This window comes from Benincasa hispida, chromosome 10 (assembly GCF_027475165.1).
Source record: "Benincasa hispida cultivar pf3 chromosome 10, pf3_genome.v1.1, whole genome shotgun sequence".
Taxonomy (NCBI): Eukaryota; Viridiplantae; Streptophyta; class Magnoliopsida; order Cucurbitales; family Cucurbitaceae; genus Benincasa; species Benincasa hispida.
Genome location: NC_143487.1, coordinates 2,464,477 through 2,536,565, shown reverse-complemented (window position 1 = coordinate 2,536,565; position 72,089 = coordinate 2,464,477). Strand labels below are relative to the sequence as shown.

Here is a 72,089-nt window from a genome sequence, read left to right as displayed (position 1 = left end):
CTTGTCCTAATCTGCTTCTTCTCTACGGTGGGCTCATTAGGGCGGGACTCTGGCACCGAAAGCGAGGAGTTACACTTATGCGAAATAGTTAAAGGTTAACGATTCTGGACGATGGTGGCTGTTAGGTTCAATTCAAAGAGTCGGTTCTGCTTAATGGTTGAGAATGTCTCATCCCAGCGAAAGGGCAACTGATCACCCCACCGGTGACGTTTTTCCTGACTCACTAGGGCATCATTGCAAAATAGAAGTCTATATCTTAGGCTACTTGAAACTGTTTTGCAAAACTGATTGGTTTAAAAGTGGTTTAGCAAATCTAATAAAGTTTTGTTCGTATTTTCAGCAACATTTTCAAAATGGCAACAGCCACATTAGCATTGTTAAGCGCTGAAAAACTTACTAGCGATAATTTCGCAACATGAAATCACATGATCATGACGATTCTGATCATCGAGGATCTCATGTTCGCTCTCATGGAGGCTTTTCTTCCTATTCCAAAGCAGTAGGAGATATAAAGTTATTTATAGGAGATAAGTACATTTATTTGAAAAATGTATATTATATTCCTTCTATGAAAAGGAATCTAATACCTGTCTCTTGTTTGCTAGAATAAAATTATAAAGTTTATTTCGAAAATGATGAATTGTTATAGGAAGTAAACAGATTTGTGTGCAAAATTAGAAAATAACTTGTATATGTTAAAACCAACTGAGGTCAAAGTCGTTATGAACATAGAGATGTTTAAAACTATTGGGACTCATAAGAAAATGAAGATTTCTCCAAATGCCTATCTTTGACACTTAAGATTGGGTCACATAAATCTCAACAGGATTGAGAGATTGGTTAAGAATGGTCATCTAAATAAGTTAGAAGACAGTTCATTACCACCATGTGAGTCTTGTCTCAAGGGTAAAATGACAAAAAGATATTTTTTTAGAAAAGGTCTTAGAGCCAAAGAACCCCTAGAGCTGATTCACTCAGACCTTTGTGGGCCTCTAAATGCTAGAGCGAGAGGAGGGTATGAATATTTCATCAGTTTTATAGATGATTATTCCAGGTATGACCATATTTACCTATGCACCAAAAGTCTGAAACTTTTGAAAAGTTCAAAGAGTATAAGGCTGAGGTTGAAAACCAATTAGGTAAAAAGATTAAAATACTTCGATCGGATCGATGTGGTGAGTATATGGACTTAGAATTCCAGAACTATTTGATAGAACATGGAATTCAATCTCAACTCACAGCCCCTAGCACACCTCATCAAAACGGTGTGGAAGAAAGGAGAAACAGAACCTTGTTGGATATGGTTCGTTCCATGATGAGTTACGCTTAGTTATCAAATTCTTTTTGGGGACACGCAGTTGAGACTGCGGTGTATATTTTGAACATATTTCCCTCGAAAGTGTTTCTGAAACACCTTACGAGCTATGGATAGGATGTAAAGGAAATTTACGTCATTTCAGGATTTGGGGTTGTTCAGCATATGTGTTGGTGTAAAATCCAAAAGTTAGAATACTGTTCAAAAGTATGTCTATTTGTGGGCTACTCAAAAGAAACAAAAGGTGGTTTCTTTTATGATCCTCAGGAAGATAAGGTATTTGTATCAACAAATGCAACCTTCCTAGAGGAAGACTATATAAAGGATCATCAACCTCACAGTAAGCTAGTAATAGAAGAAATGTCTAGAGAAACGAAAAATGTATCAATAAGAGTTGTTGATAGAGCAGGTCCTTCAACAAGAGTTATTGATAGAACAAGTCCATCAATAAGAGTTGTTGATGAAACTGAGATTTCACATCATTCTCAAGAGTTGAGAATGTCTCGTCGTAGTGGAAGGGTCACCTAAAGGGGTAAAACCCATCAGTTGCAAATGGATCTATAAGAGAAAACGAGACCAAACTGGTAAGATACATACCTCCAAAGCTAAACTTGTGGCAAAAGGGTTTACCCAAAGAGAGGGGGTAGATTATGAAGAAACCTTCCCTCTAGTTGCCATGATAAAGTCTATTAGAAAACTTTTGTCCATAGCCACTTTTTATGATTATGAAATATGGCAAATGGATGTCAAGACAGCTTTTCTTAATGGCTATATTGAAGAGAGTATCTATATGTCTCAACTAGAAAGGTTTATACAACAGGGTCAAGAGTAAAAGGTTTGCAAACTTAATCGATCCATTTATGGATTGAAACAAGCTTCTAGATCCTGGAATATGAGATTTGACATTGCGATCAAATCTTATGACTTTGAACAAAATGTTGACGAACCCTGTGTATACAAGAAGATCGTTAACAAAACTGTCGCTTTTCTGGTGTTGTATGTTGATGATATTCTACTCATTGGGAATGAGGTAGAATATCTAACTGACGTTAAGAGATGGCTGACTTCGCAATTCCATATTAAATATTTGGGAGAAGCACAATATGTTCTTGGAATCCAAATAGTTTGAAATCGCAAGAACAGAACATTAGCATTATCTCAAGCATCTTATATAAACAAGATGTTGTCTAGGTATAAAATGAAAAATTCCAAGAAAGGATTTTTACCTTTCAAGCATGGAATTCACCTGTCTAAGAAACAGAGTCCTAAGTCACCTCAAGAGTTTGAAGAGATGAATTGAATTCCATATGCATCAGCAGTAGGGAGTTTAATGTATGCAATGTTGTGTACTCATCCCGATATATGCTATGTTATAGAAATTGTCAGCAGATTTCAGTCTAGTCTTGGACATGATCATTGGATTGCTGTTAAAAACATTATCAAGTATCTTCGGAGAACGAGAGATTATATGCTCGTGTATGGTGCTAAGGATTTAATCTTTACTGGATACATTGATTCTGACTTTCATACCGATATTGATTCGAGGAAATCAACTTCGGGGTCAGTATTTACTCTAAACGGAGGAGAAATTGTATGAAGAAGCATTAAGCAGAGTTGTATTGCTGACTCCACGATGGAAGCTGAGTATATAGCTGCAAGTGAAGCAAAAACGAAGCAATATGGCTCAGAAAGTTCCTGACAGATCTGGAAGTAGTTCCTAATATGCCATGCCTGTCACTCTCTATTGTGACAATAGTGGAGCAGTTGCAAATTCAAAAGAACCACGAAGCCATAAAAGAGAAAAGCATATCGAGCGAAAGTACCATCTCATCAGGGAGATTGTACACAGAGGAGACATAATCGTCACCCAGATTGCTTCCTAAGACAACTTAGCTGATCCATTTACAAAGGCCCTCTCGCCTAAAGTGTTCAAGGGTAACCTGGTAGGATTAGGTCTACGAGTTTTGTATCATTAGGGCAAGTGGGAGAATTTATGGGTATTGTAATGCTCTAGTTTATTGTATTTATACATTTTATTCTCTCAATGTAAGCTTAACATTGATCCACTGAAGTTTTAGTCCAAGTGGGAGTATTATTGGGTTTTATGTCCTAAAACTCGTAGTTTGTAAAATGATAAACATTTTCTATAATCAATATACTTATTATTGGTTTCATAAATTGTATGAAAGTCTAAATCCAATAAATTAAGACCCATGACTATTGTATGAGTACTTGAACTTTATGTAGAAATATAAGAGTGGATCAGGTTCCCTTATAGATAGGTTTACAACAAATTTAATCTTTTATTTCACCAATCTAATCCTATTAAACCAAGTTTAAAAGATTAATCTAGGTTACCAAACTCTTTAGAACTACTTGAACTTAGGTCTATTTCAATCCAATTTAAAAACCCTTTCAAAAACTTGAGTTCACTCTAAGTTCGCATGCAACTCTGAATTATTCATTTTAGGTCTAATTTTCTTTATAACACTTATAAACGGAAACAACCACAATGCGAAGCTAACACATGCAAGACATTCATAATAATTATAAATAGCCTAAGTGTCATACTCAGTGCATTGTCCATTCATTGCTACTTCTTTCATATAACACTTATACAAAAAAACAATGAAACAAGCAAAACATGCTTCCATTCACCTTTAGAGTATAACACTCATAATAAAAGGATGATGCATGATAATGCTTAATGCATGCAAAATATAACTCTAATATTTCATGATGCATGCGCATGCTTTCAAGTAATTTCTTCATGCAATATTATAATATTTATAACACATGATGCATGAATAAATGCACAACCTAAGGTGGGTTTTAACTATATGACAAACACTTTGGCATATAAGTACCATACATCACATGTATAAACAACCAATGTTGATGAACCAGATAAATTTTCCTTAAAATCACAAAAATAAAGCCAACTCTTACCAAGACAAGGTGTCTCCGGTTCCAAAAGGCGAACCGGGTCTTGAACTGCTCGGGCAAAGCATCGCTTCTCCAACTATCGTGTACTAAGCACCCTATGATCGTCTACGCGATAAAACAAACACTTTGCTCTATCGTTTACCAATGCTCCCAGAGCTAAATGATCGTTTAGCATTTACTATATGATCATTTAGAAAAATATAAACGATCATTTAGCTATTACTACACGATCGTGTACCGTTACTAAGCGATGAAGCCTGAAGTACACGATCGCTTAGCGCGCTCCGCACAACGCCTGCCTTCCGCGATCGTCTAAACGACTACGATGCCGCGAAGCACCATCACCTAAGCAATCGCTTAGCAAGCGTCTCCGTATCGCATACGCTCGATCGCATAGGTATAAACTAAGGGATGAAGCTTGCTAACTACACGATCGTCTAGCGCGCCCCTTCTACTAAACGACGAGCATCGCATGCTCCCTCTACGATCGTCTACCTTCAGCGCCTACGCTATCGGGCAATCAATGCTACGTGATATGGTAAACGATTTACCTCATCGCTTAGCATTAGCTAAGTGATTGTTTAGAGAATACTATACGATCGTTTAGAAAAATCTAAACGATCGTTTAGTTAAATCCCAACGATCGTTTAGTTAAATCCCAACGATCGTTTATCTGAGGCTACACAATCCGACCAATGCTTGGTCTTCTTCTTCGTTGAGAACCACACCACCATGCTTCTAAGCTTCATCATGGACGACTCAACTAACTTAAACTTTTTGAATTACATACTCGATTGCGATGTTAATTTCGCCCAAAAACATAGAGGCCCTTACAATTAACACTTTGTAATATAGAAAGCTTTAACAAAAGGTAATTTAAACCCGAAACGTTCATCAACTCATCTACAAATGCAGAAAACGGTTAACCACAAATACAGAAACCCACCGCGACTATAAAATGCGTTCAAAAAGAAAATAAGATTACTCCAAATCACAATCATGAGCAGCGGTTAACCACCTGGCTCTGATACCAATTGAAGGAAATCAGACTCCGAGATTTCCATGAGCAGTGGAAATAAGATTATTCCAAATCACAATCATGAATGAACATCACATATTACAGTCGTATACAAAACATGCGGTTATGCAATTAATATAGAAATTACAGCATGAACAACAAATGAACAAAGAGAAAACTCTATAAACATTTGAAGATGCATCTCCACGCTCCTTTGCACACGATCGCTCGAACAACAGCAACCTTGAATGCTCGATCTACACGACTGCAACACAGCACGAACACTTTGCGCTTGTCCTCAACGATCGCCTCGGCCACGAACGCCTCAGCAACAGCACGAATGGCCTCCATAACATCTCGACAGTGTCGAGTTGAGTATGACACCACCAACAAGGCTACCTTAGTATTTTAGTGTGAGAATCCAGAGGGTGGGCTCTGTTCGGACTTGGAATGAGGCAGACGAAGGAGGAAACATCGATCGTGTACACGACTGGGCAAGTGGGAGATGGTGGAGACCTATCGTATAGGTCAATGCCTAATCATTTAGCTCAAGCTAAGCGATCATCTAGCAAAAGCTATGCTTCGTTTAGCTCGGTATGTCGCCTATATATACTACACAATCGTTTATTTTGGGCAAGCAATCATCTAGAAAAAGCTATGCGATCGTTTAGTAAATACTGTATGATGGTTTAGCTCGCCACTGCACGATCGTTTAGCTTGCCCAAGCTGTCATTTAGTAAATTTGTATTTACTTGAAAACTTCGTGAGATTCTTTTTGCTGAGAGAAATCTAAAAAAAAACTTTTATGAAAACTTTTCAACCGTTACTAAAATTGGAAAAACCATTTTCCTTTTATCTCACGGTTACCATAAAAATCCAATAACCACCCACTCAATTGGTTATTAAAGAAAAAGAATTAATTATCCAATAATTAATATTATTATAAATATAAATGAAACCAACTTATCATACTATATTTATAACCTATAGTTTTAATATTTCATCTTATGAAACATATAAACCATAGTTCTTTTTCTATTCTATGGTACTTAATGTAAATGTCATTTACATCAATCCTCCATTAGATGTATCTCATACATTATAACGATTATATCATATATAATCAAAATACCTCTTGTCAATTTGAACATTTCAAATCAATACCAAGAACTAATCCTCAATTAAATCCATTGAGCTACCAAGGGGACCTTATGGACCTGTAACTCAAAGCTCCAACGGTACATGAATAACTGACTAAACTCTTTAGTCATGGGATCCACCATCAGTTAACTGTCAGACACTCCACTAAAGATCAACAGTTGAACTCTCCTTACCACAGATATATTATGTGTTCATCTTAACCAATCAGTAGTGCGACAACCTTTCACATATTGCTCGTAAGTACAGCTGGGCCAATAACCGTTATGCCCATGTAGTTGCATTTGTCTTCTTAAGTACCACTGATCCCTCTAATGAACATAAGTCATAGTTCTACTATGACTGAGCCTTCTCTTCCAAAGAGAAACTGTGGCCACTATGTTCAAGCCCCGGAATCAGTCCTTAAGGGAGCAATCTCTCTACTTATCCCTGCTTCGAAAATGAGTGAATTCCATCTTGTGGATTGAGTTCCCAGCTCCCAGATCAGACAAGTCCCCAAAAAGGTAAGCATGTTAAGTTGGAAATCTGACCACTCTCACCCATACTAATTAAAGAACCGCCCTTGAATGCAGAAGTTCCCAAAACACTCAAGATTTAGATCGTGTCACCTATGGTTGTTTAGGTGAGATGTAAGTCTCTAGTATCAACGGCGTTATATACAAAGTCTAGTCATCTCGTGGTCCAAGTCTTATACAAACTCTGTGTACACCCTGCTCGCACGTCTCCATATGAATGGTCGGGATCAACTATCTGTAGTAGTTTACAACACTTTCAAACCTCTACAAACGGGCTCGTAGTGTCACCAGGATCAAGTATCCCACCTTAATCCTTATACTACAGACCTATTTAGGTTATCATTTAAGGCATGATCCACTTGTATATCACATATATATGCTTAAGTTCACATAAGATAACCAAGGAGCTTTATTTTATTGGATATGAGTAAATGCCAGAATTAAATAACACTTATTTTATTAATCAAACAATGTGTATCTTTACAAAACAACGAGACTCCAGAAGAATTAGGACACTAATCCCAACAGTTATGACATGAGAAGTGGGAACATCCTATACAATGAGTTTGCATAAGATCGGACCAAGAAATAAGTCATTCTTACTTTATAACGCTATTTACTGTATAAGACTGACTATTTCACCTAGATGACCTAGGTAACTCGATCTTAATCCTGAGCTAACTATGAACTTCTGTTTATTCGGGATTACCCTTAGATTTGCATAGGTGAAGGTTGGCTTAACAGCGCTGGCTCAATATGACTCCCATTTTAGGGTAAGACCTAATAGATAGTTGGGGACATAGAGTGCAAGACGGAGTTCACGCCTACCCGATTTAAGGATAGGAGAAAGGTTGTTCTCTCAAGTACTGAATCCAGGTCTTGAACAAGGGGTCCCACCCTCTCACTAGGCTGAAAGAGTTTGGTTTAGTGAATGGACCACAAACCAGTTGTTCATTAGAGGATCGGTAGGAACTTAAGAAATCAGACGTAATCTCGGGGGTAAAACAAATATTTGACCCAACCATTATTACGAATAACTTGTGAAGGGTCGACTTGCTGATTATGGTTAAATCATGTGGACATAATATATTTACAGTGAGAGGAGTGCAACTATGGGCTTTAGTGGAGTGACCCATTAGTTAACGAATGGGGATTAATCTAGTCTAATGAGTTTAGTCAATTAATCTCGAATCGTTGGAGCTCATGATCTGTAGGTCCACGAGGTCCCCCTATTAACTCGTAATGGACTAACTCTAGAATAACGTGATAAGTTAATTTGAGAATTAAATGAAATAGGAGAATTTATATTTAAATATGATTTAAATATATAAAGATGGATGTGTGTAAAAATTAATTTAATATTTGATTTAAATTAATTGAGTTTTATTTAAAAATTAATTCATGAAATTAATTTTATTTTTCAGTTTTTAAAATAAAAATGGATTTTGGAAAAATCAAGCTTTGATTATGTGATAAAATTGAAAATTTGAAAAACTAAACACAAAATGGAAAACCCATGTTTTCCATTATCCATCTTTTACTTGCTCACACAAAAACCATTAACATTGCATTGTGTTACTCCAAGCATGAGTTGCAACTCATGCAACTCTCCCTTGCATGTTGATCTGCAATATATTGAAGAGTTTTGAGTGAATTTCGGGGAGGCAATCAAGAGAGAATTTTAGAGAAAATTCGTGCTGAAGAAAGAGTTCTTCAACAAGATTGGTGTTGTGAGCAATTCTCCTTCATCCCTTGATTCAAGCTTGTTTTAAGTCCCACAACTCAATCTAGAGCACCAAGAAAATAGTAGAGAAGATCTTGAGATAGTCTGCAACAAGATTTGGAGAAGATTGCAGTTGGAGAACAAGCTTTGAAGAAGTTCTATACAAGAGGTATGTCATGAAACTCACTTTTTTTGTGCAAGAGGATGCTTTATATTTTGCCAAAATTAATGAATTAGAATGCTTAAATGATCCTTGTTGCTTCCATTGTTGCTGATACATTCCTACAATAACTTAGATATAGATCAATAAAATGAATAATATGTTGGGTTATATGTCCTAAAACTCGCAGTTTGTAAAGTTAAAAATTTTCTTTTATCAATAAAGATGTTATCTGACATTTATTCAATAAAGTTGTTGTTGAATATGTAAAATGCACTTGTAAAGACTAAATCCAATGAACTAAGATTCATGGCTACTATATGAATACTTGAAATTTTGTGGAGATATAAAGATAGATCAAGTTTGAGTAAATACCCAAAACGGTCTATAGTATACGAATAAGGTTGTGTGCCTTATTCTAGTAACACTATCAGATGCGACCCATTCTGTAGTTATTACAATTTGTTGTAAGGTACTACAAACAAAGTGATCTTAATTCGCTCATATATTGACAGGAGGAGTCGGGACATCCTATGCAATGAGTTTGCATAAGATCGGACCAAGAAATAAGTCACTTTTAATTTATAAAACAATTTACTGTTTAAGACTGATTATTTCACTTAAATGACCTAGGCAACTCAATCTTAATCCTAAGCTAACTATGAATTCATGTTTATTTAGGATTATCCTTATATTTGTATAGGTGATGGTCGGTTCAACAGCGCCGGCTTAATAAGCCTCCCATTTTAGGGGTAAGACCAGGTAAATAGCTGAGGATATAGGGTGAAAGATGGAATTCACGCCTACCCAATTTAGGGATAGGAGAAAAGTTGTTCTCTTTAAGTGTTGAATCTGTCTTGAACAAGGGGCCCTACCCTCTCATTAGTACGAGAGGGATCTGGTTTAGTGATTGGATCACAAACCAATTGTTCATTAGAGGATCAGTGAAACTTAAGGAGTAATATATAATTTTGGGGGTAAAGCAACATTTTTACCCAGTTGTTATTGCGAAGAACCTGTGAAAGGCTGATTTACTGATTATGGTTAAATCTAGTGAACACAAATATATATACAGTGAGGAGAGTGCAACTATCAAGCTATAGTGGTGTGACTCGGTAGTTAACGAATATTGATTAATTCAGTCTAAAGAGTTTTAGCCAATTAATCTCAAATCGTTGGAGCTCATGATCTGTAAGTTCATAAGGTCCCTCTACTAACTCGTAAAACATGAACACCTTGGGTTAGTAAATTGAGTGAATTTGAAATGATCTCAATTTGAAGTGTTCCAATTCAAAATTCGGGTTTGAATAATTATATTCTATATAATTAAACGTTTAAATATCGAAATTAAACGAAATTAGAAAGTTTATAATATTTAAATATCGATTTAAATATTAATAACATGAATAGGGTGTGTAATTAATTTAATATTTGATATTAAATTATTATTTAATTAATTAAAATTAAAATCATTTTTCATTTTTGTTTAAATTTTAGAAATTAAAATATTATTTTTTATTTTAGTTAACTTTGAATAAATTAAAATTAAAGATAAAAAATGGAAATTAGGATGATAGTGGATTTTTCCACATTTTGTGAAGTAGGAGGTGGTTTAACCTCCATAATTCCACCTAGCCCAGTATTTTTATGCAATTGAAGTGTCAATTGGACTCTTGTTTTAGTGCTTGCATGAGAGGATGAAATAAAAACTCTCTATTTTTCTCAAATTTGATCACTTCTTGCTGTTGGAAATTAGTTTCTGCACAAGAATTCTTCTTCACCTGAAACTCACTTTATTCTCTTCACAAAATTCACTTCAATCTTGAGTTCCATCGCTCAAAATCAAGGTTGAGAATAGTATAGAAGATCTCTTGGCGGTTCACTATAGTATTGGAGCTGAAATTTCGTGAAGGGTAGCTTGGATTGGAGGATTTCTTCAAAGGTATGATTTCTAGAAACCCTCTTGTTGAAAAAACCTATTTTACATACTTTTATAACTCAAATTAAGTGTAATTAAAGTGTATCAATGATAGCCATTAGCTTTAAATGTTAATCTTTGAAAGATGATAGTTTCCTTTCAAAAGTTGATAACTACTTATAAAAGTCTATCATTGATATCCATTGATAGCCTTAGGTGTTAATATTTCAAGTTTGATTACAATTGATCAAAGTGTATCAATAATAGCCATTGAAAATTGATAGTAAATTGAAATGTGATATTTCAAGTGTTTCTATTCTAAGGTTGTTTTAATATTTCTCAAATTGAAAACTATCACTAATAGCATCTAGTGATAGTTTTCAATTTGAGAAAATCGGAAGAAGAAACGCGAAATATTTAGGCTGCATGTGGGCTTTTTAGTCATTTACCAATATAGTTATTGTTGATAGCTGTTATCAGTGATGTCTGACGCTAATTTTATGTCATATCCCTAATATGTTTATCCTCGTTCTACATTTTTTAAAAATTATTTTGAGTATGATTGTTATTTGTGTGCAACCAAACCTATTTATTAATTAGCCTCCCTCCCTTTCCATACCACATCTTTAATTTTTCAAATAATCATGTGTACGAGTGTGAGCTAGGAAACACATATATTTCTAATTATACAGAGAATCAGTATCAGATATGGATACGTCCAGATACATGATAGATATGTGTATGATACGCGATTTGAAGTATCTGATTTTTTTATTCTTTTTTTTATTTTCAGATACATGTATCTGCTTCCAGATATGTGAAGGAGATACGTTGGATCATTTTTTTTTTCAAATTTAAGCCCAACCACTTAAAAATACCAATCCACAATCCATTTTATTTTAGTACATGTTTGAGAGTGATTTTAAAATCGTCAAAATCACATTTGTCACTTTTAAAATAACTCGAAAACACACTTTTAATTACTCAAAATTAATTTAGTTTCCAATTTTACTCATTTAAATGCAATTTTCATATCACCAAAATTAGCTTCGAAGGATTAAACATGCTTCATGATGATTTTGAAAATGACAAAAGTAATTTTTAACTATTTTAAAATCACTTCCAAACATCAAAGTCCACTTAAATTGAGCAATCCAAAACAAAATAGATTAAAAATGATAAAAACATAAAAAGTTAACAAGAAAAAACCCGAAATGTAATTAAATTTTCATTCTTCTTTTCTCTCCCACTATCTAAATCAAAATTCACATCTCTCCTCATCCTCAACTTCATTCTTCAATCTCCATCTTCTACTTTTTTCCTATCGACTGCTCTAGTCACTCAACCATCACTCGATGTTATTGGATTTTTTTTTCAAGTTTTCACTCTCTTCTTGAATCTATTTAAAACTAACTTAAAATAAGTATTATAATAATTAATTGAACATTATATATATAATAATGTATCTTCAATATATCTGTATCTTAGTTTTTTAAAAATTGGTGTATCTTCATATCGTATCTTATCAATATCTTACATCCATATCCGCATCTGTATCTGTACTTCTTAGAGTGGGAATGTGGGTGTGAGTGAGAGGCGTCACTTTGGTTTAAAATAATAATAATAATAACTAAAACCTATTGAAAATTAAGAACAATAAGCTCCACTACTATTTAAATCTATTAGTTTCGTTATTAACCTAAACAACATCCTAAATCATCGCGATGGTGACTTTAGTTAGAACTATAGATTCAATTTTTAAACATTCACGAACGTTTCATTTGTCAACTAACTTACATGCATCTAACCAATCTCACAAAACAATCACCTAACTATATATTACATGATTATTAAATAAACAAATAAACGGCATACCACCATCATGAATCTACTACTTCTCCAAAACTCATACAATGTGTATACTTCCGCTTCTTATTCTATTAACTACGAGAAGAGAGTGTTTAGCCCAAAGACCTCTTGTTGGGGAAAGTGAGTTATTAACTTCACCCATTGTTCGGTCCTACAAGAGTCCATAGGCCAACGACTAAAAACATTAATTCCCTACCTTATTAACTTCTTATCCCTTGATTTCCTTGAAAGTAAAAAACACAGTAGAGCAACCAAATTGAATAAAACGTGCAGCAGACACGAGATCTAAAAGTATGTGGTGAGAAAACATATACATATATAAATACATATATGTATCTGTAGGACAATTGGTTGGTGTCCACATCTCTAACGTCCCACCTCATATCAATTCCTATGTCCTCAAAGGCTCCACATCACAACCCTAAAACAACCCACCGCCACCAAAATCAATCGCATCCATCCCATTGGTCCAAATTCCCCAATCAAAATCAAACCTTTTTCCCCCTCTAATTTCATACCTTTTTTTTATATATAAAAACCCATGTCTTTTGTCCGCCTCACAAACTTTTCATCTCCTCTGCCATATAATAACCACACACACAAAAAAGGAAAAAAAATTGTTCTCTAGATTTTTTATTTCAGAATGCTACTTTTTTAATCGTTTAAGTTTTGAGTTTAGCTTCGATTTAGTTTTCATGTTTCAAAAGGTTAGAATCTTAACATTTTTTTTTAACAAGTTAAAATTTTAGCATTGAGATTTGAGTTTTGTTTAAATTTGATCTATTTTAAGATTTTTAACTTTTAACTTCCAATTTTCACTAAATAATTATCTTTCATATTCATTGTTAAAGTATTAATTTAAAATAATCATAATTAATGTGGCTTAACTATGTTCATCACTTTTAAATTAATTTTAAAATTTTAATGCATTATTGTTTTAAGTTAAATAATAGACATTAAAAGCAAAAATTTAGGGTGGGTATTTAGTGAAAAAGTAAGATTGAAAGTGTAAATCTTGAAACATAAGAATCAAATTGAAGCAAACCTCAAATTTCAAGAGTAAAATTGTAAGATTTTGAAACCTATAAATTAAATAAAATTCAAATTCAAAACTCAAAGATTAGAAGTAAAAATTTCGATTTATATTGAAGCTAAACCTAAAATTTAGGAGGGAAAATGTATTTTCCTCTATCAAATAAAATAAAAATCCCTCAATTTTCACCCAAAAACACCCTTTTCCAACGTTGTCAATCCCTTTGCCATTCAAATATCCAAAAAAAATAAAAATTAAACAATTAAATTGAAAAAAAATAATAAAAAAAAACTCTGACGTGTACTCTAAACCCCCACACAACCCTTCTATTTAATTATCATCTCCCACTCCCAAAATTCAATCACCCAATCGCTATGATTCCTCCAAATTGCTCCGATTCCGACGATTGTCTTTCCGTCGGACCAAACGGTACGGTCCCTGCAGCATCCCCTGCCGGTGCGTCGGCCGGAGAATCTAGCGGCGGTGGTGGAGTTGAGAAATTGAAGGGTTATTGTGGGATTCGAGAGCGGCTGAAGAGGCACCGTGAGGAGGTGGCCGGAAAAGTGACTGTGCCGGAGAAATGGGGCAAAGAGGAGCTGCTAAAGGATTGGATCGACTACTCGGCATTCGACAGAATCTTGGCGGCAGGTAGAATTGCATCGGCGAGGGCGTCGCTTGTGGCGGAGGGACAGCGGGCCAGTTGCCGTTCACGGCGGAGGGTAGAAAGTAGGTGTTGAGATGGAGAAAACCCGTTTTAAATTACTTTTTACTTTTTAATTAAGTTTAATTAACAACTTTGAATTGATATTAATGTCATTTATAGAGAGATTAAACATAAACACGCGTCTTAAAAATTCATACTTTGGTCTTCGTTGATTTCATTTGTATGTGTGAAATTAAATTGTGTTGGGTTTATAGTTTTAATTTGCTTTTACTTTTATTTAGTTTAATATTTGTAATAAATCCTTTGAATTATTGGAGCTTCCAGTTAATTTATCTCATTTTGGGGTTGGTTATTTGGCTTGCTATTATATTACACATTTAAAGTTGTTTAAAATACAAATTATTGTCGGAAAGATAGATCTTCTGTCCAATATGATATTTTCGTTGTGCCTCTCTAGATGAGGTATATACCTTTTGAAGTTATCATTCTATTCGGCGAGATTTTCAAAAAAAAATTTAATTCGTTGAGTTGACTTTATATTTTTATTAATTTTTGTATATTGAGTACAATATCTAATATTTGATTATTTGATGTTTTCACTTGAAAAATAAACTTTAATTCCTAAGTTGATTGATTTTCTTGGATGCTCGATCTTGGGTTTAATGATCTTTTTGGATGGTTGACTTTTGGACTTTTTGACTGGGTTGGATTAGCCTGTTTTTTGGGTTTGAAACTTGCCTGATTCTCAAAACTATTCTTTAGAGCTTTCATCTTTCAAATTTCATATTTCCGTGAGAGCTTTGGCCTTTGATCCAATTTATATTTTTCACAATGAACATGGACTTTCGTTATGATGGCATGATAACTTGTGATTAATCGAAATTTATCATTCAACTGATTATTTGTATCTTATAAACATGTGAGATATTCCTCAAAATGTTCTCTCAAGATGGTGTTTCTTTATATTCACGATTGTTGTGATTTTTTTACTTAATACGTACTTGAGCTTTATAAATTTGATAATGATACCATAACATATAAACATGAATTTCCATCTCAAAGTCAATTAGTTAGGAGTAATTCACAAATATTTTTATATTTTCAATGTAGAATATTCAACCGTTTTTTTAATAATTATTGAACTATTTGTTTGTTTGGTTTGATTCGCTATATGTGAACCCCCGCCAAAAAAAAAAAAAATCACATGGCATTGTGTCATTGATTAGTACTTTGAGAAACTTTATGATAACTTTTAATATAACACTCTGCATTTTTTTTAGTAATAATGTAATTTCAGTAATTTTTATTATTTAAGGACATTTTTTCTTTAAATTTTGGACTTCAAGTGTAATTGCGGGAATTTAATTATTAATATTGAAACTATTCAATTTGAAAATTAATGGCAGGAATTAATTTCATTTTTGGGAAAGAAATGAAGTTAATAAAATAAAGTGGAATACGGAAAAAAATAAAATAAAGTTTATTTTATTTACTTTTTACTTTTTATTTGTATTATTATTATTATTATTAAAAAAAAAAAAACAAATTCCCTTCTCTTCTCCCTCATGCGACTGCCCCCCCCTCAATTTTTTCCCTGCTCGTCGCCGAACTCGACCAGCCGCCCGTCCTCCTCAGCCCATCGTCCAGACTGCCGCTGCCCGAGCCCAGCAGCCGATCTCCTTCGCGCGTCTCGCCTAACGGTTCCGTCCACGAGTAACGCGTGCCACCACCGGCCCCAACCACGCGATCTCTCCCTTCTCAGTCGCATGTCCGCACCTCTCCTCGTCGCCGACTCTACGCACCGTAGTTTCGCATGCCTTCGCTCACATCGCGTCGGTCGTCGTCAACTCCCAGCCATCCGCGGGTTCCAGATCTAAAGTCATGTGTGTCTTTCGTCGTTCGTGGGTTCGATGCCGTTGCTAGATCTGTCCAGGCGTCCACCGCCGCTTCTTCGTCTACCGCCGCCCAGCCCATACCGCCGACGCGGTTACCATCAGATCTGTTTTGGGTAAGATTTTAGTTTTAGGTGATTTCCTTGAAGTTTTGGGTGTTATTTTGTTTTGAAATCATTTTATTAAAATCCATTATGTTTGGATTTTCAGAAGCTAGATTCGAAAGATTTTGGGGACGTTGTTCATCGAGAAAGAGACCAATTTTCGACAGAAATTGTTAAGTTTGGGTGAGTAGTTGGGCTGGTTGTCTTTTGGGTTAAGAGTACTTATGAAAAATTGAGTTACTAATTTTGGACTCAAATTATGTTCAGGTTGGCTTTTTGGTTTGAGTTTTAGAATTTATTTTGCGGCAAGCCACAACTTTGGTAAGTTAAATTTGGAGACTTTTGGTTTAATTTGGTTAATTGGATTTAGACCTCAAAGATGAGTTTAAAACTTTGGATTTATTATTTTTGGATCAAGGGTGCTAAATTAATATTTGTTGTTATAGGGTGGATTCAAAGCATTCCAAGAGTTGTAAGAAAGTTAATTACTTGGATTAATTTGTGACCAAATTTGAGGTAAGTAATCTTACTACTGGAACTGTCCACGGGTCAGACACTAGATATATGCTAGCATAATAGACGAATATCAGAACAGAACGATAGCATGATAAACGGATAGTATAGTATGACCGATATATGTTCTTGTATGAGAATTTGAAAGATTTATTTGTGCACGTACATACTTGCATGCTAGTAAGAGATGATACTTTATTCACTGAGGTTGTATTTGATATAAGGATATTGAGGCATATATGCATGTTGTATAGCCATGATGTTGAGGTGTATATGTATGTTATGAAACCATGTTGTGATCATTGTGATATTGAAGTCGTGATAATGTCTTTACTGATTAGTTAGATGCCCACTAGGTATTGTGTTTACTTCAGGATTCACCAAATTTGTGTTTCCTTCAGGATTCACCAAATTGTGTTTCCTTCGGGATTCACCAGAGATTGTGTTTCTTCCGGGATTCACCAGAGATTGTGTTTCCTTCGGGATTCTCCAGATTGTGTTTCCTTCAGGATTCACTAGGGATTGTGTTTCCTTCGAGATTCACCAGGGGTTGTGTTTCCTTCAGGATTCACCAGAGGTAGTGGGCATACTTAACTACAGTAGGATAGAAACCAGATTTGCATGTATGTATGTGTCCCATGAGGACTAGAGCAGTTTTTATGTTCCACCAGAGGTAGGCATCTAGAGGACATAGGTGTCTAGCCTGACCCCAGTAGTGGGGTTACTTACTGAGTATTTTATACTCATTCTTTCTCATGCTGTTGTTTCAGGTAAAAGTAGAGATGCACCGACGATTGACAAGCGAAATTCATGATCGAACCACTGGGACCAGTTTTATGCTTTTGCTCATAAGATTTAGATTTCTTTTCATGTTTTGCTTAACTTTCAGTTCTGATGTTTGAAACTTACTATTAAGAATTGTTTTTTGACTTATTTATTAATATTTATGATTTATGGGTACCATATTGTTGTTTTTAATATTTGAATTTAATGAAGGGCTTTTGAACTTACCTTATTTATTTTGCATTTATTTCACTATAAAAAATGTGTCATTTTAAGTTCTATGCATGAATGTATTTAGTAACGACCTAGCTTGAGTCCTAGGCAGTCGGGTCATTGCATTTAAGATCTCAAATATGGGTTTAGTAGATTTTTTAATGGGTAATTACAACGGATAACATTTTAGAGATAATAACCAAGTATATAACAATATTTAAAAAAAATTGTAAGCGATAGACTTCTATCATTTATAGACTTTTACTAGCGATATAGTCTATTATTGATAGACACATACTAGCAATATGGTCTATCATCGATAGACTATTTAAACTTTATTATTTTTGTATTTTTGTTTTTTACATTATGTTATATCTGTTAATACTTTTAACATGATTGTTATATTTGCAACCATTTTTTTTAATATGCATTCTTTTTATGGGCACGCTAACTACGTATTAGGGTAAGAATCACATGATGAACTAATTTTGAGAGTATTCCGGGCGTAGTTCTATTAATAATATAGTTTGTGTGCAATATAAGACGTACATTGATGGGATTAACAGTAGGAATACATTACGCATTAATATAGTTGATAATTTAATTTAGAGAATAACCCGTATAGTCATATGGTTAAGTACTAATATGGTGATCGTGAAAGTTACCTAAATTTAGGTAAACAAGTATTATGGTTCATCCATAAATTTATTGATTTTTTATTTGTCAAGTATCCAATAACCTTATTTTTATTTGATTCTAATATTAATCTTCTTGATTTATAAACCATGTGTTTGGAATATATTTTGAAGTGTTTAATTTAAAAGAAATATTTAAGAAGAAATTAGAGTGTTCGACAACAACTCAAAATAGTTTTTTAAGTACATTTTAATTATTTTTTTTCAAAAATATTTAAATAAAAATGAATTTTTAAAGTCAATCCAAACAAATCCAAAGACTTTGTAAATTGTTACAACCTTGTTATATTCATCTTATTTTAAAAAAATGTGAGCACTTTTCTCAAAGGCCTTGCTTAAGAACTTTACACATTGGAATCATGCCATATTAATGTAATTGAAGTTGATTTTATTTTCACATTTGATTGTAAATCTCAAGTGACAAAATTTGCTAACCTATTACATAGGCTCAAACACAATTCACCTTTTTATATTTTAAGCTAAGCTTTACGATTATAAATATCATAAATGTCTAAATTTTTATATTTATCTATTTTATGCAAAACTGTATACAAAATTTAGTAACTAATGCATCTTAAAAAAAAAAAAAAAAAAGAGTTTATTTAACAATTAATTTATTTTGTTTCTTTTTTTTTCCTCAAATTTTTTAATTTAAAAAATGTATTTTTTTTACGAACAATTATCCTTATTTTGTAATATACCTTTAGAATAGCTTCCAAACAAGGCATGGTATAAACCATCTCATGAACACTTTTCACTTGGAGTTATCATTTTACCCATTCTTTAATTCTCAGCATTGGTTTTAAATTTAAATATTTAATAAATTGGTAAATTATGAATATTTAGCTAGAGTGAGCTTAGTGGTAATTAGTAATGGTCTTCTTCTATAGAAATTAGAGGTTTGATCCTCGAGAGATTAGATTGAGAGAGACGAGAGTTCGAGACCAAAAACTAAGACCAGAGAGATGTGAGAAAAGGAAAATCTGAAATATACTTTTTGAATAGCTTTCAAACAAAGCATAATGTAAACCAGTTCATGAACAACTTTACTTGAATTCAAAAGTTATCATTTTACCTATCATTAATTGGTTTTAAATTTTAATATTCAATAAACTAGTTCATTATGTTTCTCCACAAAAGGAAAAAATAGCTAATTATGAATATTTAATTAAAAAAAAGTAAATTATGAATACTATTGTAAGATTGAGAGCAAAACGAGGTACTACGAGAACACAAATATCGAAAAAATATAATATTTATAAATAAATAAATAAACAATAATAACAAAGTGAAATTATGGAAAATATGAATTCTTTCTCTAAATAATGTCTCAACAAAATCCAAAAAAAAAAAAAAAAAAAAATATTTTACTGGCAATTTGACAATTAGAATATAACACTATTTGGACACTAAAAGATATGTGGTTATATGACACATGAATAGCTAGCATTAGACATGTAGACAATACGAGATAAGTCACTTGGACTTTTACGACGCTAAGTATGGACATCTATTTTGCTATATTATATTTATAATAAATTCGTTTGTTTTGATATTTTTGTAATTACGAGTCAACATGTCGTTTTTCCTCATCGATTGTCGTTCATCTAACAAGCCTAAGGCCCATTGACAACAATTTGGGCCAACGAACGGGCCCAATCTCAACTCGAAAATAAAGGCCTGAGCCCATGACTGGGGCAAAAACTACATGACCTAGGTTTATCATTAGCCCTTCTTTCTGGATCCGCCTCTCTTCGGCCTTCCATTATATATCTATTCTCAGTTTACCAATCGAGAAACCCTAGCTTCGCGTCTTCTCACCAGGTACACATTCATCCCTGTTCTTTCCAGCCGAAATTTATTTTGTTGAAACTGCTACTCATTTCTCTATCCTTGTGAAATTTTTCCTGTTGTTTCTTCTTCCTTCAATATGATTTTCAGTTCTTGATTCTCTGTATTTTTCTTTCTAGCTTACGCCTTGGATTTGGTTCCATTAGTTAGTTTGTTAAATTTTTGGTTTATTCGTTTTCGTTTTCTCACCAGTCTGTAGCTGCTCATAGGAAAGATAAAGCTCCGAAAATGAGGTATGTAGTTTTATTTACGGTTTAGATTCTACTTTCCAGAACGAACTTGACTATCGCGTCTGTCGTTTTGATTAAATTTGCCGGATTCATGAAGTTGGGTCCTGTTATTAATGCCTGCAAATAATCTAAATATTTGATTGAGGTAGATTTGTAATTATGAAGTTGGTACTGCTAGAATTTATTTAGGGTTATAGTTTTACCGACGGGAGTGACAATACTTGTTTGTGCGTTCATACTAAGATAAAATCTTGCTTTTTTGGAGTCTTTGGTTGCAGATGGGTTCCTTGGTATTTACTGAATGCTGTTTTGTTGGTTTGTATTTGCAGCAAACTTCAGAGCGATGCGTTGAGAGAAGCCATTTCATCTATCTTTGCTGATAGCAGTGAAAAGAAGCGCAACTTTACTGAGACCATTGAACTTCAGATTGGACTGAAGAACTATGATCCACAAAAGGACAAGCGTTTCAGTGGATCAGTGAAGTTGCCCCATATCCCTCGCCCTAAGATGAAGATTTGCATGCTTGGAGATGCTTACCACGTTGCAGAGGTAAACATTATATACTCTTCACATCTTCACTTGTCGTGTCCAGTAATTATTGTCCTCGTTTTCTTTCCCTTAAAAGAGATTCCTAGTTTGTACGTTGCTTTCTTGTTGGAGTTTGGGTTACGGTGCTGTGTTTACTAAATGTACGAAAAATATCAACCGCAGTAACATTTGGATGAAGTTTATAGTTTGCAGCATTTTCTATTTGTGATTTAATGTTTAATAGGTATGGTGCTGAATTCTTCATTCATAACAATAGAGTGTTTGTACTTATCTTGGAAAATAATGTACTTTTCTGGGATTTCTTTCCAGTTAGATTGAAATTAAAGACACTTACACTTCAGCTCTGGTCTTTTGCTGAATGTGTTTATTCTTATTATAGGCAGAGAAGATTGGTCTGGATTATATGGATGTTGAAAGTCTGAAGAAGCTAAACAAGAACAAGAAGTTGGTGAAGAAACTTGCCAAGAAGTATCATGCCTTTTTAGCATCTGAAGCTGTTATCAAGCAAATTCCCCGTCTTCTAGGCCCTGGGCTCAACAAGGCAGGCAAGTATTCTTATGTAGTAGACATCTGGAATTTACCCTTGATCTAGTGACTCGAGTTAGAAATGTTTTCTTAGCTCTATCAATTGTTGTTTACAGTGGTGATGGTAGTAAATGTTATAATTTGGTACTTCATTGTCTACTTTCTGGTTAAGCTCTTCATTGGCTGCACACTTAAATTTTGAATTTCAATTTTTTCTTTTGAAGGAGGAAACTGTTTTTGTAATTTGTACTAAGATTAATATTGTCATTACAGGAAAGTTCCCTACCCTGGTCACTCAGCAAGAATCCCTCGAATCTAAAGTAAATGAGACAAAGGCCATGGTTAAGTTCCAATTGAAGAAGGTTCTTTGTATGGGTGTAGCCGTAGGCAATGTTGCCATGGAAGAGAAACAAGTTTTTCAGAATGTTCAAATGAGTGTCAATTTCCTTGTTTCCTTGTTGAAAAAGAACTGGCAAAACGTAAGTCACGGGCCGTATTTTTCCACTATGTTATTTTAGCTCTGTTTTAAATTTATGCACCAAGCATACTCAAGGCTCGGCTCACTTAGAAATGCTCTTTACACTTAATAATGATTCACTGCCCTTTTTATCTAATAATAAGTAATAATGTGATGTTTCTTGTTCATCAGGTGAGGTGCTTGTACCTGAAGAGTACAATGGGGAAGGCATATCGAGTCTTCTGAGGAATTTTCATAACTTAGATATTACCGTTTGTTCTTAAATTGAAGAAGAACCAGGTTGAGATGAAATTTTATATTTATGATTTATGAAAATTTTCCTGTTTGTTTTTTTTTAGTAAACTATTAGCTCTGCACAATCGTTAATACTTCTGATGGGAGTAATGTGTTTTTTGTTCATCTTCTTGTTTCACTTTGTTTTGTTTTATTTTTTGTTTTAATTTATTTTTGCGTATTGTTTAGTTTCAACTGGAGAACATCAAATCAGTTGGCGCAGGTTCTTCCAGTTATTCAAAATTAATATTACGAAAATTTTTATATTGAACTTGGGATTACTGATTAGGCCTCCAGATATACTGATCCTTGAATCTTATTTTTGTTGATATATGTTAAGAATTATGATTAAGACTCTTTTCTTCAACTTTGAATTAGATTAATTGATGGTCATCCTTGATGAACTTTAATTAGAATGATCTGTATGTTTTACAAGTTGGCCTTAATTAATACGTCATTTGCTTCTAAAATGTTGATTCTAAATGTAATTTGTTGCTTGCAAGTATTGAGTTCACCATCCGTTTGGTGCGATTGTTTATGATTGGACCATACTTCATACGATTCTTTGTTTGTGATATGTGATATTTGTTATCAACGTAAGTTGATAGATTGATAGGAAAAAAACCCCTTTTGGTCCTTAGTTTATCCTTAAATTTTGAGGTTTTGAGTTTGGTTTCTAACACTTAATAAAGAAAATTAGGGTGTGTTTGGAATGTCTTTTTAATTGATTAATATAAAAATAAGTTATTTTGAAAAATATTTAACCAACTGCTCAAAATGTTAAAAAGTGAGTTTTGTAAAATAAGTTGGGTTGGGATAAATATTTGGAATCAACTTGTTATGTTAATCTTTTTCTAATTTGTAGGATAACTTTTGGTCGCCACGACCTCCAAACTATCTAGTAAAATAATTAGATAAAATAAATAGCTTCAACCTTGTCAATTATAAGTATAAAACATTTTAAAGTCATTCTGATCTGACCCTTGAGATGCTAAAAATCCAAGTGATTAAGTGATATTCTAAGACTGTGAAAGGGAGGAGACAATTTTTATAAATTTACTTATCTAATTTAAAATGTCGTCATTATGTGGAATAACAATAATTACATAATGCACCTATGTATCTATTTGTGTACTAAAAGTGTACATTTAAATAAGATTTTCAACATTTGATTATGGGTCTGAATTAAAAGCACATGGCAATATTTGTTATACTAAAAAAATAGAAGTTTGTTTAGACATTTTATCTTTAATTTGGCGATGTCTAAAGATTTAAAGATTTGTTGACAATTTCTAAATCTAATTAACTTTTAATTTATTTGCTGTTAAAAACAACATTGTAAAGTAAAAAGCTACCATGTAGTTATGATGATTTGTACCTTTAATCTAATAGGGAGGATGACAGGTAAATTAGCTAAGTTATACTTTCGTTAATAGTATGTGTTTGAGTATAGACAATCTATTAGTCTACGAATTATAATAGTATCTGTTTGAGTATAAATAATCTATTAGTCTGGATTATAAAGAATTTATATTTGAGGTGTAATTTTAATATGAGTTAATAATAGTTTTAGTTTTATTGTAGATAGGTGTTAGTTACAATAATTTAAATTTCAACTATTATAATGAAAGATACAAATATTGAAAGGACTGTATAGCCCACTCCATCCAAGAATGTTGGTGATAACCATTTCACTTTTAGTTTGATTTCTAAAAAATTTATGGGTATTTTCTTAGAATTTTTCAATTATGGTTTTCATCTCTATTATTTGAAATCCTAGTAAATTCTAAAACAAAAACAAGTTTTTTAAAACTATTTTTTTAATTTAAAACTTCAATTGACTTTTCAAAATTAGTAGAAAGGAGATGACAAATATAAGAATTTATGGGTGGAAGTAATGTTTCAAGTTAACTTCATAAACAAAAAAATCAAGAATCCATTTGACAATTTGTTTTTTTGAAAATTAAGTTTTTTCCCTTAATCTTTATTTTTTAAATTGGTGAAGTCTATGATTTAAAAATTTCATAAAAATCTCTAAATTTCGAAATTTCAAGAATATTTCAATTTCTTCCCGACATTAAAAAAAAAGTTCGATTATTAAATTAATTACATTTGTCCAGTTAAAATTTTTCAAAACGATGCAAATTATGATAAGACATGGAAAGAAAAAAAAGCGGGACCATAAAACATTTTATGAATTTCAAATTTGGATCGCAAATATTATTTTGCAACTTGAATTGGAAAAAAAAAAAAAGGATTAAAAAGGGGAACAAATTCGGTCGTTATCATAGGAAAAAAACCTACCCACATTACTCCGTAAAAACACGATTGAAAATATCGGCACGGACCACGCTTTGTTGTTGTTGTATTTGATGTTGTTAGCGCACAAAAGAAAGCGAGAGTAAGCAAAGCAAAGAATCTGCAGCGATAGAAACCAAAGAAGAAGAAGAAGAAGAAGAAGAAAAAGAAGATTAAAGAACAGAAGGCGACTCTTAAAAGTAAAAAGCTAATTCCTTCTTTCTCTTCTCTTCTATTCTCTTGCTTTTGATTTTCGTTTTCTCATCTCATTGCTTTCAATTCTTGTTTCGATTCCAAGATTACATTACCATTTTTCTTTAAGCTCACTTCTTCTCTTTCCTCGCACATCGGCGGCCCCTTCTGTCTGTCATTTTCAATTTCTGATTCTCTCTCCCGCCCACTTTCGCCTTTTCGCCTTTTCCAACTTCTTAGCTTCGCTTCTGACTTCTATCAGGAGCTTTCAACTTATTCCTTCGTTTTCGCTACTCTTAGCTCCGTCACTTTACTGGGTTTGTTCCACTTCTAGGGTTTTCGTTGATTTTTACTTCAGGGTTTAGGACCAGGCCTCTTCTGGTCCGCATTCTAGGGTTCTACGCTGAGCTGGAACTGGAAGGGTTTGGTTGTTTTTCTCTCTGTTGCTTGGCATTCAGTCTTTTCTCAACAGTTTCACGTTACCAGACTCGAATTCTGTGGCCCTTTTTGTTTTTGAAATTTGGGTTTTCTTAGGGCTCTGTTTTACGCAATTGTACTGAGTTTTTTTTATTGTGTTGGAAAGCGATGAGTTGACAAGAAACAGCCTGAGGGTGGTGGGAGGGTTTGTTGCTGGGTTTGGACTTTGAGATGATTGCGGAGAAACCTAGTTGGGTTAGGCATGAGGGCATGCAAATTTTCTCGATTGATGTCCAACCTGGTGGACTGAGATTCGCTACTGGAGGAGGTGACCATAAGGTACTTGTTCTAATAATTTTTTACTCTAGTTGGTGGATAACATGAACCGACTTCCATTTTTCTTTATAATGGGTGCTGAGAAAAATGTACATCTTTTTTCCAATTGAACGCAATAGCAGTGGCACTATCACTGCCCTTTTACTTTATAGTTTTTGAGACTTATTGTATAAACTTGTATGAATTTCTTGCATTCTGTTTCCCATTTTGCTTGTAATCTTACTTATGCCGGAAAAGACTATATTACATGTTGAAGATGATAAAATAGTCCTGAATAGTGCTCATTTCGTGTTTTTGAGGATGGTTGAATCAATTTATGTAGAAATTTCCACATCTTTAAGCTCCCATTACCGTTTTAAAAAAGAGGTTGGCCGTTTGAATCCAAATCTATTCCCCTTCTCCTAAACATCGTAATTTGTTTACTTCATATGACTTGTGATGGTCTGAGCCCCTAGCCATCTTGTTAGGTATCCCGACACGAGGCACACCCATTTACAACTTGTCATTGTCTTCATGGGCATCTCTTCTGCTGAGCTAACTATTGATACCCGTTTGGTGATGGAAACCCTTTTCCAGTCTAGCTTTGAAATCTGGTTTTGGTTGTCATAGGATTTTGAGTTGAATAGTCAGAGAGTTATTATGAGAGTTTCCATATATACAAGCATGTGCCTCAAGCTATGATTTACAAGAGTACAATTGTGTTGAAGCATGGTTAGCAAGTATGGATTTGTCATTTTCGTAGTGGCATTGGTCGTCATATGTGATTACTGTACTTGTAGCGTAATCAATGAAAAAACTGGTTTTTCTGTTATTGATAAAATTTTCTGATTATATTCAATTATGTAAACTATTACATCACTTTCTACTTCCTGCACTCCTGCAGGTTCGGATATGGAATGTGAAATCTGTTGGTAGGAGCTTAGAAGACGACGATTCGAATCAGAGGCTTCTTGCAACTCTTCGTGATCACTTTGGGTCAGTTAATTGTGTTAGATGGGCTAAGCATGGTCGTTATGTGGCATCAGGGTCTGATGATCAAACAATTCTTGTTCATGAAAAGAAACCTGGTTCAGGGACCACTGAATTTGGAAGTGGGGAGCCACCAGACGTCGAGAATTGGAAAGTTGCTATGACATTGAGGGGGCACACTGCTGATGTGGTAATGATTTAGCTTCTAACTTTTCTTTTTTCTTTTTCTTTTTTTTTTTTTTTTTTAAATTTTAAATTTTTTTTTATTTAACATGCCATGCATTTGATTAAATTTTTGTCGGTCACTACTTTTCAAAATAATAAGAACCAATAAGGGAGAATCAAGCCCCTCGTGTCTCTTTTTTAAAAAATCGAACTACTTTTTGTTGTAGGTTGGTTATTATTTCTCATTTATATATTTAATTGTTATGCTGACTGATGTACACACTTATAATGGCATCTAACCTGGGAGTTATATTTCAATGCATGAAGTAGGTGGATCTTAACTGGTCTCCGGATGACTCGACATTAGCAAGTGGGAGTTTAGATAACACAGTTCACATATGGAATATGAGCAATGGTATTTGTACAGCTGTTTTAAGGGGCCACTCTAGCCTTGTCAAAGGAGTTGCCTGGGATCCCATAGGCTCTTTCATAGCCAGTCAATCGGATGACAAGACGGTTATTATATGGCGAACAAGTGACTGGAGCCTTGCTCACCGAACTGATGGCCACTGGACAAAATCTGTATGTTTGTTCATTTTATGTATGGTTTTTTGTATTTGCTTTTGTTTCTTGATTTTATAATTTTACTATATTTACATTCTTGTGGTTTTTCTTTTCCAGCTTGGTTCTACATTTTTCCGGCGTTTAGGCTGGTCACCTTGTGGACATTTCATCACCACCACTCATGGTTTTCAGAAGCCCAGGCATTCTGCACCAGTCTTGGAGAGAGGGGAATGGTCTGCCACATTTGATTTCTTAGGACACAATGCTCCTGTTATTGTTGTGAAATTCAATCATTCTATGTTTCGGAGGAATTTAACTAATGCTAATGAGATGAAGGCTGTTCCTGTTGGGTGGACAAATGGAGCTTCGAAGATTGGAGGCAAAGAGTCCCCATCATATAATGTGATTGCAATTGGGAGCCAGGATCGCACTATAACTGTTTGGACGACAGCAAGTCCTCGCCCTCTTTTTGTTGCCAAACATTTCTTTACTCAAAGTGTTGTTGATTTATCTTGGTATGACTCTGAATGTATCATCTACTACACCTTAATTTGTAACTACGTATAATTTTCACATTTTCCTATTGGAGCAGGAGCCCCGATGGATATTCACTCTTTGCATGTTCCTTGGATGGGTCGGTGGCAACATTCCATTTTGAAGTTAAAGAAATTGGACAGAGGTTACCTGATGCAGAACTCGATGAGATCAAGAGAAGTCGTTATGGTGATGTTAGAGGTCGGCAAGTGAATTTAGCTGAAACTCCTGCTCAACTAATGCTTGAAGCCGCTTCATTAAGGCAAGTCTCGAGCAAGAAAGTGGTTTCAGAAATTCAACAAAACCAGACACAGGCAAAACCTTCAATAGATGTGAGGGATGCCACCAAGGCTTTGGAGGCCCAAGTTGACGATTCAAAGAAGAGTGGGGGAGCTGGTGGGGATGGTTTAAATAAGGTTTCCTCTGCTCCCCCAAAGATTTCTAGTCCTGTGAAGCAAAGAGAATATAGAAGACCTGATGGAAGAAAGAGAATTATTCCAGAAGCAGTTGGAGTGCCTGTTCAGCAGGAAAATAAGTCTGGTGGGATTCAGAGTAGCAATGCGATTGATTTCCCTTCTATGTCATCTGACCAAAAAAAGGATAATAATGGTGTGACTGCTCCTGAATGTGTAAGGGAAAGTTCCGTGAGGGGAGTACCAAGCAAACATACTGATTCAAAGGAACGCACAGGGGTCACTGCTCGAGCAACAATCAGTGATAGTTTAGTCATCGAGAAGGTTCCGCCCTCTGCAGGTAAAGATGCAAATATCATAATGGATCATTCTGGGAATTTGAAGACATCAAGTTCATTGGCTACTTGTAGTTCTGTACTGTCAATTAGGGTGTTTGATAAGAAAGCAGGGGAATATAATGAGCCAATTTGCTTGGAAGCTCGACCAAAGGAGCATGCTGCTAATGATATTATTGGGGCTGGAAACGCATCAATGTTGAAAGAAACAGTTATTTCTTGTACTAAGGGATCTAGAAATCTGTGGTCTGATAGAGTCTCAGGGAAAGTCACTGTTTTGGCTGGAAATGCAAATTTCTGGGCAGTAGGGTGTGAAGATGGATGCCTACAGGTAATTACTGGCTATCTAATATTTAGTTACAGCTATTTTGAGGCATTACGATTAAGTAGGAGTATGCTTGGATGGTATGCATACGATGTCTTATGCAATGTTTTTAAATGCCCAAGGTGCCTTAAGGCGCAATGGCCCTTTGGAGCCTAGGCGCAAGGCGCACAAAAAAGTGCGGACTTTTTTTTTGTGAGGCGCACTATATATAAAAATATTACATTAAAAAGAGAGTATAATTGAAGTGGAAATATGGAGAAAAGGGCCCAAAACACAAGAAATTTTACATTTAGGTTTGGTAAACTTGATCCTTTTAGTTAATAAGGCAAATCTTTAATTATTACTATTTTTTAAAAATCATTGAAAAGCCCCAAGGTGCAGGGCTTTGATCCTTGGGGCTTCACAAAAGGCTTGCGCCTAAGGCGTGCCTTATTTTGTGAGCCTCGCTTTTCCAAGGTGAGGTGCCAGACCTGTGCTTTGGGCCTAGGTGCTCGCCCGAGAGGGCTTTTTAAAACACTGGTCTTATGATGGTACAGCTAGACTGTCTTGATACAAGGAGCGATGGTTATTATTTGAGACTGAAGTTTTTACATTCTTGGCAATAGAGCAGATACTTAATGAAGTTATTAGTTAATGTTAGTCGTATTACTCCAGGCTGCCAGAAGTAAATTCTGTCTGATATAATAATAAAACATTATGCATTTCTATGAGTTTCATATTTTGTCATACGTTTTTATTCACGAGTAGGTCTATACCAAGTGTGGTAGACGGTCTATGCCAACTATGATGATGGGATCTGCTGCTACATTTATCGATTGTGATGATTGCTGGAAATTGTTGCTGGTGACAAGGAAAGGATCCTTGTATGTTTGGGATCTGTTTAACCGCAGTTGTCTCCTTCATGACTCGCTGGCATCGCTAATTCCTTTGAACCCCAACTCATCCACGAAAGATTCTGGTAACATTCAACATTTGAAGTAGTATATCGTAGTGTGATGCTAATACCAAATTTCTTTTTCTTTCTTTTTCTTTTTCTTTTCCCATGTTTCCGTTGTTTCCTAGAGATCGTGTTTTCCTTGTTTCCTATAGAAATCTGCCAATCTGATTTGAGGGCTGAACCTTCACTCTTTCAGGCACAATTAAAGTTATTTCTGCCAAGCTGTCAAAATCTGGTTCTCCTCTAGTTGTTTTGGCTACTCGCCACGCTTTTCTCTTTGATATGAGCCTTATGTGTTGGTTGAGAGTAGCAGACGACTGTTTTCCTGCATCAAATTTTTCCAGCTCTTGGAACTTGGGGTCTATCCAGAGCGGAGAGCTTGCTGCACTGCAGGTTGATATCAGGAAATATTTGGCTAGAAAGCCAGGTTGGAGCAGGTCTGTTCTTTCCTTTCACCAGAGTTCTGAAGCTTTAAGAACTTGAGTTCTGACTAGTTTTCAGAGATGATTCAATTTCATGATCATGATATTGATCTCAACATGTTTGGTTCTTTTAATGTCACATGATTGACTTGGAAGGAAGAGGGGTTTTTAAATGATTTATTATTCTGTCATTCTGACAGGTTCTTAGTTAGTTTCAAGATCTTATTTACCTAATTTTGAAGTCAATTTTATGAGTTCTGTTTCTTCATTCTAGGGTCACTGATGATGGGATGCAGACACGTGCTCACCTAGAGACTCAGATGGCATCTGCACTAGCATTGAAGTCACCTAATGAGTATCGCCAATGGCTTCTATCATACATACGCTTCTTGGCAAGGTGATTCACATTTAACACATCTTGATTTACTTTAGCACATTTTTATAGCCCATCTCTTATTGCAAACGTGCCTATGTGTTTTTTGCACGTTGTTTTAGGAGCATAAAGTTTTGAATTTATCAGAAGAGTTTGGATATTTTAGGTAGATCTAAGAAAGATGTTGATACCAATACATGAGTTGTAAACACCATTTCTGTTCTAGAGTTCAAATTTTCTGGGCATCAGAACAGGTGCATGACGTCTTTGATTTGGGAGGCATAAGAGGCTTACCGTTCTTTTTCCTCTTTGATGATGGGATTTATTAGTAGTTTGTGGTTTTGTTTGGTTAAATGATGTAATTTAATTTTCATTAAGAAAATTTTACAGCATTTCAGTTCACGTCTGTACTTGGTGTTTTTGTTTTCTTGATCACAGAGAAGCAGATGAATCACGGCTACGTGAGGTTTGTGAGAGTTTACTAGGACCGCCAACTGGGATGGCTGGAGATGCATCTGCGGATACAAAGAATCAAGCCTGGGATCCTTGTGTGCTTGTAAGACTTTGTTAACCTGCCCTGCAAAAGCCATTTCACACATGCATTATACCTAATAACAAATACCTATTTTGTTTGCTGCCTTCAAGTCTTTTAACATGTAGAATTGTTTTGCTTTTATTAGTTAATATTGTGTCTTTCCGCATTCAGTTTTTGTTTCCCTTCCTCAATATAATTTTCTTTGGAAATTCTTCTGATTGGTTTGAATCACATGATAGATGTCTGTAGTGATGATTCTTTTACATTTTTCTAACTTTGATAAACTCTCTGAGTAGTGAGTACTTGTTTAGCTTCCCTATGCTTAAATCTAAGATCATGTCAAGAGTTCCACGACTCAAAATCTTTGGGGCTTTGAACTAGGGTCACATTTTTTATAATCCTGTTATTTGTCTAAAGTTGGTGAAAGTCCGATTGTTGTGGATATTCATATTACTCTCCTTGCACCTCATAACTGTTTAGCTTTATAAGTGGCTGCCTGGATGAGGTTTCTGCGCCTTAAGAAGTTTATTTTACTCAAACTTTTTTATTATTTACGTAGGGAATGAGAAAGCACAAACTTCTAAGAGAAGATATACTTCCTGCCATGGCATCAAATAGAAAAGTCCAGAGACTGCTTAACGAATTCATGGATCTCCTCTCCGAGTATGAAAATGCAGAAAATAATATTGAGCCAAAAGCTCCCCTCCCTGCAACATCAAGCCTTCTGGAACCAGATCATGAACAGTCTACTCCACAGCAAGCAGATAAAATGGAAACTGACCCTACTGTTCCTCATCTAAAGGATTCCTCCAAGTTGGTAACAGATCAAACAAGTTTTGCTCCACCTGTAGATCAAGTTGATCTGGGCCATCCTGTAAAGGATCTAGTGAAGCTAGCTTCTGAAACGGAAAACTGACGTTCTAGTTGACCCAACGAATCACATCACATTCAGAACTAAATTCTGCAACTGACAGATTACGCTGCATTTGTAACGTATCACACCAAGTCATGTTCTTCAAGTTCATTCTTGAGATCATGCCTGCCAGTTCCCCATATAATATATGTGCATGAGAAAAGCTGTCTCCATTAATTGTCAGGGTCATTCTCTCCATAGGACCGTTCTATCTGAAGTAATAGTTCTTGTTCAAGAGTTGATTCTTAGGAATGATGGCTAGAAGTGAGAGTTTCTTTTTTTTCTTCTTCCATTTAACTTCTTTTTCTACATTTGTAAAATGTTGAAACATAGTGTTCATTTAGATAACTCAGAGCCACTTTGATTACCATATGTGAGTATGTCAGTAGATTCCCAAGTCTAAAGATATTGGTACTACATCAGTACAACCAATGGAAGCTTACTATCCTTAGATAGGCAAGGTCTCTGGAACTGATACAGATTTAGCTACAAACATTTGTATGATATTTGTGTTAAATGTAGATTGAAGGATTGTACGTTCATATCAAAATTTCTATCTATTTATCGAGAACCCTGCATCTGAAAATGGCTTTGATATTTTTGGTCAGCACAAGGGCATAGACATTAATCTACTTGTTGTCTACTTTTATTTCTGGCTTTCATCCGACGTTGCATAATTTGTATTTCCAGTTTCCATTATGTGTTTAAGCAGAGACAGGATATAGCAGGAAGGGAAGTTATTTGCAAAAACGGTCCAAACACTTCCAAGAGACTTCAAAATGGAAGGTGGAAAGACAGTATTGCTGTCTCATTATCATAGGAAGACATTGTTGAGGTACTGGAAATTTTGACATCTTTTGGGATAAATGGCAAATTTGATCATTGGAATTTAGGGGCGTTTTGTGTGCAGGTTTGAAATGCTAAGTTTAGTTATGGTAGGAGTTAGGTTGGGAGGTTTAGGTAACCTGGGTTTAAGAAAATTGTGTGAAGTATAAGTTTAGGAAGTTTGTGTTTGAAGTGTAGGTTTATAAAACTTGGGAATAAAGTGTAGATTTATAAATCTTGAGGTTGTGAAATATTTTATTATATTTAAATAGTGACTAGATTTTAGATTAGTTTACATTTATCATCTTAATTATTTTAATATAGTTAAGTTTAAAACAATCTAAGAAATTTAGGAGAGTATATATATATATATATATATATTTTTTTTTTTTTTTAAATTTTGCAATAGAGATTTGACGAAAATTATAATTTTATGTAATTTATTGTTTTAGTATTTTGATATTTTGATTTCATTAGGTTTTAAAATAAAATGTTATATAGACTTTTGTCACTTTAACTAATTTAAATTAGAATTTTCTATATACACAACTCAAACAAATATACTCAATCACATAATTGCAGTTTAATGGACTATTATTTTACACAAAATCTTGTCCAATTTACTTTTTAGTCATTATTCAAATTTTATTAAAAAAGTGCTAATAATAATAATAATAATAAAAGAAGCATGCAAGGGATTTTAGAAGGGAATGGGGAGAATTAAAAAAATATTCTAATAAATAATCTATACTATCTAAAAACGACTATTGGAGGAAAATATTCAATTTTCCTTTTGTCCTTTTTAGTTGATGATAATAGGGATATATTAGGCAGTTTTACATTTAAATAATTAAATAAATTATTTTGCTCTTAATTTTTAGCATCACATGAAAAAAAAATCTAATTCGTCTCTTATTTTTTTTAGCATGGACGTGAATGGAATTTGATTTCTTCTATTTAGTCATACTTGTTAAACATCATTGTACCTAATTTTGTTTAACTAGATGATAAGCAAAAAGTAGTTGAAGTTGATGGAAGCAAAGGAAAATGAAAGCTGAATCATCAATAATCAGAGTAAAGACAAACAAACATGAAGGGAAGAAGAAGGTAAGCTATCAATAGAGCTTTAACATCAATACATACTTAATTGTGCATTATGTCTATTTCAGAGATAGACAATGAATTTAAATTAAGAGAGACAGAGATAGAGTCTATCTCTGTCTATCTGAGATAGACCGTGATAGAGTTCTATCACTATTTATTTGAGATAGATAGTGATAGAGGGTTATCTCTGACTATTTTCTAGAGGTAGAACACTATCTCTAGAGAAAGTAGTATCTCAGGTAGACAAAGATAGACTTCAATGGTAAACCCTTATATTTGTTTCTATATGGTTTGCACTCTATATTTGTTTAGTCAAAAGGATCTATTGATAACCTTGAATTGAGATAGACAGTGTTAGAGCATTATCTCTGTCTATCTGATGTCTATTTTTGTCATTTTCATATGGTTTGTATTCTATATTTATTTAATTGTTTAGTTGAGTGGATCTATTATTGATAACTTTGAATTGAGATAGACAGAGATAGTGCTATCTGAGATAGACAGTTATAGAGTTCTACTATCTGAGATAGACGATTATAGAGTTCTATCTTTGTCTATATCAGATAGATAGTGATAGAGGTTATTTCTGTCTATATCAGATAGACAGTAATAGACTTCAATGGTAAACACAAATATCTGTTTAATATATGGTTTGCACTCTATATTTTTTTAGAGATGAGAAGGACATTGATAGAACACCATCTCCGTCTATCTGAGATAGACAAAGATATGGTTTGTCTATCTGAGATAGACAGAGATAAAACACTCTCCATCTATTTGAGGTTTTGGAGCGAATTAACCCTGTGGCTTACTGGTTAACATTACCACTGTCTCTTTCCAATTCATAATGCTTTTCATGTCTCGATGTTGTGGAAATATGTGACAGATCTCATGTGGTAGACTTTCAGCCCTTACAGTTGAATGAGAACTTGAGTTATGAAGAGAAGCCTATACAAATTCTTGCCAAGGAAGTGAAAGTTTTGCGCAACAGGGAGATAACATTATTGAAGGTGTTATGACAGACAATTCGAGGAGGCAACATGGGAACGAGAGGATGAGATGAGTGCACACTACCCAAAGCTCTTTCAAGATTAGAACTTTCGAGGATGAAAGTTCCTTAAGAAGGGTAGATTATGACAATTCAAGTTTTCTGGGAAATTTTATTTAATTTTCTTGAATTACGAAGCAAAGATTGAGACGAAACTTAATTATTAGTTTAAAGTAATTCAATTGTAAATTAACATGACGAGGACTAGCAGTTTGTTGTAAATTAATTGAAGGAATTGGAAGGGTTAGATTTTATTTGAATTTTATTTGGATTTAATTTAATTGGTGGATTTATATTTGGAATTGAATAATTGGATTAAGATAATTTTAATTGGAATATATGGTTGAGATTTGACTTTTCGAATTTAATTTGGAGGTTATTTATTTGGGTTTTAATTTTATTGGGAAGTGATTTATTTGTTTGGGGTTTGAGGTGATGGAAAAGAAGGATTAAAAAATATATTCACATATACACACAACTTTCCCTTTCCTTATATATATATATATTTATTTATTTATTTGAGGATTTGAAAATTAATAAGGAAAGGAAAGTTGTTTATGTGTGTGTATATATATAGTGTATATATATCTATATATATATTGAGATTTATTATGAATATTATAATATAAAATAAATGTCCATTGTTTAGTGTCCCAAAGACCATATGTCACAATTCATGTTGTGCATGTGACTTGTATTTATTCATGCTTGGTGTCCTTATAAGTCCACATTCTACCTGCCATTTTGCTTATAAATAGTAGCATTTGATGGATCTTAAAACCACACATACATTGGTGAGAATTCCACTTCCACTACATATTATCCAATTTTATGACGTTGGTTATTTTATGTTTTTAATTATTTTATTTTAAAATTTTAGTTTTTATTTATTTATTATTATTATATAAAATTATTATTATATTATATTTTTCATATCCATATTCTCCTTGTACTCCTTAATTTCATAACACGTTATCAGCACAAGCTCTTGTCGTTTTTTTCGCTAAAGTAGGTCCTAAAGATATGCCGATTTTTTTCTCTTTGTTATAATTAATAAATTTAATGTTATTTTACATATTCAATATCTATTAAGTTTCTAACATAAGTACAACATTTTATGATAATGCTGCCGTGACAAATCTCACAAAATTAGAATTTGCCGCCCTTGATATCAACGACAATAATTATTTGTCATGGGTACTTGATGCCGAAATCCATCTGGATGCTATGAATCTTGGGTTAAAGAAGAAAATATGATATCCAACTAGGACAAAACAAAAGCTATGATTTTCCTTCATCATCATCATTTCAACCAACGCTTCCCGACAACTCTTTAAACTATATGACTCACATACAAGTTGTGAAGTATTATCCCCGACATTGTCTTTATCTTTAGTTTTGAAAGCTAATGTCATTTGGGTTGGATCTCTCTTTTTTTGGTAAGGATACATTTTACAATTTTTCAAATGATTCTTCATAGTCTTAATACCATTATGTTTAGAATGACATGCATAGAAAACTTCACAGTATTTACATTGAGTATGAGGGTCTTTAGGATCACTTTTTAGCCTTTCAAAATGATCCCAAACCATGATTTTTTTACAACCTTCTTTTCGGTGGATTTGGAACATCTGATGTCTCATTTGTTGAATCAACATCAACGATATTTGTATTGGCATCTGTTTCTGCATCTCGTTCATTTTTTGAAATATTAGTTGCAGTTCTATCAAACTCCATATCCATTAAATCCATGTAAGTCTACAGAATAAAAACTTACTTGAAAGTTATTGTTATCAACTGATAGGAAAGCAACTGCATTAACTAAAAGATAACTTCTGTTGATTCTTTTTTATATATAGAGTATTGTTGAAACTAATGAGGCAAAATTTTAGACCCAACAAGATATTCATAATTGGGTCCCTTCAGATTTTTGGATCATCTTCTTCTAAAAACATTTGAATGATGGAAGTATGTAATCTCTAAGATACCTATTTTTCTATTGAAATCAATAACCTAGAACATGAAATCTTATAGAACAGAAATCTTCTTGCTTAATTAGTATTTCAGTCAAGCTTAACTTCAATCTTACAAAAATTTGATTAAGTAAACCCAACACAAGATTCATTTTGCCCACACTTAAAAATAGAAAAAAAAACCCAAACAAACCCATAAAAACTCGTTTATTGTCATAGAGAAAGGAAAAAAAAAAACTCAAAGTAATAAAATGAGGGAGGCAAAAATTACCAAGTTCTTCAAGTTCGATGGACAGATCGATGGGGTTGGGTTGCAACGATGGACACCAGACGGAATAATGGACTGCGGTTGAAGAGTGGGGAAGATGAAGATGCTGGATCGATGCGGCTGAAAAGTGAACGATGGACCGTACTACGGATTGAAGACGCCGGTCACCGTAGGACGCCGGATCGATGTGCCTAAGCTGAAAAGTGAGGACCCTGAAGGCGGACGGTTGAAGACGCTAATGCGGAGGCGGACGAATGAAGATTGAAGAAGATGAATAAACCTTACGTGTGCAGTTTTTTTTAAAAATATTAAATCAATCGACTCAGTCGAGACTCGACCGACCATCTTCATCAACCGATGTAAAGGTTTGTTTAGAAAAACCCAAACTGACTCCGACCGAATTTTGTTGATTACCGACCGACCGACTTAATTTCGGTCGGTTTGGGTTGGTCAGGTCGGTCTTTCGGTCTGCCATGCTCACCCTTGGTTTCTAGTATGCTGTCCAACACTTTAAAAGGGTGGTTTTGGCAAGATTTGAGTAAATTATTTGGAGATCATTTTGTAATTGGTGTTAAGGACTTCGATTCAAGATTTTGCTAAATTAAGAGGAAGGTTTAGCTGCTTGATTGTTTTTTGTGTCTAAAACTCGAGGTAAGTGATTTACTACCAGTTCGCTCTCAAACCTCAGGTTGATGATGAGATTGTGAATACATTAAAAGCATGTCCTATTGTGATAGTATAACTTGCCATGATTAATTGATGTATGGACTGTTGAGCCTATTATGGGAACTCATGAGTTATATCACCATGATTATTATAATATGTTGTGGCTTGAGATGGAATTGGACGTTGTATGTTACATGTTAGACTGATGGTGATTGTTAACACTCCTATCGGACTGTGTACATCCCCTATGTATGTTTTGGCATCAGGATCGCCACCTATGTTTATGATATTGTGACTCTTCAAAATCACTTCCTATAAAATCGTGCCTTTGGGTTCGCCCCTTATGCCTAAGGCTTACGCCTATATTCGAGATGCTCACCTTTGTCTCTATAGGGCGGTTAGCTATATAGTGGTTCCAATAGTAAATATTTTTATACTTAATCTTTTATCTATGTTTTTTTTTTTCAAGTAAAAAAAAAGGACAGAATGATGAATAACAAGAAGAATCCGTGACTGAGCCACTGGAGCTTGTCAAACACTTCTGCCTATGTTTTATTTTTCTCATGTTTTCATGTTTTAATTTAGAAGTTAAACATTTAAATCCTTGATTGATATACTCATATATTTATTTAATTTGGTTTTCAATTGGTTTTAGGGGTACCCCAAATAGTGAAATTATTTTCTTTGGATTTGTTATTAGAAATTCAATTTATGAAACTTTATTGGATTTAGACAGATTCTGCGAAAAAGTCCTTTTAGGTTTATGCTTACATGTATTAATGGTCTTTTACCCATCTTAAAGAGTCGGGTCGTTACAAAATGGTTATCAAATAAGGCTTCACAATAATAGTTTATGAATTTTCATTTGCTTTCTTTAAGAGATTACATAAATTAAAGAGATGTCAGAGTGAGCAATTTGCGTATACTACTTACCCTGTAGTCCAAGATTTAAATCTCCATGCCTACCCTCGTTTTGGTTATACTAATTTTCTTTTATATATAAGCCCATTCTATCAAATGATTTGAATATAGCTATGATAAATTTAATTTATTATTTTTTTTTCAAAAAAGAATTGCTTTTGGAAACTTATTTGATTTCAAGAAGGTTATCTCTTTGAAAATTTTGCATTTGAAATTTGGTCAAAGGTGCAAAAATAGTACGGACATACAAAGAAATTGTTGTTGACCAAAATTTTCAAAGAGATATATAATGAGGATGTACTTTGTAAGAGCTAGTGAGAATTAAAGATTTAGAATATATAAGTATAAATAATTAATGATAGTGTTTTATTGGTATAAGCCACTTTTTATAGAGCCTAAAAATACATTTGTAGAATTATGTCTACATAATATATATATAACAATATCATTTTGGTCTTGTGATTTGAGATTTATTCAATTTTAGTTTTTATGGTTTCAAGCACATTTTTTTTTAAAAAAAGATACAATAAGGATCAGCAAGTGCACTGGAACATCTCCACTAGATGGACACCTTCGTAGCACCCTCATCATCCCCACTTCATTAATATAATCAATAAGTCCAAGAAATGACAGATGACAACAAAAAAAAGGCTAGAGGTAAGGCCAGTAGAGAAGAAAGACCAACATTAAACAAAAGCATTTAGATTTAAAGCAATGGTAGATGCGTTGTATTCAATGAAAAGCCTTGATCGACTTGATCAGTAGCTCGCAAGAGTGCACATATTCCCATAAGTTGATGACACTAGCATGTTTATCATTGAAAGTTCCGTTGTTTCGCTCAAGCCATGTAGTCTAAAGGATGGCTACCGAAGTATTGAAGATGATGACATTCTTCTTAGAGGATTGATTGATAGAATATAGGTATCTTAGAGTGAATATTGGGATTTCTATTTAACTATTTCAATTGTCTATCTATATTATCCCAAAGTCTCGAAGTAAAGATGAATAAATGTTCCATGGTTTCACCATGAGCTTTACAAATAGAGCACTAGCTTGGGTTGAGATAAGAATTTGGCATCGTTTTTTTGTAAATTCTCCAAGGTGTTAATGCATTCGTGAACAAGAGTTCAAACAAATAATTTTCATTTTTTTAGGATTTTGGATTTCCACAGGTTGTTGTAAATACTCGATTCAAAAGGTGCTTTGGATTTCCACAGGAAGTCTCCTCAATGCTTTTCAATGGTTTTTCAAGTAGCAATAGGTGCTTTGAAGATAGACAGTTGATAGGTGGGAAAACTAGTGAGTGTAGAATTGATAAGAGTGAGCCTTCCTCCTGGTGACACTACGACTACGACCCACTTTGTAGATGTTACAATTGTTGTAAAGTGCTACAAGTGATATGATCCTGATCATTCATATGGAGGCATGTGAGCGTGGGCATTCTATACAAACGAGTTTGTATAAGACTAGACCACGAAATGACTAGTCTCATTATATAACGCTGTTCATAATAGAGACTTATATTTCACCAGGATGACTATAGGTAATATGACCTAAATCCTGAGTGAGTTGTGAACTCTTGCCTATAAAAGCGATCCTTTGATTTGTATGGCTGAGATTGGCCAGATCATCGACTCAAAAAGCCTACCATTTTGGGGATTTGTCTGATTGGGGCGCTAATAACATAACTACATAAAAAGGAATTCACTCCTTCCCCAATGTAGATAAATTACTCCCTTAAGAGCTGATTCCTGGGCTTGGACAATGTGGCCTAACTATACTTACGAGCAACTTGTGAAGAATCATCATACTGTTGATTGGTTATATCCAATGGACACAGAAATATATATGTAGTGTGAAAAGTGTAGTTGCTGGTCTTTAGTGGAGTGAACGACAGTTAATGGATGGTGAATAATTTAATTAAAGAAGTTTAATTAATTATTCATGTATTGTTGGAACTTCAAGTTATAGGTCCATGAATTTCCCTCTGTAGCTCAATGAGAATTAATTATGTGAATTAATTATTTGAGAGGAAGTAAATATTTGAATATAATTCAAGTATTAATTATGTGAATTGAATTCATATAATTAAATTTAATATAAATGTGATTTATATTAAAAGCCATTGGTGAGAGAGAATTGAAACTATAAATTATATTGTATTTGATACAGTATAAAAGCTATAGGTTATATGTTAGGTAGTTATCATATAAATATATATTAATTGATTTATTAAAAATAAATTTATTTTATTTTATTTAATTTTTAAAAATCATTTATGAGAGGGAGTCGTAACTCCCTCCTCATTTTTCTCTCTAAATTGTGATAGTGGGGTAGTTTGTTTTTGGTCTTTTTCTTCTGGTGTGTTTACACAAAAAGGAGACAAAGAAGAACAATAAAGTTTTGAATTTTCTTCCCCATCATCATTCTCCTCTTCCTCTCATCTCCTTGAAAATCCCCTTCTTCCAAAGTAGCCAGAGCCCACAAAACTCTTGGATTTTCACCCAGAGAATACTGAGGTAGCTTTCATGGTGATGTTCGTTCCGTTTGAGGGATTTCCATTGAAGATCGGTCTTCAAAGGTACGGATTTTCTAAACCCATTTTTCTTTTGTTATTTTCTCTTAGCATGCTGAAAAATTAATTAAATGCATATGGTTTTGTGTTTCTTGTTTCTATAAAATTCTCAATTCTATAAAAAAAAAAAAATGAGATTTGGGTCCGATCCCCTGTTTCCGCTTTAGAACCTTCAATAGTTCCATCAATTGGTATCAGAGTGGAGTTTTTTGGCCCAAAACTTTCCAAATTTTCAGAATGGTTTTATAGTTTAATGGTGGCATTCAACATTATGTATAATTCATGTGATGATTGTTGATGAATATTGTTTACATTTGTGGATGTTTTCGAGATTGGGCATTTAGTTTATCGTTTTTCTTTTACAATTTTTGTTTTGTAAAGGCCCATGTTTTGGGGCATAAAATTGTTATCGAGTCTGTATATTTAAGTTTTGAGTCGCTCGTGCTGTTTCTGGTCAATTTCTTGAGAAAACAAGGCAAAAAGCGAAAGCATTTTGAAGGAGTTCGAAATTGTACAGTAGGCAACTGTACAGTAGCATCGCGACGCTACGATGCGACAGACGAAAGTCATCTCTGTAACGTCGCGATGCTAGGCCACAACGTCATGACGCTCTGAGATAGAGAAGACGTGCGGTCCAGTTCTAGTTCGAGGTTTGCTGGTCCGATTTGGTTCATGTGTTCTCTGATTTGAGTTTTTTGGGTCCTGATCGATTCGTGGCTGATTCGAGCAATTCGTGGTCTGGATCGAGCGGTTCAAGGCATGCTTCACTTATTTCGAACCAGATGGCTATTAATTTTTAATAGTTAGATTTTTTTTTTGTTTTAGGTGTCCAATCCCAGTCCATTAATTGCTTTTGAATTATACATGTGATGTATGATTTAAATTTTATTATCATATGCCATAATGTATACCATATAGTATAAAATCCCATCATAGATTATGCTTTTAATTTCATACATCATTTTATATTATAAATGTTATAATATATGTTTAGTTGCATGATTTTTTTTATAGCATGCTCATGCATCATATAGTATAAATATTATAATATATCTATGCATGCATTAATAATATATACATGCATTAATAGCATATATATACATGATTTATATTATAAAGGTTATAATATATAGTATGAATGTATGTTTGAAGTATGTTATTAACTATTTCATTACCTTATTATATAAGTGTTATATATGTTAGTAATGAAATGAAATTGCATGAAGCATGACATTACCTTAGGTAATTTATAATTGTTATAATTTACTAAGTATGTCAGTGGATGCAATGTATGGTTTTAATTTATTTAATTTACTTAGTTATAACTAAACGAAATTAGAAATTAAAATCAATAAATCAGAATTGCATGCAAACCTTAGGTTAAATTCATTTTTTAAAATAGTTTTAAAACTTGAATCATATAGACCTAATATCACATTTTTAATGAGCTTAATCTTTTAATCGGTTTAATAGGATTATATTGGTTTTAATTAAAAGATTAACATTGTAACAAATATATCTATAAGAGACCTTTTGTTTAAGATTAATTTTGCCTAGGTTGGGGTATTTAAGTTGATGAAAACATAACACCCTACCTGGGAACTGACCTGGAAAAGTGAATTAAATAGATTTTTTACAAGCATGCAATTATCGGTCAACTTGTTAAAGTGTTTAATGAACTTTAATCAAAATTGTTTAACAATCCAAAAAATGTTGTTTTTGCGTAAATTAAATAATTTCTTAGCTAAATCAGTAACCAGATTTTCCTAAGTTAATTAACCCCAGGTAAAATGCTCAGTAGGAGGAAAATGGGGTATATGATATTTCATTTTATCCTTTTCACGTTTCTCCCTAAAAGTTCACAACATGAGATCCATACTCATTTTCGAGGCACCTTGAGTGCACCCTCTATGGATTGTGTTTGTATAGATCAATATCAAGGTGAATGGAAAGAGTGTTTATAGTAAGTGAGAGCTGGACGTGTGACAACACATCCCTCGGTCTCTCTCATTAGTTTGAAGTAAAGTCTCATGCACGACCTTGTGGCACCTTGAGTATCCCCCTTACGGATGGCATTTTTGCATGACGCTTTATTCAAACTCCAAAAATGGATAAGGGTTACTTTAGTTTTTGCCCCAATTGATTTTTTCCTACATCGGCTCATTGGGGGGAACTCTGGAATCTAAAACGAGGGGTTACAATTACAAGAAATGTTAAGCTAGTTTAATCATATTTGGATCGAACAATGGTGGCTAATAGTTATAGTAACAATGAGTTGTTCTATCTATTTGTTGAGATAGTCTCATTTCAGTGAAAGGGGCACCTGATCACCCTATGGTGGCTTTTGTCCTATCTCATTGAAGTATCATTGCAAAATAGATGTCACTTAGGGTACATTAGATTATTTTGCTAACGTTGATTGATTTTTCCTAATGGTTTAATGTAAATAAACTAATATAAATAATTTGTATGATTTCAGCAAATTTATTCATTTTGACTTTGTGACTTTTAATTTACTTGTCACCGAAAAACTAACGGACGATAATTACAAGACTTGAACACAATCAACACTGTCTTGATCATCGATGACCTCCGGTTTGTCCTAATGGAGGATTGTCCTCCTATTCCAGCTCCAAATGCTGCTCAAAATGTTCAAGAAGCATATGAATGATGGACACAGACAAATGAGAAGGCCCAAGCATATATCTTGGTAAGCCTTTCTGAAGTCTTGCCAAGAAGCATGAGCCCATACTCACGACTCGTGAGATCATGGAGTCTCTGAGGGGAATGTTCAGACAACCATCCACATAGCTCAGGCACGACACTCTCAAATTCATCTTCAATGCCCTTATACAAAAAGGGGCATCTGTTAGGGAACATGTTCTTAACATGATGGTCCACTTCAACATGGCGGAGATGGATGACTTCATCATCGATGAAGCCAGTCAGGTTAGCTTCATCCTGGAAACTTTACCTAAAAGTTTCCTACAGTTCCATAGTAATGCTGTTATGAACATGATTGACTATAACCTGACTACCATGCTCAACGAGGTACAGACCTTTCAGTCCTTAATGAAAACCAAGAAATAAAAGGGTGAGAAAAATGTTGCTTCATCCTCTAAGAATTTTTTCAGAGGTTTGACCTTTGGGATAAAGTCTGTGCTTTCTTCTTTTGGCACCAAAAGTGAAAAAAGAAGAAAGGTGGAAAGGGAAAAAACTAACTCACAGCTGCTATCCAAAAGGGCAAGAAGGTTAAGGTTATAAAGGGAATCTGTTTTCATTACAACCAGGAGAGGCATTGAAAGATGAACTATACCAAATACTTGGCAGAAAAGAAGAAAGCTAAGCAAACTATATATGATTTACTTATATTGAAGACCTGTTTAGTAAAGAATAATGATTTTGCATGGATAATTGATTTAGGCACCACTAACTTTGTTTGTTCTTGATTTCAGTGAATTAGTTCTTGGCGACAACTAGAAGTTAGAGAGATGACGATACGGGTTGGAATTAGGCACGTCGTCTTAGCTGTGATAGTGGGAGGTTATCGGCTAACTTTATAGAATAAATATATTTTACTTGAAAATATATATATTGTTTCTGGTTTGAGGAGGAACTTAATTTCTGTAAAGTGTTTATTAAAATAATATTATAGTATTCAATTCTCTATAAATAAAGTGTCTTCAAAGAATGGTATTAATATTTATTATGCTAAGTTGGAAAACAATCTTTCTGTGCTAAGATCGTTAGCAACTAAAGCCCTCATTGAAACTGAAATGTTTAAAACTGCGGTAACTCAAAATAAAAGACTTAAAATTTCTCCAAAAGAAAATGCCTAATTTTGGAACCTAAGATTAGAGCATATCAATCTTAATAGGATTGAGAAATTGGTAAAGAATGGATTTCTAAGTGAGTTAGAAGAAAACTTTTTACCTTTGTGTGAGTCATGCCTTGAAGGCAAAATGACTAAAAGTTCTTTTACTGAAAAAGATCATAGAGCCAAAGAACCTTTAGAGCTAGTATATTCAGACCTTTGTGGTCTGATGAATGTAAAAGCAAGAGGAGGGTTTGAATATTTCATCACCTTTACTGATGATTATTTATTTAATGCAACATAAGTCTGAATCCTTTGAAAAGTTCAAAGACTTTAAGGCGGAAGTTGAAAATGCATTAAATAGAAAAATTAAGACATTTCAATTTGATCGAGGTGGAGGGTTTTTGGATCTTACATTTCAAAACTATTTAATAGAGCATGAAATAGTATCCCAACTCTCAGAACCTGGTAGATCTTAGCAAAATGGTGTATAGAAAGGAGAAATCGAATCCTATTGGATATGGTTTGGTCTATGATGAGTTACACTTCTTTACTTGATTTGTTTTGGGGTTTTGCAATAAAGATTGTAGTGTATATTTTGAATTGTGTTCCATCCAAGAGTGTTATGAGAGCACCTTTGGAGTTATGGAATGGTCGTAAAGTTAGTTTACGTCATTTCAGAATCTGGGGTTACCCAACATATGTGCTTGAGGTAAATCTTGAGAAACTGGAACCTCTTTCAAACCTATTTGTAAGCTATCCTAAAGGAACAGGAGGTAGTTACTTCTTTGACTCTAAGGAAAATAGAGTGTTTGTGTCGACAAATGCTACTTTTCTAAAAGAATACCACATAATGGAGCACAAGCCCCATACTAAAATAGTGTTGAATGAAATTTTCAAAGAAACTACTAAAACTTCAACAAGAGTTGTTGAAAAACCCAACACCTCAACAAAAGTTGTTAAAATTGGATCATCTAGTAGGTCAAATCCACGTCAAGTGTTAAGGGAGCCTCAATGCAGTGGGAGGGTTGTGAACCTGTCTGTCCGTTACATAGGTTTAACATAAATCCTAGCAATAGTAGCGAACGAAGATGTTGAGGATTCATTATCTTACAAGAAGGCAATGAAGGATGTTAACAAAGATGAATGGATCAAAGCTATGGACCTCGAAATGGACTCGATATATTTTAATTCGGTTTGGGATCTTGTAGATCAACCTGATGGGTTAGATGATAGAATAAACTAACATGCAGTGGAAGAAAGCGGAATCAATAAGCTCTCTAATTACACTTTATTTGAGTTTAAATGCATGCATTAATACAAATTTTAAAAGAAGGGTTTCTGAAAACAATACATTTGTTGAACCACTAAAAATCTTGCTTCTCCCTACGAATTAGATCTTAAAATTCACAACAAACCATCACAAAAACCTTCTCTACTATCCTCTAACTCGGATTGAAAGGTGGAATCTCTAAGGTGAATTGGGTTGAGAAGGGAGAGGGCTTTTGTGAGAAGAAAAACCAGCAGAATTTCTCCCACTATTCAACTTGCATGAAAATCAAATTGAAGTCAATTACTTCAATTTATTGTATAAGACCATGCAATTCAGATTTGCAAAGATGATGCCACTTGTGGCATGAGGTGGATTAGTGAGTGGGAAAAATCCAAAATTTGGAATTTCCCACTTTCTAGTTTTAATCCAATTTTAAAAAGAAATTTGATTAAATTAAGTAAAACTTAATTTATGTAAAAATTGATTTTCAAATTCAATTTTAAAATTAAATCTTATAATTTAGATTTTTTTTTAAAAAAACCAAAATTTCAATTAATCAAATTGACAATTTTGAATAGAAATTTCAAAATTGAATTTTATTAAATTGGATAATTAATTAAACTAATTTAATTTAAAATCAAATATTAAATTTTATATTTCACCTCATCAAATATTTAAATCATTATTTAAATATTTTTGAACTCTCCAATTTTGTTTAATTTCGATAAATTAAACGTTTAATTGTATCGAATACAATTAATCAAATCCTAAATTGAATTTGAACTCTTCAAATTCAAAATCCTAATTTCGAATTTGAACATGTCAAATCTGCCTAATTCACTAATCCGAGATATAATTTTACGAGCTAGTTGAGGGACCTTATGGACCTACAGATCATGAGTTCCAACGATTTGAGATTAATTGGCTAAACTCTTTAGACCGAATTAATCAATATTTTTTAACTATCGAGATACTCCACTATAGCTCGATAGTTGCACTCTCCTCACTATAAATATATTTTCGTCAACTTTAATCATAATTAGTAAGTCGATCCTTCTAGGTTGTTCGTATTTGCAACTACGTCATAATTACTATTTTATTCCTGTAAATACATCTTATCTTGTTCCTTAAACTCCCACTAATCCTCTATTGAAAAATTGGTTTATAGTCCAACTAATAAACCATAACACTCTCATCATGAGAGGGCGGGGCCCTGTTGTTTAAGACTAGGAATCAGTACTTAAGAGAACAACCTGCCTGCTAATCTTAAATTGGGTAGGAGTGATTTCTATCTTGCAGGATTATGTCTCCAACTATTTATCCGATGTTATCCTCCAAATGGGAGACTTATTGAGCAGTGTTGTTGGACTACTCTCACCTATGCAGATCAGAGGATAATTCCGATTAAACAAGAGTTTATAGTTACCTCAGGATTAAGATCGAATTACCCTAGGTCATTGAATTTGAAAAAGCCGATTTTAACAGTAAACGGTCGTTATAAAGAAAAGTGACTATTTCGAGGTTTGGTCTTTATGTAAACTCATTGTATAGGATGCCTCCACTCGCATGCCTCCATATGAATGATTTTGGGATCACATCATTTGTATCAGTATCCAAAGTGGGCCTTATTTAATAGTGTCACTAGGATGAGGTACCCAATCTCATCCATATACTTATAGAAAATTTTGGCTATATACTAAAACTTGATCCACTTTTATGTCTCCATATATAAAGTTAAAGTATTCATATTATAGTCATGGATTTGTTTATTCGATTTTTATAACAGAATGCAATATCAATAAAAACTTAATAATATTTTTAATGATAAATAAATTATATTGTCAACATTTATGAACTGCGAGTTTTAAGACATTCCCAACATTAAACCTATAGGTTGCAATCTATAAGAAGAAAACAGGGTGTTGGTAAGAAGGTGCAAACCTTTAAGGCTAGACTAGTGGCAAAGGGTTACATCGAAGTTGAGGGAGTCGACTATAAGAAGACTTTCTCACCTGTTTCTATGTTAAAGTCTATTTGGATCCTCCTATCCATCGCCTCATATTATGACTATAAGTTCTGAAAACTGGACGCAAGACTGCCTTTCTGAATTGCAATCTTGAGGAGACTATTTATATGCAGTAACCTGAGGGATTCATAACCTAAGGTCAAGAGCAAAAGATTTGTAGACTTAATCGGTCCATATATGGATTGAAACAAGCTTCTCGATCTTGGAATATAAGATTTTATAATGCAATCAAATCTTTTGGCTTTTATTAGAATGTTGATGAGCCTTGTGTATACAAGAGGATCATCAACAGTTCAGTAGCTTTCCTAGTGTTGTATGTAGATGATATCCTACTCATTGGAAATGATGTAGGTCTACTGACTGAAGTTAAGAACTGGCTAACGATCCAATTTCAAATGAAAGATTTGGGAGAGACTTAAATTTATGGGAATTCAAATCTTTAGAGATCGAAAGAACAAATCACTATCTCTGTCTCAAGCATCGTACATTGACAAAATACTTGTCAAGTATTCGATGCAGAAATCAAAAAGAGCTTTACTATCTTTCAGGCATGAAGTTATATTGTCTAAGAACAGTGTCCTAAGACACCTCAAGAGGTTGAGGAAATGAGACGGATCCTCTATGCGTCGACTGTTGGCAGCCTAATGTATGCGATGTTATGTACTAGACTTGACATCTACTATACGATGAGGATAATCAGTAGATATCAGTCTAATCCAGAATTTGATCACTGAACCGCCAATAAGAATATCCTCAAGTATCTACGAAGAACGAAAGACTACATGCTCGTGTATGGTTATAAGGATCTGATCGTTATAGGATACAAAGACTTTGATTTCCAGACTGATAAGGATTCTAGGAACTCCACATTAGGATCAATGTTCACTCTTAACGAAGGAACAGTAGTACGAAGGAGCACCAAGTAGAAGTGCATTATTGACTCCACCATGGAGATTAAGTACGTAGTGGCTTGTGAAACTTCTAAGGAAGCTATTTGGCTCATGAAATTCTTGACAGGTATGGAAGTCGTTTCAGGTATGTCAAAACCCATCACACTTTATTATGATAATAGTGGTGATGTGGCTAATTCCCGAGAGCCTATGAGTCATAAGCGCGGGAAGCATATAGAGCAGAAGTATTATCTCATCGAGAGATTGTGCATCAAGGGGATGTGATCATCACACAGATAGCTTTGGAGCACAACATTGCTAATCCGTTTATAAAGGTCCTCACGGTTAAGGTGTTTGAGGGCCACATGCAGATATGGGTCTATGGGATAGACTACGTTTAGACTAGGGCAAGTGGAGGATTTGTACTGAGCGTGTTATGCCCTAGTTTATTATTTTGTGTATTGTACATATTAGTTTGACTTTTATATTGTACATCCCGCTAGCTTTAGGTCAAGTGGGAGATAGTTGGGGTTGATGCCCTAAATCTCGTAGGGTCATATAGTTTGTAATTGTATTGTACAAATATTTTATTTATTTAATAAAATATGTGATGTTTTATTTGACATTTAGTTGCATTAATCCAAAAACTAATAAACTAACATCCAAGGTTATCTTGTAGCTTAAACATGATTGAATACTTTATCCTTGTGACACTACGAGTACGGTCTGCTTTGTAGATGTTACAATTGTTGTAAAGTACTACAAGTGATTTGATCTTGATCATTCATGTGAAGACATAAGAGCGGGGGCATTTTGTACAAAGGAGTTTTTATAAGACCAGACCACGAAATGACTAATCCCATTATATAGCGTCGTTCATAATGAAGATGTACATTTTACCAGGATGATCATGCCACACCTTCTCTTGGCCCAAGAGGGTTTGGTCATAGTTGGACTATGATTTATTGTTCATTAGAGAGATCAGTGGTACTTAAGTTGTAAGATGTAACTACAGGGGAAAAACGGTAATTTTGGCCTAACTGTACTTACGAGTAATTTGTGAAGGGTCATCGTACTGTTGACTGGTTATATCCAATGGACACAGAAATATATCTGTAGTGCGAAGGGTGCAACTATCGTTCTTTAGTGAAGTGCCCAACAGTTAATGAATGGTGAATAATTTAATTAAAGAGTTTGATTAAGTATTCACGTAATGTTGAAGCTTTAAGTTACAGGTCATGAGGTCTTCTCTGTAGCTCAATGGGAATTAATGAGAATCAATTTTAACTTGAATTGTTCAAATTAAGTGAGGAAATTAATTACATGTGTTATAATTAATTTAATCTAATTATATATGATATAATTACTATAATGTATTTGATACATTATAATATAACGTTTATTTGAGAGGAAGTAAATATTTGAATATGATTCAAATATTAATTATGTGAATTAGATTCATAAAATTAAATTTAATATAAATGTGATCTATATTAAAAACTATTGGTGAAAGAGAATTGAAACTATAGATTAGATTGTATTTGATACAATATAGAAACTAGAGGTTACATGTTATATTTGATATAACATATAGTTTAATATATATTATATGATAAGGTAGTAATCATATAAATATATATTAATTGGTTTATTAAAAATAAATTAAATTAATTTAATTTACTTCTAAAAATCATTTATGGGAGCTCCCTCCCCTTTTTCTCTCTAAGTCGTGATAGTAGGGTAGTTTATTTTTGGTCTTCTTTCTCTGGTGTGTTTATAGAAAGGAAGCAGAGAAGAACGGTAGAGTTTATTTGAGAGGAAATAAATATTTGAATATGATTCAAATATTGATTATGTGAATTGGATTCATATAAATAAATTTAATATAAATGCGATTTATCTTAAAAGCCATTGATGAGAGAGAATTGAAACTATCGATTTATTGTATTTGATACAATATAGAAACTATAGGTTATATGTTATATTTGATATAACATACACTTTAACATATCTATATTATATGATAAGGTAGTTATCATATAAATATATATTAATTGATTTATTAAAAATAAATTTATTTTATTTTATTTAATTTTAAAAAATCATTTATGGGAGGGGGAGCTGTAACTCCCTCCCATGTTTCTCTCTAAATCGTGATAGTGGGGTAGTTTGTTTTTGGTCTTCTTCTTCTGGTATGTTTACATAGAAAGGAGACGGAGAAGAACAGTAGAGTTCTGAATTTTCTTCCTCATCATCATTCTTCTCTTCCTTTCATCTCCCTAAAAATCCCCCTATTCCAAAGTAGCCAGAACCCACAAAACTCCTGGATTCTCATCTAGAGAATACTGAGGTAGCTTTGATGGTGATGTTCGTTCCGTTTGAGGGATTTCCATTGAAGATTGGTCTTCAAAGGTAAGAATTTTTTAAACCCATTTTTCTTTTGTTATTTTCCCTTAGCATGCTGAAAAATTAATTAAATGAATATGGTTTGTGGTTCTTGTTTCTATAAAATTCTCAATTCTGTAAAAATTGAGATTTGGGTCTGATCGCCATTTCCGCTCAAGGACATTCAATGGTTTCATCACTATCAACATTAATGGTGAAAATAGTTGATTTGGATAAGTTTATGTTGGCAACTTCAAATATTTGTAAAACATTATGCAGATTGGTCAGGTATTCATCATTGTCCTCCACAAAGAGTAATATATCATCAAAAAAAGAAGGTGAATCAGATTATAATTATTATTAAAAAAAAAAGCCTTTAATCAAATTATCAAAATTTGTTCTTCAAGGTTTTGAAGTAACCTGCTTAGGCAATCTGTAGCAATCAAGAACAGAAAAGGGGACATAGGATCACCTTAACGAACGCCCCTATTAGGTGTAAGACGTCCACGTGATCTGCCATTGATGAGAATGGAATACTGAACATCTGAGATACAAGCGTAAATCCAACTTCTACATTTGGTTGGGTAGTTCTTTTTTAAAAACATGTAACCAATGAACTTCCAACTAATCTTGTCGAAAACATTCTCTCATCAAGTTTGATCACAAAGCCTTTCATCTTTTTAACAGGCCAAAAATCGACAGCCTCATTTGCCATGAGGATAGCATCAGTGATATGTCACTCTTTAACAAAAGCCATTTGATTATCAGATATAGTAGATGAAATCTTTTTTTCAATCTTTCACCTTGAGTTTTTGCAAGCAGCTTGTATAAAGAGATGGTGAGGGTGATAGGCCTATAATCAATGGCTTTAATGCACTTATCCTTTTTAGCAATAAGCACAATGTAGATTTCATTTACATTTTTTTTTCACCATATTGCTTCTAGAAAAATCATGGAATACTTCCAATACTGTTAGTTTAAAGGTGTTCCGAGATTTTTAAAGAATTTGATGGTGAAACCATCGGGCTCAAGGGCCTTATTGCAATCATAAGAATACAAGACAAATAGAAGATCAACTTCGGTGAAAGGAGCACAAAGCATCTCTTGGTTTGATCTGTTAATAGGCTCCCAATTAAGATTTTCAATAAATCATAATTCTCTGCTTTTGTCAACGTAAATGTTGTTGAAGTGATTAATAATGACCTTATCAATAGGGTCATTTATATTGCAGCTAATCTCATTTTCATCTAAAATTTTGGATATTAAACTTCGTCGTTGTCTAGCCGTATAGACTTTATGGAAAAGAGCCATATTTTCGTCCCCTTCATGAAGCCATAATTTCTCATATCTTTGAGCCCAATATTGGGCCTATCTAAAAGCCTCGGTACTTAGATCAACTTTCAGGGCAGTTCTTCGATCATTGTCTATTTCGGTCAAGTTGTTGTTACTTTCAAGCAAAGTCAATACTCCAAATTTCTTTCGTCCAAGCCTTTTTATCCTCATTAGTTACCTTCTTTTACCTTCTCTACCAAGAATGAATAGACTGAGATAATTGCTTTAGTTTGCGAATGAAAGAGGATCTCGGGTGGCTAATTTGGCTTGTGGAATCCCACCAAACATCTACATTGTTTTCAAAATTTACCTAATGTAAAAGATTATTGTTGAATTGAAAAGGAGTGGGACCCCAACAAAGATTAGAAGTTTCCAAGACAACATGGAAGTGATCTGAAGTGATTCTAGTAAAAGTTCTAGAATAATGGGATGAGAATCTATTTCCTACTGGCCTGTATACAGGAACCTATCAAGTCTGGAGAGAAAAGGTTGAGTACAGAGATTGGACCAAGTGTATTTACCATTCATTAAAGGAGGGTCAATCAATCCACATTTTTTAACAAAAGAATTGCATTTTTTTCATGCCATGTTTGGCAGGAATTGAAGTAGAGGTTTCACTATTCCAAATAAGCACTTTCATTGAAGAACATGGAGCCCCTGAGACAAAGAGTCTGTATTTCCCACACCAACATTTTTGATATTCCCAAAATTAGTGCTCGGTCCATTGATTGAGATTGTTTTCTTTTAGTCAGACTACGAGTTCTTTTTTTAACGCTTTTTCACGCTTGTTGCAGTCCAGAACCCCTATATTCTCATCTTATCGCTGATAAGCATTGGGCCTAGGCTATCCTTCACAATTTCAGATTGTGTTGGGGAGGGTTGGACCGGTGTAGAGGTGAAAACATCAGGGTTGGATACTAAAGTGTCAGGTAGTGGGGAGATGTGGCCCAAATCAATCGTGAGGGTGAATTCAGGTTGCTTCTTATTTTCAATAATTGGCGTTTCTTTGTCTCCTTGGATCGATGTGGTGGTCTTTTCATGTAAGGGAGTCTGAGTTGGGCTTTTAATTCGGTAGACAAGCTTTTCTTCTATCTTCTTCCTCTGATTCTGATAGGTTTTAGGCCTAGTTGGGCTTCTAGAATTTGGGCCAGTTGGACTTTGAATTTTAATGGGTCGATCTGGGGCATTTTCAGGGTTAAAATAGAAAGTTTTGTTTTAGGAGATGGAAAAGTAACTTTCCTCTTTGATGGTTGTCGTCTTCTCATTACACTTCATAATTCCTTTCCCTTTGTCAATTATTTTCCTTTCTGATGTGTCGGTTTCAAGCTTCATATCACTGTCAGAGTCTTAATGGAGCCTTGGTGAACATGTAACCGTGTAACCGTGTTGTGCATTTCCGCTGAGCTGGTTTTCCTATTTGGAGTTTGCTCATACTTCTTTGGTGAAATGGCAACGTTTCCAATGAACTTGTATTGCTCCAATTCAGGGTTGTATTCATTAAACTCCGTTACTGCCTTTCTAAGGAATGTACCATGGATTCTGGGATTTCTCTCTGTTATCTACCTACCTTCTGTTTCTGTCGTTGTTTGGATAATCTTTATTGTGGCTTGGATGAAACCTATGTAATTGTATCGTACCTTCAATTTAGCTTAAATGAGATCAGTTCTTTCTCAAGTCTCCTTTGCCACTTCAATGAATCCACCACATGCATCACCAATTTGTGTGAATGTGTTTAAGTTCCATGCATGTAGAGGAATGCCTCTGAAACACATCCATCCCCGATAGCTAGGTATCAATTTTGGAGTTGCATGCAAACATGGAGGCCATTTTTTAAATTTAACATAGAATCTGCCAACTGTGACCCGTCATCTTTTGCAGCAGATCAGCTTAACCCATTCCCCGTTATCAAAAGAAATCAAAGCATTTTCAACACGAAAAGGTTTGTACGTGAAGTTCGATTCCACTTGAGCTTTAAGCTTAGCAAAAATCTTCTACCAATCGTCATGAAAACAACACCGTGTAATGATAATAGAGTGATCCCAGTCAAAATCCTCTTCTGCTTCCAACTCCAAGATGGCATTGTTTCTGCGTATTTCATCTTCTTTGGATGAGCTATTAGTAGAGCTTGTGCCAGAGGAGCTTCCCGGTGAGGCTACTTTAGCGTAGGAGGGCCTGGAGCTGTCATTATCAAATGAAGAATAGCTTGACCCTCTGCTAGTTTGGCCTTGGCAAGAAGTAAAGCTATCCTTGAGAATGCAACATTTTCTCCCTCTGTCATCAACACGAAAAATTTCTGCAATATTGCATTTCTGTTGTGAGCTTTTCAAACCCAGAGACAATGGTCTGGATATCTTTTCTCTGGGAAAAAATGATTTATTCTTGGTGTCGCAATCAAAGTTTCGAAGGTGGTTCTTAGCCAATCCAAAGATTCAGGGGTAAGGGATATCCAAAAGGAATTGTATGGACCCACCCTCTGCCACAAGAATCTTGGAGCTTCTGCAGCGCATGTCAAAGGAAACGAAGGAGAGGAAAGAGCACTGTAGCAAGCTCTCATCTCTTTTCCGATTGTGTTTCAAGCACAAATAAACAGTTTATATACTATAAAAAAATCTAAAATTTACTTCTTCAAAGGATTTTTTTTTTTTTTTTTAAGAATAAAAGGCTAAAACAATAATAATACAAATTTGAAAATATAAAAACTAAAATATTGAACAAATTTCAAAATATCAATGACCAAAATAGTGTTTTAGCCTAAAAAAAATATCATACTTTTGAGACTCACGCATTTGTCTAAGAATATACCAATAAATTTTTTTACTAATCCATTTTTTAGGTATATATCTTCGAATTTCGATCAAGAGGCTAGAAATTCAAATCTTTTACTTCATATATTATGGGTGAAGTTTTAATTCTAATAATATTATAACAAAGAAAAAGAGTATTAATATAAATTCATGATAGTTATTATAAATTAATCCAAAGCGATTCAAAATAATTAATATAAACCAATTCATTTGAGGTTACACTAACTAAAATCAGAACATCTTTCTATCTCAATTGCTGTCGGTTTCTTCGACATTACTCAGATAAAGAATCAATTTTCGATTCTCCACTTTGTCATGATTGATCTAATAAAAAAATCAATGGTTATTAATTTTTTTTATGACAAGAGAAAATAGTCCAAAGTGTTAAAATTACCCATTTCGATCTAAATCGAATCATTTGATGACATATTTAACGAGACCAGGAATGTGAACATTGACGAAGTAGTTTTCCCAATTGATATCCTTTGGGTCCAAAAATAGTGTCTCTCTATCTGTTTCATTGTCTCGTGTAGGCCTTCCCAATTTTTCAAAGTTGGTGTCATCAAATCTGTATATACAACAACAAAATATAATACAAATATAAGTTGGTCAAATTTTACGAATGATACCTATACTCCAGACTTTTTAAAGCTTAAATCAATGCATCAAAACTTCAACTTTTAGAAAGAAAGATCATGTCAATTATCGTTGAACTAAATTTACTTATGTTTGGCATAATAGTATGGAAAATTATCAAAAATATAATTATATAAATATTCAAGAGTGTGACATCCATGAAATTAGAAGGGTAAATAGTCAATTGGACTAATAATTTTACATAAATACCTGGCCTTGAAGAAGAGATATGGGCGATAAAGTTGTAGTAGTCTCATCACCCAACTTAATTTCCTCTTAAGATCAATATACTTGTCTTCAAAAGAGTGACATAATGCTTTGTTTACCCATTCCAAAACCTTTATAAATTATGAATACATTGATCAACAAAAGTTTCATTGTAATATCGTTTCTTAAAGTGTTATTTACTTTTTGTTTTTAAAATTTTTGTTCCCCTTTCATCTTGGTCCTTTTAAATCATTGTCTTAGAAGTAATCTTTAAAGTTTTATTAGATTTCATATTTTCTTTAGTTCTATTAAATTTCACTTTTAGTTTATATTTTATAAAGGTGTCAACATTGCTAAGGAATATAGATCATACATAGGATGATATCATAAAAATTCTATGGTAGATTCCAAATGCAAATTTTAACCAAAGTTATAGGATTGAAATTGAAATTTTTATAGCTAAATGACTAAATGGACGAAATGGAGTTAGAATTTAGAGAACAAAGTTAAACTATCAAGAACTTAAATACAAAAATGTCATAATTCATTAAAAGAAGTATTAGGAAAAATTACATTCAAACTAAAAATAGTTTAGTACTCATCTAACTTGTAGGTTTGAAAAACTAGAGGTGACCCAAGGAGTAGAAATTAATATTAATAAAAGAAAAAAAATGACGTTTTAAAGTGTTTTCAACACAAAATTTCTTGATCTTTATATACCATGTTTAAATCACCACTGAATCCAAAATACGGATGGGGTTAAATAATTTCAATGATTAAGTAGTGTGACATAGGTTGTATCTAATTTGCATGCATCACTTTCTTTTACATATAAAGGAAAACAATTAATTTTTTTTTTTAAAAATATATCACATGACAAATTTTTATTGAATAACTGTCTGAACTGTACAAAGATAGGTATAATTCAAACATAAGCTAAGTTTTTTTTTTCAACGTTAATTATATCAATACTTCAATATAAATATATTTGAAATATTCTTAATTAGTTTAGTTGGGCTTTTTAACTTTCTTAGAATATTTGAACAACATACCTTGAGAAAAAATAAGTAGCGAATGGTGATGTATCTATGGAAGCTATCCAAGTTGTTGAAGACATTGACTTTCTTAGCCTTGATGGCATTTCCATCTCCATTAATCCATGGTTTTTCAGTAAAGTATTGAAACATGAAACGTCGTAGATCACTCATTTTCATTGGATTTCTTATGGAAGAACCCACATGATATATTATTTGATTGCATATTTGGAGTTTATGCACTGTCATCGTCTTGATAATTGTATTCACTACCAAATCTGCTGGGATCTAAGTACATTATATTTAATTAATTAAAGTTTGTCAATATTTTTCTTTCAAATTCTATTATAGAAAAATATATATGTATATAAATTTGAGAGATCAAAATTTCAAAAAGAAAAAAAAAATAATTTTCATCTTACCACATCAAGGATTGAATTAATATCGCAACAGAAGAATGTTAGTTTTCCTTTAGCATATCCAACAATTAAGCTATCGATGGTCCTGCAAAAAAGGAAAAAAAAACTCGGACGTTAGAAGAATTCTTTATGTTTCGAAAAAAAATATTTTCTATATATGATTTGGATAGAAATTAACGGCAATGATTAGGTCAAGTTTAATCCATGTTGTCCACTTTTATAATACAATAAAACAAAAATATTAAATTATACAAAATATTTCTAAACTTTGTGTTTTTATATAAAAAAATATTCATGAACTTTCAGAAGTTTAAAAAATATTCTTAAACATTAAAAAATATATTTATCGTTAGTTTTGGATGGAATCTGATAATGTTTTGTTTAAAAAATATCCCTAAACTTTAAAAATATTTTTGAACTTTAAACAACGTGGATCAAGAAAAAGTTGAGTTTTCTCCACCGTTAATATTATAGTTAAACTTAAAAAGATAACAATAAAATAAAATAAAAGACAATTTTAAACCACACAATCAAAAAGTGATAGAGATGATACACACAAACAACAAAATAGTATTGATCTCTCATAATTTACCATACATATAAAATAAAGACTAATTTTTTTTTAAAAAAAAATTAACACTTAAAACAACACATACGTTCTTTCAAAATATCTTTATTGTTAATTATGAATACAAACATTAATACTCATTTCAAAAATGTTATTGAAATTTTAAAAGTTGTATTGATACTCTTAGTCTTACAAAAAAAAAAAAAAAAAAAAAAAGTTTAAAGATACTCATATCGTTAGAATAGTTATCAGTTTGTTTTAAGCTTTCTTGAGTCCGAAAAGCACCAATTTTAAAATGAATTATATATGTATCATCTTTATTTTCATATAGATACTCTCATTTCTCTCTCATTTGTCCATCTTGCCCTAATGTTCTCACAACAAAATAGAAACTAAAATTTCGAGTTAAAACATAAAATCCTACAAAATCTCACAAAATTCCCAAAATCACAATTCAACTTAAAACTTACCTAAGCAATAAATAGTAAAATACAAAAAGGACGTATCTGGCTATTAACAGACACTCAACTATTTACGTAACTATAGAAAATAATAAGGTATTTAAGTGGGTTTTATGGGGTTTTTTTGTGAAATTAAAGGTTCAATGGCATTTTGGTAATTATGGGCAAATGATATTTTTGTAAATATATCATCTTCTCCAATTAGGGTTGGAATTTTTCGTGTGACTCTTTGAGAAGCATAGGCAGTAACCGTCTGGAAGAAAAAAGCGAGAGGAAGCAGTCGTTCACGCACGCAGACCACCGAGGGAGTCGTCGTTCCTTTTTCTGTCCAGCTTTAACGTCAGCAGCAGGGGTTCACCGATCGTTCACCTCGTCCGGCTTTGACGTCAACAGCAGTACAGTTGGCGGCAGTGTGGGTTTGTGTCCATCGACTTCGCAGGCTGTCGTTCGAAGTTGCAGTGGTTTCTGCGTGCTGTCATCGGTCAGTAAGCGCTGGTTTCGGTGGGTTCTAGTTCGGCACATGAGTTCGCTGCGAGTCTGTGTGTGGTGGTTCGTCGGTCAGATGCAGGTTGGTTTGGGCTGTTTTTGTTAGGTTTTATGTCCTAAAACTCGTAGTTTGTAAACATTAGAACTTATTCTGAGAATTCGATAAAGTTATTGTTGACTATATTATTTTTTAGAAATCCAATATTCTCTTGACTATTATATGAGTACTTGAACTTTATGTAGAGACATACAAGTGGATTAGGTTCGAGTAAATAGTCAAAATGATCTATAGCATATGAATAAGATTGGCTACCTTATTCTGGTAACACTATTGGATGCGACCTACTCTGTAGTTGTTATAAAGTGTTGTAAAGTGCTACATACGAAGTGATCCTAATTTGTGCATGTTGAGACATGAGGAGTGGGGGTATCCTGTGCAAATGAGTTTTGTGCGAGATCGGACCACGAAACCTGTCACTCTTACTTTATAACGTTGTTTACTGTTTAGACTGACGATTTCAAAGCGATGACCTAGGTAACTTAACCATAATCCTGAGCTAACTATGAACTTCTGTTTGTTCGGGATTATCCTTTGATCTGTAAATGGTAAGAGTAGACCAATTGCCTCTGGATAAGACCAGATGAATAGCTGGGAACATTGGGTGTAAGAGGGAATTCACTCTTACCCGATTAGGGTTAGTAGAGAAGTTGTTCCCTTCAAATGTTGATTCTGGGTCTTGAACAAGAGGCCTCACTCTCTCATTGGCCTAAGAGGGATTCGATTTGTTGATTGGATTACAAATCAATTGTTCATTAGAGGATCGGTGGAACTTAAGAAACAAGAGGTAATTTTAGGGGTAAAACAGAGATTCGACCCATCCGTTATTATGAGCAACCTGTGAAGGGTTAACTTACTAATCATGGTTATATCGAGTGGACATAATATATCTACAGTGAAAGGAGTTCAGCTATGGCTTTAGTGGAATCACTCATTAGTTAACGAATGGGAGTTAGATCGGTCTAATGAGTTTAGCCGATTAATCTCGGATCATTGGAGCCCATAATCTGTAGGTCTACGAGATCCCCTACTAGCTCGTAAATGGGTACACTTTAGGGTAACTTGAGAAATTAATTTGAAACGTTCAAATTAAATGGAACAAGAGAATAAATATTTAAATAAGATTTAAATATATAAAGATGATTATTGTGCAAAAATTAATTTAATATTTAATATTTAATTAATTAATTTTTTAAATTAATTTAAGAAAATTCATTTTTAAATTAAAATGATTTAAAATTCATTTTGTATTTTAAAAATGAAATGAAATTCGTTTTGCATGTTAGCACATAATGGAAAAAGAGTTTTTCCATTATCATCATCTTTTATGCTCACACACAAACCATGAACTTCTCTACCTTGATTCTCCAAGCATGAGCTGCAAGCCATGCACTCCATCTATTTGCATATTCATCTTGATATATAAAAAAGATTGGAGTTGTTGGAGAAGGATGATGATATACAAGATGAATACATAATTTTTGAGAGAAAAATCGTGGTGAAGAAGAAGCTGTCTTCTTCTACTTGCTGCTATGAGCTTCCCTTATTTCTTCACATCTACAAGCCATTCTTGAGTCCCACAACTCTGCCTAAACCTCCAAGAACATAGCAGGGAAGACTTTAAGGTGGTTCACGTTGATATTAAGTGAAGACAACAGCTATACAAACGATTTTCTTGAAGAGTTCTTCAAAGGTATGTTCTGAAAACCCATTTTTATGAACAACATGCTTTAATTTTTGTCAAAATTAGTGAACTAGAATGCTTATGAATCCTTGATTCTTCCGCTACGTGTTGTTTAACTCTAATAGTTTTGCAGCAGGTTGTTCTCGATTTCAGAGGCGACGTTGTGTGCGGATCTCTCGGTATCAGTGGATATTAAAATTATAGATTGGTGATTATTATTGATTATCTATAATTGTAAATTCCTTATTGCTCATAAGAAAATTAATTTAAGCTGGTTCTCAAAGTGGATGTAGACAAAATTGGTCGAACCACTATATATCTTGGTGTTCGTTTTTTATTGCTTTCAATTTATTTTGCTGATTGTTTGTGTTTTGTTTGGCCATCTAAGTTAGGTTAAAAAAATCTCACAAGTGGTATCAGAGCTTCATTCGATCTAAGGAGGGTGTGTGGTAGTGTGCTGGCATATTCTTTGTTCAGGATTTTTTGTTGGGATTAATTTGACAGATGGCTTCGATGTCTACACGGTTCGAAGTTGTTAAATTTGATGGGAAAGGTGATTTCGGGTTATAGAGGAAAAAGATTAGAGCTGTTCTGGTACAACAAAAGGTAGCCAAAATCTTAGATGAAAATGACCTTCCACCAACCATTACAGAAGTTGAAAAAAGGGATATGGATGAGATGGCCTATTCGACGATAATTCTGTATTGCTTAGGCTAGTAGATAGGCCACTACTACAGCGGAGTTATGAAAGAAATTAGAAAGTTTTTTATTTGACTAAGTCCTTGCCAAATAAATTATATCTAAAAGAGAAATTTTTTGGATATAAGATGGACTTTAATAAAGGCTTAGAAGAGAACCTAGATGAATTCCAGAAGATTATAGTTGATCTCAATAACATCGATGAGAAGATGTTGGATGAAAATCAAGCAGTTATTCTTCTAAATTCATTGCCTGAATTATATCGAGAAGTTAAGGCATCTATTAAATATGGACGGGATTCATTGTTTATGGATATAATGTTGGATGGCTTGAGAACGAGAAACCTCGAGATTAAAAAGGAGCACAAAGATGGAGAGTTACTCATGACTAGAGGCAGAAGTGAGAAAAAGAACGGAAAAGGAAAAGAGTCGAGATCCAGGTCAAAATCAAAGGGGAAAACCAAAAAGTGTTTCCTATGTCACATAGGACATTTTAAGAAAAATTGCTCTTTGAATAAGAGCAAAGAAACATCAAGTAGTAAGCATGCAGGGGATTCTAGTGCAACAAATGGATTCAGCGGAGGTCTTGATGGTGTCTAGCAGGGACATTCAGAATGCTTGGATCATGGATTCAGGATACACGTTTCACATGACTCCTAATCGAGATTTCTTGATTGACTTTCAGGAAAATGATGGGGATCAGTTTTGCTTGGTGATAATGGTGCTTGTGATGTAAAGGAATTGGGTCAGTTCGAATTACAACATATGATGGAATGATTAGAATTCTTACAAATGTAAGGTATGTTCCAAAACTCAAACGAAATCTAATTTCTCTGGGCGAATTAGATAGAGCAGGTTATTCCTATAAATCTGAGAATGGAGTTCTGAAAGTTATCAAGAGTTCTTTGATTAAGCTGAACGGGACCTTGAGGAATGGCCTTTATGTGTTGGAGGCTACTACAGGTTTCAGGTAGTGCTGCTGTTGCATCTGGGAAAGAAATAGATAAGTCTATGTTATGGCATAACATACTAGCTCATGTGAGTGAAAGAGGTCTTCAAGCTCTTTCACAATAAGGTTTGCTTGGAGGAGTTAAAAACATTGAACTCCCATTTTGTGAACATTGCATAATGGGAAAGTCTACCAAAGTGAAGTTTCGAAAAGGGAAGCATTCTACCAAAGGAATTTTGGATTATGTTCATTCAGATTTGTGGGGTCCTACAAAGGTACCTTCTATGGGAGGTTCAAGATACTTTATGTTGATCATTGATGACTTTTCAAGAAAGGTGTGGATGTATCCACTGAAATAAAAGGATGAAGCTTTTGGAAAATTTCTTGAATGAAAAAAGTAGGTTGAGAGCCAAACCGGCAAGAAGGTAAAGTATTTGAGAATAGACAACGGTTTAGAATTTGGGAATCACAAATTTGATAAATTTTGAAAATATGAGGGAATTACGAGGCATTTCACGGTTACGTACACTCCATAGTACAATGGTTTAACTGAAAAGTTCAACAGAACAATTATGAAGCGTACAAGATGTCTCTTGACAAATGCTTCATTACCGTTGAAGTTTTGGGGGGAAGCTGCCCAAACAACCTGTTATCTTATTAATAAGAGTCCGTCTTCCACTTTAGGCTTAAAGACTCTGCAGAAGATATGGACAGGAAAAGCTTCAAGTTTGGATCATCTCAGAGTGTTTGGATGTTCAGCTTATGCTCATGTTAAGGAAGGGAAGCTGAATAAGAGGGCACTGAAATGTATGTTTATTGGCTATCCTCAGGGTATTAAAGGATATAAACTTTGGTGCTTGAAAGAGGGTAGAAATAAATGTATTATCAGCAGAGATGTGACCTTTAATGAAACAGAGATGCCATTTTGTGTCAAAGAGCAGCAGAAACAGCAAACAGTTGATCAGGTTGAGGCAGAGGTTAGAATTGATTCTAAAACACGACCATCAGTTAGTTCAGGCGAATCCAGTGATCAGTCATCCAGTTTTGATGGTAGACAACCTCAATTGCAGAGTACTTTTATTGATGATGGAGCTTTCGGTGAAGAAAGCTCAAGTAGCAGTGACCTACAGAACTATTAGTTTACACGTGACAGGCCTCAGCGGGTGAGACAGGCTCCTACGAGGTATGGTTATGCTGATTTAGTTGCTTATGCTCTTACTTGTGCAGTTGACAGTATTGAAGCAAAGCCTCTTACTTTTGAGGAGGCTATTGTATTTGATTCGAAGAAACAATGGAAGGATGCTATGGAAGCAGAGTTGTTCTCGTTGCAGAAGAATCAGACATGGTCATTGGTTTCAAAGTCTCCTAATCAGAATCTCATTCAGTCAAAGTGGATTTATAAAATCAGTACAGGAGGTGACAACAAGCTTAGGTATAAGGCTAGACTGGTAGCCAAGGTCTACACTCAAAAGGAGGGAGTTGACTTTCATGAGATTTTTTCTCCGGTGGTGAGACATTCGTCCATTCGATTAATTTTATCTATTGTTGTTCACTTTGATATGTTTATTGAACAAATGGACGTCACCACAGCTTTCCTTCATGGAGAATTGGAGGAAGTGATCTACATGGCTCAACCTAAGGGCTATGAGGTGAAAGGAAAGGAAAACATGGTTTGTCGTCTTCACAAGACCATCTATGGACTGAAGCAATCGCCGAGACAGTGGTATATCAGGTTTGACACCTTTATTTTGAAGCAGGGGTTTCACAGGAGCTTATATGATGCCTGTGTGTACTGGAAACTATATAAAAAAGGTACATATATTTATCTACTTCTGTATGTAAATGATATGATCCTGGTGTCTAAGAATTATTCTGAAATCTGTGATCTCAAGAAACGGTTGAGTAGTGAATTTGAGATGAAAGATTTAGGTGAACTAAAAAGGATCCTAGGCATAGATGTGAAAAGAGATAGGGAGAAAGGTTATGTCTGGTTGTAAGGCAGTTTCGACATCCTTAACATCTCATTTTAGGCTTTCTTCATCTCAATGTCCTATTACTGAACAAGAAAAGATTTTAGGCTTTCTTCATCTCAATGTCCTGTTACTGAACAAGAAAAGTTAGAGATGGCTAATATTCCCTATTGTAATATTGTTGGAAGTATTATGTATTTAATGATTTGTACTAGGCCTGACTTGGGATATGCTATGAGTATGATAAGTAGGTTTATGTCAAATCCTGTGAAGGAGCATTGGAATGCAGTTAAATGGGTGCTTCGATATTTGAAAGGTAGTGCCAGTATATCATTGGATTTTAGCAGGATTGTGATAAATCAGCACTGTTGGAAGGCTTCACAGATGTAGATTACGCTATAGACCTTGACAAAAGAAGGTCTCTATCAGGTCACATCGTTTGTTTGGTAATGTGGTCAGTTGAAAGATTGCTCTACAGTCAGTTGTTGCTTTGTCTACTACTGAGTCAGAGTATATTTCATTGGGTGAAGCTGTGAAAGAGGCAGTGTAGTTGAAAAGGATAGTTAGTGAGTTGTTGTCGCAGGAGTTCATTCCTATCGTCCGTTGTGATAGCCAGAGTGTTATTCATCTTGCAAAGAATCCTTCTCATCACGAACGGTCTAAGCATATCGATGTCAAATTTCATTTTATCAGAGAAGTTGTGGCCCAGAAAGATGTTGAACTGGTCAAGGTTCATACAGTTGAGAATTTGTCAGATATGTTAACCAAGTTTCTTCCAGCCCATAGGTTTAAATACCTATTATATGGGTTGAATATTAAATCTGGATGATAGGGAGATTGGAGAATCAGCTTGGCACTTAAATATTCTTGTTATGAGGGAGATTTGTAGAAAATAACAAGGTATTTAAGTGAGTTTTATTGGGTTATTGGTGAAATTAAAGGCCTAATGGCATTATGGTAATTATGGACAAATGACATTTTTGTAAATATATCCATCTACTCCAATTAGGGCTGGTTATTCGTGTGACTCTTTGAGAAGCATAGGCAGCAGCCGTATGGAAGAAAAAAGCGAGAGGAAGCAGCCGTTCACGCACGCAGACCACCGAGGGAGTTACCGCTCCTTTTTTCGTCCGGCTTTGACGTCAGTGGCGGTGTGGATTTGTGTTCGTTGGCTTCACAGGCTGTCATCCGGAGTTACAGTGGTTTCTGCGTGCTGTCGCCAGTCAGTAAGTGCTGGTTTTGGTGGGTTATGGTTCGGCTCGTGAGTTCGCTGCAGGTCTGTGTGTGGTGGTTCGCCGGTCAAAGGCGGGTTGATTTGGCCTGTATTGCAGTGGGTTGTTCTCGATTTCAGAGGGTTTAAACCAAATTGGTTGAACCACTATATATCTTAACTGTCACAGTAACCTTGTAAGTCCTAAGCTCTTCTTGGTGCTTCCATTATTTTCTTTACTTTTGTTATATTCTATATACCTTAATTGAAACAAACCATCTTTTATTTTTATTTTTATAATAATAAATAAGCAATGGTCAAACAATTAACAAAAAGGAGAGCAAGAGTAGAGAAAGAGGAAAAAAAAATAGAGAAAATATATAAGTGCTAGATCATACTAGGGGTGTTCAAAAAACCCGATGACCCAAAAAAATCGATCAACCCAACCCAACCCAACCCATATAGTTTGGGTTGGATTATCAGTTCATTTGGGTTGGGTTGGGTTGGGTTCAGATAAATGAAAATTTTATGGGTTGGGTTGGTTCGTGGGTTCACCTAATATAATCCAAACCAATCTAAGTTTATTATTAACTTTAAAATATATTTTTATTATTACTTGATCTTAGTTTTATTTAATTCCAATATTTTTGAATAATTTATTCTTTAACAACTCTTAAAAATAGTTTTTTTGCACTTTAGAAAGAAAATTTTCACTATGTAAATTGAAATTGAGTCGTTAATCTTAATTCAATATATAAAAATAATTAAATTAGATTTTTACATATTTATGTTTTGCTTATTTTTAGAACAAAATTTTAAATAAGTGACCCGATTAACCCAAACCAATCCAACCCAATTGGGTCTAAAAAGTCTTTTGACCCAACCCAATCCATGAACACCCCTGGATCATACATTGAAATAGGGAAAAGAGAGAAAATGTAAGAGGGAGGTGATGGGGTGTAGATAAATGGTAAGGACATTTTAAACTTTTTTTAAGTCAGGGTACTAATACAACTTTTGAAAGTTTAGACGTATGTTTAGAACAATGTATTAACAGTTTTTGTTCATATGTTAACAGTAAGAGTATTTTTTAAAACTTTTTTTTAAGCTAAGGGTAATATTGAAATTTTTGAAAGGTCAAGAGTATTTTTTAAACAAAATGATAAAAGTTTCCATCCAAACTAAGAAAAGAGTATTTTTGAACCATTTTTTAAAGTTTAAGGATATTTTTGAAACTTTTGAAAATTTCTTAAAAATTTTCAAAAAAAGAGTATAAATTTCAAGTGTATTTTTTATAATTTAGCCAATAAACAAAGCAATACTTGGGTGCATCCTACTCTCATTATACACATAATAATAATACATTTTTTTTAAAAAAAGTAAGGATAATTTAACACATGACAAACTATGATTGAAAAATTTAGTGGAATGCACATAATTAAAATAGGAAATGTCCATAAATATTTTTCTTAAAAAAAATAAATTATTTTCTTAAGAAACAGATTTGTCATGACAAATTTTAATTAAGTAACTCGACTACAAAAGGATAAATACAATCGAGACAGCACCTAAATATTTATAAAAAATTAATTACGTACCTGGCGCCTTCGATCCAACCAGGAAAAGGCTCTTTGTAAGTACTCGTAACTATAGTGGGTCGTATAACGATCAAAGGTAGATTATCTTTTAGGTCATCAATTACCATTTCACCCATTGCTTTTGTAAAGGTGTATGTATTAGGCCATCCAAACATATTAGCCCTTACCATAAATAAAACAAAAGAAAATGATAATATATATCGTTACTAGCTAATACAATAAATTAAACTCAAACAACATAATTAATTAACCTAATTAACTCCATACCTTTGGATGCCCAAGTCTTTCATGGCTATTGTTACAACTTTTTCAGAAGCTTCAATGTCTTTAAGTTGCTTTAATCTTTCTTCTACTACTTTTTGTTCTATTTCAATGTTTAATCCTTCTGTCCCATTAAGAGACTCTCCCAATTTATGTGGGGTTTCTAAGATAAGTCCTTCTCTTTCTCCTGAGATAAAAGCTGATACAAATACATTCTCAAATTATTATTTAATAGAGAACTTCATTTTTTCTAGTTTTTGGGTCATAAAAATAGAGAACTTCCAAACCAAAAATGATTAAGGAAATTAAAAGGGAGAAAAATAAAGTTCAGTTAAATTATAAAACAAAATGCCCACAAGTTTTGCTATTTGTTTAAAAAATACCCTTAAATTTTCACGTGTTATAATATTACCTCTGAACTTTCATCAACGTTTCAAAAATACCTTTGAAATAGTTTTTTTTTTTTTTTTTTTTTTTTTTTTTTAAATTTTAGACAAAAATTGAGATATGAAATGGTATGGAAATGATATTGAATGAAAATTTAAATCACTACATCAGTTTAGCTTACCGCGACACCGTTCTAAGTCTCGATTTATGTTAATTGTAAAAAAATTATATTTGAATGGTAATTTTAAAATTTTTATGAAAGTTGAAGAATAATATTGTAATTTTTAAACGTATAGGAATATTTTTTAAACAAATGACGATTTATTATAGTTGAGCTAAAAAGTAGTAATAATGTATGGATACTAACCAGTGGATACATGAACAAGAAGTTTAAAATTAGGGCACTGCTTTGCAAAGTTTACAACATGTTTAGCTCCCAAGGTGTTGGTGCCAAGTGCTACATCATATCTTGTTTCAGAAGGGGAAAAAAAAAAGAAGTGCTACATCATATATAGTTAAAAGAATTATAGTATTGCTTATGTAATTAACAAAATTAAATTGGAAGAACTATATTAATGTGTGTACATTCATGAATATAAAATTAATCAACATGTTGGCATCAATTAAGTTTATCAATATTTATATTATAGTATGGAGTAAGGGTGTTCAAAAAACCTGATGATTAAAAAAAACCGATCAACTCAACCCAATCCGTGCGATTTGAGTTGGATTGGATTTAAATAAGTGAAAATTTTATGAGTTGGATTGGTTCATGGGTTTACCTAATATAACCCAAACCAACCTGAATTTATTATTAACTTTAAAATATATATATATATATATATATATATATATATATATATATATATTGTTACTTATAACACAATTATTTATACATATATTGGTTTTAGTTTTATTTAATTTCAGTATTTTTTGAATAATTTATTCTTCAACAACTTTTAAACCTAATTTTTTTGCACTTTAGAAAGAAAATTTTCACTATATAAATTGAAATTGAGTTTTATTTAATTATTTATACATATATTGGTTTTAGTTTAATTTAATTTCAATATTTTTTGAATAATTTATTCATCAACAACTTTTAAAACAAGTTTCTTTGCACTTTAGAAAGAAAAATTTCACTATATAAATTGAAATTGAATAGTTAATCTTAATTCAATATATGAAAATAATTAAATAAGATTTTTACATATTTACTTTTGACTTCTTTTAGAACAAAATTTTAAATAAATGACCCGATTGATCCAAACTAATCCAACCCAAATATTCATGGTTGGGTTGGATTAGGTTCATTTTTTAATAAAGATTATTTAGGTTGAAGAAATTTATAACCTGAACAATTGATTTGGGTCTAGAAAAAGTTTTTCAATTCAAACCAACCCATGAATACCCCTATGGAGTTGAAGACCCCTCAACCATTTTTTTCACTTAAAACTTTAAATATCTAGCACCAATGTTTTTTTTTTAATAACTTTCAAATTCTCATTTTTATCTTTAAATTTTAAATTTTATTTCAAAATAATTCTTTCACCAACTTTTGTATTAATTAAAATGAAATCTGAAAAGTGACGTGACGTGGCAATGACATAAAATAGTGATATACATATAATATAAAGAGGTAGATTTTAATTATGTTTCTCTCAATACTAAAGGTTCCTACTTTGTGGTTTTAGGTGAATTTTAATTTAAAATTGTCTCCCTGGAGCGAAAAACAAATTTGAAAGGTAAATTTTTTAATTGAAGTGTTGAGAGAGGACATAAATGAAAGAAATAAAAATTAGTTATACATTAATAAAAATCAACAATCTTTCTTAGAAGAATAAACTAATGAAAGAAAAAATTATGAAAGAGTGAGATCAACTGAAATTATTGATGGGCAGAAGGAAAAATAACCAGGAAAATTGCACTGAGTATCAAATTAAATATAGGATTTAGTAATTATATCATCAATTTTTCAAATTTTCCAACTGGAGGCAAGTTTGATTTTAAATTTTTATCTTATTTCAAAATTATCCTCAATTAAATCTATGTCTTGTATCTTCGATTTCTGTAGATAACATCTGATTTTTTATTATATTTCTCTCTCACGGGACTTTTCTTTATCCATTTCAAACTCTATTACTTTTCCTTTAAGTTATGAAGTTATATTTTTACCAAATAAATGAGATGTTTTTCATTTACTATTTTTAAATTATATATATAATTTTTTTTTTCCTTTCTGCTGTATGGGTTTTGTTTTCAAAATACTAAAACTAAAATCTTGACTCGGTTTTGTGGTAATTTCCAGCTTTCCCATTTTTAGTGGTTGGAATCAAAACACATCTATATTGATTTTTTTAAAATATTTATTTGCCTTTTTCTTCTTCTTGAATTTTAGATTCTTCCACAACTTTTCCTTTTTTTCATTTCCAAATCAAGTGCCATACCTGATTGTTGTAATTAGACAACAATCAGGTAACAATTAATATCATAAACAATTTGACAACCATTCTCATATAGCAACCTGTATTATTGACAATCAATATTAGATAGTAATCAGATAACAATCAGTTGGTATCATTGACAATAAAAAAAATTCAATATCAAATAACAATCAAACAACCATTAGATAGCAAATTAGTATAAGATGACAATTAGATAACAATCCGTATCAAATAGCAATCAAATAATAATCAGACAACAATCAATATTATTGACAATTAGTATATCAAATAGTAATCAGATAATAATCATATAACAATAAATATCAAATGAAAATCAGATAACGATCACATAGCAATAACATAAAAATTATATAACAATCAAATTCCAACTAGAGTTAATGAATCATAGTTGCACGGGTGGGATTTATCATGTTTGCAAAATACCATAAACCAAAGACACGCTCCAAATTTTGAATTTTTTTTTTTTTTTTTTTTTTTGTTAAAGTTGTAATTGCCCCAACTAACAAAGAAGAAGATAAAGATATATGACTAATAAATTAAAAGAAGTAATTTTCATGAGAAAAAACTGTTAATTAATTTCCATTATCTTTGATTTCATCGTGTTCTTTGTGATTTACTTTTAAAAAAATTGCCCCCAAATCTTCCAATTTTAAGGGGAGGAAATTAGACAGGTTAGTAATTCAAAATTGTAAATTAGTTTTGAGTTGGTCTAGTCAATTTTTAGTTTCTAAGAAAAATAGTTGAGGTTATTTTTAGTTGTAGTCAAGTTTATCTTTCTATTCTTATGGACCTATTGGAATTAGTTGTTAATATTGTGGAATCTATTTTTAAGACTTAAATTGTGTATTTATATAGAGGTTTTTTTTAGAATGAATGAATATATTTTCCATTTTCTCATTTCTCCCTCAATAATTAGAACTACAGTGGTAGCAAAGGGACTT

At 33.4% G+C, this 72,089-nt stretch overlaps 4 protein-coding genes and 1 long non-coding RNA gene across 11 annotated transcripts in view; 4 read left to right on the top strand and 1 right to left on the bottom strand.

Annotated features, from left to right (window-relative positions):
• The first annotated feature begins 13,827 nt into the window (after nucleotides 1-13,827).
• On the top strand, nucleotides 13,828-17,806 carry LOC120088606 (protein BIC2). 6 transcript variants are annotated; one of them, XM_090305610.1, is made up of 6 exons: nucleotides 13,828-16,327; nucleotides 16,422-16,498; nucleotides 16,583-16,636; nucleotides 16,762-16,831; nucleotides 17,230-17,405; nucleotides 17,599-17,806. In XM_090305610.1, the coding sequence occupies exon 1, from the start codon at nucleotides 14,030-14,032 to the stop codon at nucleotides 14,390-14,392; it is 363 nt and encodes a 120-aa protein (XP_090161736.1). In that variant the 5' UTR covers nucleotides 13,828-14,029; the 3' UTR covers nucleotides 14,393-16,327; nucleotides 16,422-16,498; nucleotides 16,583-16,636; nucleotides 16,762-16,831; nucleotides 17,230-17,405; nucleotides 17,599-17,806. The 6 variants fall into 6 exon arrangements, with proteins under 6 accessions (XP_090161736.1, XP_090161739.1, XP_090161741.1 ...); XM_090305612.1 differs by having other exon boundaries at nucleotides 15,873-16,327; XM_090305614.1 differs by having other exon boundaries at nucleotides 15,873-16,327; nucleotides 17,230-17,501.
• A 2,424-nt stretch (nucleotides 17,807-20,230) lies between these two features.
• LOC120087750 (large ribosomal subunit protein uL1-like) lies at nucleotides 20,231-22,551 on the top strand. Its single transcript, XM_039044637.2, has 6 exons — nucleotides 20,231-20,343; nucleotides 20,563-20,603; nucleotides 20,930-21,149; nucleotides 21,529-21,694; nucleotides 21,948-22,153; nucleotides 22,324-22,551. The coding sequence occupies exons 2-6, from the start codon at nucleotides 20,599-20,601 to the stop codon at nucleotides 22,375-22,377; spliced, it is 651 nt and encodes a 216-aa protein (XP_038900565.1). The 5' UTR covers nucleotides 20,231-20,343; nucleotides 20,563-20,598; the 3' UTR covers nucleotides 22,378-22,551.
• Nucleotides 22,552-24,668: 2,117 nt separating this feature from the next.
• Nucleotides 24,669-32,703, top strand: HIRA (histone chaperone HIRA-like protein). Of its 2 annotated transcripts, XM_039044990.2 has the most exons (11): nucleotides 24,669-24,923; nucleotides 25,499-25,671; nucleotides 26,552-26,827; nucleotides 27,133-27,384; nucleotides 27,484-27,881; nucleotides 27,959-28,979; nucleotides 29,721-29,931; nucleotides 30,107-30,347; nucleotides 30,607-30,729; nucleotides 31,144-31,261; nucleotides 31,800-32,703. In XM_039044990.2, exons 2-11 carry the CDS (start codon nucleotides 25,564-25,566, stop codon nucleotides 32,154-32,156), a joined length of 3,105 nt encoding a protein of 1,034 aa, XP_038900918.1. In that variant the 5' UTR covers nucleotides 24,669-24,923; nucleotides 25,499-25,563; the 3' UTR covers nucleotides 32,157-32,703. The 2 variants fall into 2 exon arrangements, with proteins under 2 accessions (XP_038900918.1, XP_038900920.1); XM_039044992.2 differs by lacking the exons at nucleotides 24,669-24,923; nucleotides 25,499-25,671 and having other exon boundaries at nucleotides 26,686-26,827; nucleotides 27,130-27,384.
• A 144-nt stretch (nucleotides 32,704-32,847) lies between these two features.
• On the top strand, nucleotides 32,848-35,105 carry LOC150033043 (uncharacterized). Its single transcript, XR_016523972.1, has 3 exons — nucleotides 32,848-32,988; nucleotides 33,983-34,085; nucleotides 34,969-35,105. It is a non-coding gene; the product is annotated as an uncharacterized LOC150033043 (long non-coding RNA).
• Nucleotides 35,106-56,158: 21,053 nt separating this feature from the next.
• The window catches only part of LOC120089216 (fatty acyl-CoA reductase 3-like), a 21,123-nt gene continuing 5,192 nt past the window's right edge, over nucleotides 56,159-72,089 (bottom strand). Inside the window, exons 4-10 of the mRNA XM_039046626.2 lie at nucleotides 69,051-69,151; nucleotides 68,303-68,495; nucleotides 68,036-68,197; nucleotides 58,357-58,438; nucleotides 57,953-58,222; nucleotides 56,904-57,031; nucleotides 56,159-56,625 (exon numbers count right to left, since the gene is read on the bottom strand). Coding sequence (XP_038902554.1) covers nucleotides 56,472-56,625; nucleotides 56,904-57,031; nucleotides 57,953-58,222; nucleotides 58,357-58,438; nucleotides 68,036-68,197; nucleotides 68,303-68,495; nucleotides 69,051-69,151 — 1,090 coding nt within the window. The 3' untranslated portion in view covers nucleotides 56,159-56,471. The remainder of the gene's footprint in view (nucleotides 56,626-56,903; nucleotides 57,032-57,952; nucleotides 58,223-58,356; nucleotides 58,439-68,035; nucleotides 68,198-68,302; nucleotides 68,496-69,050; nucleotides 69,152-72,089) is intronic.

Excerpts from the sequence above, each read along its gene's own strand:
- LOC120087750 (XM_039044637.2), top strand. Across the intron at positions 21,150-21,528 it reads ATGCTTACCACGTTGCAGAG|GCAGAGAAGATTGGTCTGGA; the intron begins GTAAACATTATA and ends TTCTTATTATAG. Across the intron at positions 22,154-22,323 it reads TGAAAAAGAACTGGCAAAAC|GTGAGGTGCTTGTACCTGAA; the intron begins GTAAGTCACGGG and ends CTTGTTCATCAG.
- LOC120088606 (XM_090305610.1), top strand. The coding sequence starts at position 14,030 with ATGATTCCTCCAAATTGCTCCGATTCCGACGATTGTCTTTCCGTCGGA.
- HIRA (XM_039044990.2), top strand. The coding sequence starts at position 25,564 with ATGATTGCGGAGAAACCTAGTTGGGTTAGGCATGAGGGCATGCAAATT. Across the intron at positions 27,385-27,483 it reads ATGGCCACTGGACAAAATCT|CTTGGTTCTACATTTTTCCG; the intron begins GTATGTTTGTTC and ends TTTCTTTTCCAG. Across the intron at positions 30,348-30,606 it reads AGAAAGCCAGGTTGGAGCAG|GGTCACTGATGATGGGATGC; the intron begins GTCTGTTCTTTC and ends TCTTCATTCTAG.